At 36.0% G+C, this 60,948-nt stretch overlaps 1 long non-coding RNA gene across 1 annotated transcript; it reads left to right on the plus strand.

Annotated features, from left to right (window-relative positions):
* The first annotated feature begins 32,134 nt into the window (after positions 1–32,134).
* Positions 32,135–42,712, plus strand: LOC115433374 (uncharacterized). The gene is made up of 4 exons (XR_003937349.1): positions 32,135–32,270; positions 32,702–32,713; positions 39,809–39,811; positions 42,702–42,712. It is a non-coding gene; the product is annotated as an uncharacterized LOC115433374 (long non-coding RNA).
* Positions 42,713–60,948: the final 18,236 nt, after the last annotated feature.

Genomic DNA, 60,948 nt, shown 5'->3' on the forward strand with positions numbered 1-60,948 from the left:
TATATCAAAACAGAGAAAACTGAAAAAAAAAAAAAAGACTTTCTAAGCAAAATATATCATTAACTGAACATAACCCGAGTGTCTCCATTCACTGTCATTGATCCCACTTCATAGGTTTTACTGATGAATCAATGTTGTAGAAGATGACGGTGTTTCCACGTTCACTACGGAGCCTCTGAACGTCCAAATGGGTCATATCTGATGACCATGAAAAGATGACAAACTGTATTTTACACCAATTATTTACATGTATTGGTAAGTTTAGTGGGAAGTATTAAATATTTTACATCAGTAGTTGGGTTTGGTCACCAGTGGGTATTTGGCTTTTTATGGGTTCAAATGTCTGTTTTACCCATCATTCCACTTGCTTTTCAATCAGTTTCTGTTGGTAAATGATAAAAACTATATGGTCTGATTAGCAGTGATTGGTTGTTTTTACTTTTGACCACCAGGGGGCGACAGTGATCTTTACGGTTTTGGTACTGCTCAGATAAAACACACATAGACATGAAGTACTCGTCACTTTACAGTTTTGACAGATGTAGAGTTTACTAAATGTATGTTATTAAACCATTCTTTGTGTTATTTAAATTAGGCGTCTTTGTCGTCGGTTATACTTAAGATACAAACATTTACTGCAAAAACATTTACTGAGCATTCTTACAATGAAAGGTTACAATAAAAGTCACTGTCAGTTGCATTATGGGAAGTGTAGGAACAGCGTAGAGCATCTTACTACTCTTCTTTCGGTGTGAATGCACCATAGACTATATATTAAAGTGCGACACATCATTAAATACTCCCTTACAGCAGAGGCAGAGCCAGTTGTCATAATATTCAGGGATTTATCCACATCCACTCCCCCCAGATAGAATTTTTTCTCCAATTTGCAGCCTCTATCTGATATATTTGTGTTTAAATTTGTGAAATAGGTCCATATATCCTTAATAAGAGACACAACAATTGAAGAAAAGGATGAATTTATGATCAGGTTCATGAATCTCTTTTAGTTGGGTGCTTCTATGAAACTGGGTTTATTTTGGTATCTGATACTTTTCCAGCTTTTTAGACCCAATAATAAAAGAGAAATTTAGACATATTTCCACCCAGGATGTACCTACTGATGACATCAGATAAATGAAAAAAAAAAAAAATTAGACTCCTGCTCTGAGCCATCTCAAAATTAATGAATTTTTAATAAAATATTAGAGCCAAAAATAGGACCAAAATTAGGACTGGAAAAACTACCTTGGTGTCAGTGCGTTTGATCTGGAAAACATGGCTTTAAATGGTCTACTATAGTGCTATAAATAAAGACACTGTGTTAAATTTGTCGATCTTAGTGGTTTTTCTAATCCAGACATGTGGGTTTTCATGAATCTTTGTCACATTCCAGGTTTTGTGTGTAACCCATCGTGTCCACTGGTGTTACATGCAGAACCTGCTCATTTAAACACAGATAAATCATGAGTGATTTTGCAACAGTGGTCATTTTTGTGAAACACTCTGCCTTGCATAATTAGTTTGATTCCCAAAATGTACCTGTGAGAGAATAAAAAGATATTTGACAAAGTAGTAGCGTGTAATTTTCGTGTCCTTTTTACAGTGTTACATATATAAAAATCATTGAAAAATGTGTTTTATCTGAAAAATGCTTTCTCTTTTAAATATTTATATTTAAAATAGAGACCCAAAGTGCTTCCAAACTTGTTTCATAACATTAGTCTACATCTTGTTTGAATTTTTAGCCCCCATGTTCTGTGTTTCATAAAAGCACCCAGTTACGTTTATGTTGAAATATTCACATTTTATTTATTTACCGACTTATATGTAATGATTAAGACATGTACTTTATCAGGATAAACCTGCCAACATACACTACAAACAAACAAAATGACGAACCCATGAAAAAAATCAATCAAACAGACAAAAAAATCTGTGTATATGCATTAATGACACTGGAACAATACAACCACAATGCAGCCAAACTGGTCATCAGTAAATAGTTTATGGAGTTTCATATTGATCACCAACTACATGCACATTTAAGCATAAAAAATGTATGGTAATAAGTTGATTAATGAGAAAAATCTTGCACCCTAAGGTAAAAAAGGCAAAGTACATTTAAATAGACCAGTCGATGCGATGAATCTAACATCATCAGGTCATTTATTCAGGTCCGTGGAGGCTTTAAACATGAAAACTCTTTTCCTAATAGTTCTCTTAGTACAAGGAATAGTATTATAGTTTTGCAGAACACTTAACCTTGTAATGTGATATAAAACATACAAGATACTGTTGGAAATAAGAAAAAGTGAAATGAATGGATTTAAATAAAAGATTAAAGTAACGAATTCATCTTCTAACATTTAGTGACTAAGCACATCTACTGATATGAAATGTTAAATAACTTTTTAACCATTAATCCCATCAGTACATGTAAATAATTCAGGCCAAATGCAGATTCTTAGCTTTTCATAGTCATCAGATATGACCCATTTAGGTGTTCAGAGGCTCCGTAGTGAACGTAAAAACACCGTCATCTTCTGCAATATTGATTCACCAGTAAAACCCATGGAGTTTGACAAATGATAGTGCTTATAGACACTTGTGTGGACATATTTTACTGAAAAAAGTCACCCTTTTTTTTTTCAGTTTTCTCTGCTCTGACATAACTTTTGATTTTACCATATGATCAGCAGATTATATGTAGGAAAATACCTGATTTTCACTGAAAAATCCAAATGCAGAGGATAATATTGTAATAGATGACGATTAATAATGTAGGGAAGGTTCAATGTGGAGAAAATGTATTGTGGAAGTCACCACATAAACACTGCTAAGTCTTTAACAGTTAAAAACGTTGTAAATTGGACAATTATGAGTAAGGAAGGGACAAATTTACACAGCCTGTTTTATGCTGTGTTAACCCATAAAGACCCAAACAACCACCGTCGACCTAAACCACCTACTGATGTAAACTGTTTAATACCTGTTCATCCATTAATCCTCTTAATACATGCAATTAATTGCTGTAAAATAGTTTGTCATCTTTTCATGGTCATCAGATACGACCCATTTGGACGTTCGGAGGCTCCGTAGTGAACGTAAAAACACCATCATCTTCTGCAATATTGATTCACCAGTAAAACCCATGGAGTTTGACAAATGATAGTGCTTACAGACACTTGTGTGGACATATTTTACTGAAAAAAGTCACCCTTTTTTTTTCAGTTTTCTCTGCTCTGACATAACTTTTGATTTTACCATATGATCAGCAGATTATATGTAGGAAAATACCTGATTTTCACTGAAAAATCCAAATGCAGAGGATAATATTGTAATAGATGATGATAAATAATGTAGAGAAGGTTCAATGTGGAGAAAATGTATTTGGAAGTCATCACATAAACACTGCTAAGTCTTTAACAGTTAAGAACGTCATAAATTGGACAATTATGAGTAATGAAGGGGCAAATCTACACAGTTTGTTTTATGCTATGTTAACCCATAAAGACCCAAACAGCCACTGGCGACTAAAAGCATCTACTGTTCTAAACTGTTTAATACCTGTTCATCCATTAATCCTCTAAATACATGCAATTAATTGCTGTAAAATAGTTTGTCATCTTTTCATGGTCATCAGATACGACCCATTTGGATGGTCGGAGGCTCCGTAGTGAACGTAAAAACACCGTCATCTTCTGCAATATTGATTCACCAGTAAAACCCATGGAGTTTGACAAATGATAGTGCTTATAGACACTTGTGTGGACATATTTTACAGAAAAACATCACCTTTTTTTTCAGTTTTCTCTGCTCTGACATAACTTTTGATTTTACCATATGATCAGCAGAGTATATGTAGGAAAATACCTGATTTTCACTGAAAAATCCAAATCCAGAGGATAATATTGCAATAGATGACGATAAATCATGTGGAGAAGGTTCAATGTGGAGAAAATGTATTGTGGAAGTCACCACATAAATACTTCTAAGTCTTTAACAGTTAAGAACGTCATAAATTGGACAATTATGAGTAAGGAAGGGACAAATTTACACAGCCTGTTTTGTGCTGTTTGAACCCATAAAGACCCAAACAGCCACTGGCGACGAAAAGCATCTACTGTTCTAAATTGTTTAATACCTGTTCATCCATTTATCCTCTTAATACATGTAAATAATTGGTGTAAAATGCAGTTTGCCATCTTTTCATGGTCATCAGATACGACCCATTTGGCTCCATAGTGACGGTAAAAACTCTGTCATCCTCTGAAACATTGATTCACCAGTATAACCCATGGAGTTTGACAAATGATAGTGCTTATACACACTTGTGTGGACATATTTTACTGAAAAAAAGTCACTTTTTCTTCAGTTTTCTCTGCTCTGACATAATAACTTTTGATTGTACCATATAATCAGCAGATTAGATATAGGAAAATAAAAGATTTTCCAAATGCAAAGGATAATATTCTAATAAATGTAGATGAATCACATGGGGAAGGTTCAATGTGGAGAATATGTATTTGGAAATCACCACATAAATACTTGTAAGTCTGTAACAGTTAAGAACAACATAAATTGGACAAGTATGAGTAAGGAAGGGGCAGGGAAAAATTATTAGACCACCCTTGTTTTCTTCAAATTCTTGTTCATTTTAATGCCTGGTACAACTAAAGGTACATTTGTTTGGACAAATATAATGATAACAACAAAAATAGCTCATAAGAGTTTAATTTCAGAGCTGATATATAGCCATTTTTGATGTTTTTCTTGATAATAACCAAAATCCCTTCGATATCTATGGTATTTTACTGCTGTAAACAGTGCTTTTAGGCATTCCATTATTTCTTTTCTGTCTGTTTTAGTCACATGATACACACAGGAGTTCGTACTTGATTGCATAACCATTGTTTTTGATGACTTTTGATGGTCTGATAATTTTTTCCGCAACTGTATTAACAAGGGTATCAAGGGTGTCAAAATCTGTTTAGTTCAGGTTCCACATTCAACCCAATTTGATCTAAAGTGGATCAGATCCATAAAATACGATCATATTAACCTATAAATAATGACAAGCCTATATCTTTCTTTTAATTTTAGTGTAAAAAATGTCAAATTCCATGAAAATGTTTACATTTACAAGCTATCCTTTTACAAAAATGTGAGTAACCACAACAAATATGAACAACTTGAAATGTCTAAAGAAAATTAAGTGCGATTTTAACAATATTCTGCCTCTTACTAAATGTTTTGTGCCTTTGTAGCTCTGATCTGTAATGTACATGTATAAATGGTAAGTTGAGGTGTAATAGTGTTAAAATTGCACTTGTTACCTCTGCCAAGTGAATCGGGGTTTGTCTTTCAATCAATCAGTCAGTCAATCAAATTTTATTTATATAGTGCCAAATCATAACAAAAGTTATCTCATGACACTTTACATATAGAGTTGGTCAAAACCAGTCTCTAAGCCAATTTACAGAAACCCCACAGAATCCTCCAGGATTCTTTGTTGTTTGTTTTTTTTCTGGGGGGGGGGGGGGGGGGGTAGTTTGTAAATTAAAATATTTTCATGTATTAATGTTTTTGTTTTTGTTTTTTGCAGTAAAACAGACGGAAGAATTTGGAGTTGTCATTATTTATAGGTTATGAAATAATAAATAAATATGAAAATATTTATAATTATTTATCATTTTTTTCCACAACTCTACACAGCCTGTTTTATATGCATTCAGATCCACATCATAGTAATCTAGAGAACATATTGAAAGTTTAGGTACATTTTGAGTTGAGTTGATATAATATACTGTATACATCCACTGTATCATCTTTTTTGGTAGTGTTGCAATTACCCGTGATGCTACAGAAGATACACTACAAACAAAAAAGTTAAGGATATTTTACATTTTTGGACTATTTTTTTTCCTGTTGGGATTCTTGCACAGCAGTTTTTACTTTTGTGTGTGAATTGAAACACATTTTTTTAATGACGAGACATAGTTTTATTTACAAGTGGCAAAAATCACCAAAAAATGATTAAAAAAAAAAAAAAAAAAGAAATATCCTTAACTTTTTGTTTGTAGTGTGTTGTGTCTCAGAAGTCACCGCCTCACTCTGCCTCTGCTTTATAGGTTTCATTGACTCCCTGATTACGCAATAAACACCCTCCACGTTCCTATTAGAGCCTATGAAATTGTAATTTGGCCACAATTTTCCCCTATTTGGTGGGTTTTGTATACGGTTGTAGCAGGTGAGGGGGCGTCACTGACTTTCAACACCCTCTCCTCTTGCCCCGTCCGGCCCTCCATCAAACATACCTTCATCCATCACTCCCCGTGGCACAAAGAAACGCCCCCTCTCCATCTCTTATGGATATGTGTGTTTGAGGGGCGGGTCCACTGTCCTTTCAGTGTGTAAATCCACATGTATGCACCATCTACATTAGAATTAGATAGGTTTATGTGGTGTATATAAACGTAGCCTTAAGCGAAGGATGGAAATAGTGTTGGTTGGAAATGTGTTATTATCACTTATTCTGAACATCACTGATAATTTTCAGGATGAGTTTTTGAGGACACTTAAGTTAATTGCAATGCAGATGCTTTTTAGAAAGTTGTTTTTTAAAAGGTTGAACGCAATTTCAAAGAATACCGTGACATTTTGAGTTCATCTTATTATCACGTAGCACTTTCCTCTGCAGAGAGACGAAAACAAACCTCAAGTGTGAAGTCTTTCACTGCAAAGACTTTAACTGCTCATGGAGGCTTTTCACAAACTCTTGCTGCAGGTGACATAAAAAAAAAAAAAAAAAAAGACGAAAATAGCATATGTTTAATTAGAAATCAATGAAAACACAAATGCACATCGGGATTTACTGAGAAAAACTAGACATCTTGCACAAATACTGCTATAGATTACCGTTCTGTGAAAAGAAGTGAGAAGTTCTGCATCTGAATTTTAACTGTAAGCCTCAACCTGTGAATGGATTTCCTTTCCGTGCAGATATTCGTATGAGGTTTCTAAGGTTAGATTAGATTAGATGGAACTTTATAGATCCTTTGGGCAAAACCGTCAGGAAACTGTGGTTCCAATGGCAGCATCCAACAGCATCGGTGGACCCACCCCACCGATCTAGAATCTAGGCTCCCAAGCCAGAAAACACATGTGATCAAACGTGATCTAACAAAAACAAAGAAGAAGAAACATAGCATGACTTGGGAGCAGAGTCCTGAATTGCCCCCCCACACACCAAAAAACAAAAAACGGTCGGGTAACCCACAAAAACATGTGGGGACGGGTAAAAAAAAAAACACGGAGAAGAATCTTTGCGGGTATGAGCCCGGGTAAAATTAAACTAAATGTGGGTGGGTAGCAGGCAAGGAAGTGGAAAATACAAAAATTTGTGGATTAAAATAATTTGCATTTAATGATGATGATGGTCTAATTTGACCATGGTTGATCCACATCCAGTTTTATTTTGAAGTGAGCTTCACGTCTGTTTACATCCGGCCACAGATGTCATTGAGCAGCACATTTTAGAGATTTAATAATAACGTATGTTTTAGGCAACAATGAAGCCCTTAAAAGTGAGTTACTGTATACAGGGTGGGGAAGCAAAATTTACAATGAACATTTAGTTGTTTTTTCTCAGCAGGCACTACATCAATTGTTTTGAAACCAAACATATATTGATGTCATAATCATACCTAACACTATTATCCATGCCTTTTCAGAAACTTTTGCCCATATGAGTAATCAGGAAAGCAAACGTCAAAGAGTGTGTGATTTGCTGAATGCACTCGTCACACCAAAGGAGATTTCAACAATAGTTGGAGTGTCCATAAAGACTGTTTATAATGGAAAGAAGAGAATGAATATGAGCAAAACTATTACGAGAAAGTCTGGAAGGTACTGTTAAAGAAGAATGGGAGAAGTTGTCACCCGAATATTTAAGGAACACTTGCGCAAGTTTCAGGAAGCGTGTGAAGGCAGTTATTGAGAAAGAAGGAGGACACATAGAATAAAAACATTTTCTATTATGTCAATTTTCTTGTGGCAAATAAATTCTCATGACTTTCTATAAACTAATTGGTCATACACTGTCTTTCAATCCCTGCCTCAAAATGTTGTAAATTTTGCTTCCCCACCCTGTAGACAATGGGTTTAATCACGGGTCGGGTGGGGTTACGGGTCTAATGTATGTGGGTATGGGTGGGTGTGGGTTTGGAAAAGTGGACCTGTGCAGGATTCTACTCAGGAGTTGTCAGCTTTCCCCACACACTTGAAGATTTTTGACCATAAATATTGAACAAGGTTAATATTTATGATTGTCTGCCTCCACCTGTTTCAGAGCCAGTTATTAGGACAAATTCACTCTTAACAAACCTCAGACCACAGGATAATCTTATAAGACATAAGATAATCTGCTGTTTGCCGTTCTTGGTCATGAAGGGGGAAAATCGGGACAAAAACAGCCCGATTATCTTTATGTGTGTACCTCGCTTAAGAGGAGTTGCAGAGATGGAGGAACGACTGAGGCAGGTTTGTCAGAGTCACATATGGTTTGTTTTGGTGATGTGGGACACGCAGATCAGATGTGCAGGTAATTGCTATAGGTGAACAGCATCTGGCATCAATGAGCACCTCAGGGAGACGGGTTACATTCCAGCGGCGTCCCCCTTCCTCAACCCCACCTAATCAGTTAACTGCTCTGAATCTCCTTTCCTGTCTCTGATTCATTTTCTCCCACTCTCCCTCTTCCCACAGCCGGCCCACTTACAGGTATTTTACTTTTCTAAATATATCTTTGCCATGAGCATTTTTGCCTTCCCAGCCCCCACCATCTATTGATTCTCCTCTGGCATTGATCTGAAATCCACCGTCTTGTGTGTATGAGTGTGCGATTGTGTGTTTGTGTGGGAGCGCACAAACCAGTGTGGTTACATGTACATGCATGTGTTTCAGGTTGAGTAAATGGATTTTTGTGCTTTCGGGCCAGTTCCGTGTCCCTTTGGTTCTGCTCTCAAGCGCCGATGCTTGAATTGAAACCCTCAGAGAGTCTTTAGGCTTTGACTAGTGTAGTCTTATTTTCTTGTTTTAGCAGGAAATGCTTTAAATCAATGGGAGTATTTTAAATGTAAGCCTCCCAAAACCCAAAGGATCCTTCGCTTTGCACATGAAAAGAACTGCTGGAGCCAAAATGCATATTATCTCACAGTCAAATCCCACACCTCCTCCTGTTTTAATTATAATATTTGTCATTTGAAGAAGAAGCAGAGTTTCTTCCTTAGTTATTCCCACCCATACACTTTAGGAGAATATTAAATTATTCTATCTATCATGGTGTAAGGCAAGGGAGCTAAGCTGAGAACACAGAACTATTTTATTCATGACATGCATCTTGATTTCTGAGAACAGCATGGACTACAATGGCTTTGGCCAGAACTCACACTTCAGTTTTATTGTCCTGTGCTGCAAAAAGGCTCCTGTCCTTGTGTATTTGTGAGCAGTCAACCACTGATGGATTAAAGAAGACATGGGCGGAGAAAAGGAAGAATTAGTCCCCCTCACCGCTTGGCTAGTTGGGGATATCGAGACGGTATGCTGAAGGCTGAAATTCATTTTTCCCCCCTTTCCACAATCCTCATCACAATCTTGTCTGAGGGGCGATCGATGCCCAGGCAATATAGTTCTGATATATGCTGCTGCCAATGGGGTGTGATTTATGTCTGCTGGGTTGTGGACATGCTGCGTGCACTTGTACTTCTGCCAAATTTCCTCAAAAGCCTTGGCAGATTAGAGAAATCAATCCGAAATGCAGATTGTTTTGCTGGCGCTCATTCTTTTTTGAGATGCTAGTTTGGGCTTGTGATCAATTCAGGAAGGAGTTTGTATTAAGTGATACCATGCTGCGAATTTTATTGTTCCATTTCAGCTGCCGTTCCTCTTTCTAATGGTCCTCCAGGTGTCTCGGTGCAATCGGCATAGGTGGAAATATCAAGGAAGACATGACATTTGGTTTTGGTTTCAGTTCCAGCATGCTCTAATAGTGTTTGAGTTATTGCGCTGCTGCTGGGTGTCAATCACAAAACAGCCAGAGGAAGAAATGAACAACAAAGAAACACAGAAAAAAACATGTTACAGACCTTATTGTTGCATATCTTTTTATTGATGGGTGTCTCTGTCGCCGGTGACAGCTGTTAATTTCAAGCTGTTTTTTAACACTGTCAAGATTGTATTTAAAATGTCAAAAAAAATCAATAGAGCATGCATAAATCACAGCACAACACAGCGTGCTTTGACATATGACTGGAGGAAATGTAAACGGGAAGCAAACAGGGTTGAAAAGCTGCAACTCTAAATGACTCTCAGTATTCCCTTTTGATGGCAGGTTTGTAGAGGAGTCTATTAAGAAATAAACAAAACGGAGAGGGAAAAGTCAACCGTTGTGTGTAATTACCTTGCATTGCTTTGCTGAGTTTGGATTATGAGGCTCAGAAACAGCTGTCAGTTAAATACACACCTCAACCTGTTTGTTCGACACGACATTTATAAAAATGTACGATATGACATGTAACACCAAGCACCTGGATATTGTAGTGCTCTAATAACAGCTCTACAGACAGAGGTTTTTGGTTATTTATTGGTAAATCTTGAAAATCTATAACACACAGTTAAATAATCTATTGTAAGTTAATTTAATTTAAAATGACTGTAATTTTCAGAATGTAATTACATGTACAAGCATCGTTCGCGATTACGCTGAGACGTGGAGAGCCATCGGAGTGTCTATAATTTCACAATTGAATTGTCCTAATTACAAATCTATGCATCACTGTCTCCTCAGACAGGTTTTCATTATGGCCGCTTGGAAATTAGATTAAGGTCTTAGCAACAGTTGTGACAAATTGGAGTTTCCTTTTTTTGGTAATTACATTATTTTAATCTGTCAATTCCTAAATCTGGATTTTATTGGATTAAACATTAAATGGGAATTATATTATATCATAGCCACTTCAAAAAAAAAAAAAAAAAAAAAGGTGTTAACACTGGGATTGATGCGGGAACATAATTATCTAGTGTTTCTTCTCCATTTGTGTTGTGTTATGTAATCAGAATATACATGATTCAACACTTTGAAGGTGCTAAAACGTAGGTGTATTTCTGTCTCATATCATGAATCCAGCACGCTACCCATAATTAATGAAATATTTTAGTAAGACATTTAGTACAAACACTGTCCAAAGGTGTTTAGGAAGGATTGTTATTACAGTACTATAGGGTTTGTATGACATTGCATTGTATCAAGGTTATAATAGTTTTGGATTTTTCATTGTAGTTTAGTTTTATTTAGTTTTGACTTTTTTTCTCTAATTCAGTTAGTTTTAATTCGTTTTTAGTGCAGGTTTGCTAGTTTTTATTAGTTTTCGTTATTTCCTAAATGCTTAGTTTTAGTTTAGTTTTAGTTTTTTCATTTCTTTTATCTTCTTCGCCGTCGTTTTCAAATAAATCCCAGACAGGACTCTGCTGCTTTCTCCCAACTTTAGTCTCCATGTTTCCAGGTAGAGTGGGGACGAGAGGCCGACTCTGAAGGACAAGTGACGAGAAGTGACGGACCGTGAAGTGTCGTATGGTGCCTGCTAAAATCGCTCGATGGAAATAAATCAATTTCGTATCAATCAAACATTGACAAAGACGAAAACGAAGGGAACTTTATCCATAATTTTTATACGTTTTAGTTAGTTTCGTAAGCACACAATATAGTTTCAGTTAGTTATCGTCTTTTTCTTTTAATTATAGTTTTTATTTATTTCAGTTAACGAAAATGTTTTTACAATTCCAGTTTTCGTCATTTTGTTAGTTTTGTTAACAATAATAACCTTGCATTGTATTACATTAAAGGTGGGGTAGGAGATGTTTTCCTGGAGCATTTTTTACTATATTGCTTAAAATCCCTTTTATACCCTGATTATAACCAATTAATTAAATGCTCTAGCACAAAAATAAAAAAAAATTTAGTCACCTGTGGAACGGACAGGACTGAAAAAAACACCATCCAATCATTTTAAGCACCCAATCGAAATGATTGAACAGTGATATGTCTATCAAACTCAACTGCCATTTGTCCCTCCCCCTCCCCCCTCTGCGTGTACCCCTCTTCGTGCATGATACTTGCATTCTCAGAGGTTTGGAGCACTTCTACAGGAAACGAAGCCAGAGCCAGAGCTTGGCTATATTAGTTATATTAGGATGGAAAGTTCACTGGAAAACTGTTTTATCACTAACATAAATCAGTAGGAAATGTAACATTAGTCAGATAGGTATGAAGTGGGGCTGTTCTGTAAGAGCGGGGGTGTTGGAGGAGGCTGAATGAGGTATGTATGGATGTGGATCGGGGCTGGAGCTGGGCGAATTGTTGCTGTGCAGCGTTTGTGAACCCTTGAGAACAAGCGTTGCGCGTGCCAGTACTCTGGAGGTGTGGCTTCGGGGGGATGTCTGAAGAAAGGGGTTTGGACTTTTGAATTGAGTATTTTCAAAACGTAGCTTGCTCGAACCATTTTTCTAAGATGTCATACCCTACCTTCAATAAGAATTATAGCATCGGTTCCAATGTGGCTCGTGGGATGAATTTGCAAAGTGCAAAAATTCCACAGTCAAGGCTGTGGAACTCATTTTAGTTCAGGTTCCACATACAGACCAATATGATCTCAAGTAAAATCATAGCATAAGAAGAAAAGCACTCGGAGAGCACAGACCTCTGCCAGGACAAACGCCCCCGATCACCACAAAAATTTAATCATTTCTTCCTTGTGGCAGTATCAACATTTCCTGAAAATTTCATAAAAATCCGTCCATAACTTTTTGAGTTATCTTGCTAACAAACAAGCAAACAAACAAACACACAAACACACAAAGCAAAGCGATCACAATACCTCCTGGTGGATGTAATAACCTACAAAAAATAATGACTCCATATTTACTTCTTGGTTTGATGTGAAAAAAATATTACACTATGCCTATTAATAATGACAATTTGAAATATTTGTCTTAGTTTAGTGCAAAAAATAACATTAAATTATGAAAATAGTTATGTTTTCAAACTATCCCATAACAATAAAGTGTGAATAACCTGAACAAATATGAACAACCTGAAATATCTAAAGAAAATTAAGCACAATTTTACTATTTTCTGCCTGTTACTAAGTGTTTAGTGTCTTTATAGATCCGATCCATAATGCACGTGTATAAATGATTAGTTAAGGCATAATATATTGTTAAAATTGGACTTATTTTTCTAAAGAAATTTCAGTTTTTTCAGGTTATTTACATCTTTTATGTTTGGATAGTTTATAAAAGTAAGTTTTTTCATAATTTAATGTTTCTTTTTTTTTTTTTTTTTTGCACTAAAACAAAGACAAAAATTTGGGGTTGTCATTATTTGTAGGTTATTATGCTATTATTTTACTGGTCCGGCCCACTTGAGATTAAATTGGGCTGAATGTGGCCCCTGAAAGAAAACAAGTTTGAGACCCCTGAATTACAGGGAAAGATGTAAATCAGAATTTTTCAGTATTGATTTTAAGTGACTGATGGAGTGGATCCAAACCACAGCAGGAAACTCCCCTGACAACGTGTCAGACCGAGGATTGAGGGAAGATTCTGACATGGTTTGGAGATCAACATCCCTGTCATAACTGTATCCAAAATACGAAGCTGAAGCCAGCAACTCGGCTTTAGGCGGATGAAAAAAACAGGAAAACATTTTTATGAGTTATTTTCCTGCTGTTGTGGGTCAACTTTTAGCCATTTGTAAATGTTTTTGTATCATCTAAATGTCATAAAATAACACAGATTAGTTTGTTTTGTTCTATGCTCTTTGCAAAGTAAATTAATAATTAGCATTTTCATTGTTTTTTTTGTGTTTTATTCTTCTGGGTAAAATTGACTCATCCTGGTTTGACTGTTTATATTGAATAAATGATAAATGATATTTTTTAGGTTTATTAATTCACTTAATTCCAATTTATTATCCCATTTCGTGTTGGAATTCATGGTCATTGTATTCATTTAAACAGCTGCAGGCAAAAAATAAAATGCCTTGCTCTGTTTAAACACAACAAAATCCACCTACCTGTATTTATAACTCACATTATCATATTTTATCTCATTTGTTTAATATGTATGCCGCACTGTGTTTACTTTACTGCTTAACTCCGTAGAAATCCCACATGAATCACATCTGGGATTTGAGGATTATTTTGCTGATTTTAGGAGATTATTCATATCAGTTGCTGTCTTGATTGGCAGCCAGGTTTTTAGTGCATTTCAACTTTTTCTAGTGAAAGGGGATTATGTTTTTTTTTTTTTTTTTTTGCTCCAAATCAACAATTTTACAGAAAAATATATCCTATGAAATTGTACCACAGTAGTTTAATGTACTTAGACCCATATCAGATGCAAGGTGTCTGTATTTAACATATAAATATAGGGAACAAAAACAAGAAGTGAATGATGATTATAATGTATTATTACATATTCAGTGACATTTTGCAGATTTTCAGTTCTTCATATACTACTTTTGTTTAGAATCAATATGTTTGTTTTAGATATGATGCCATTTCAACCAGTTATTGACATTCCACTCCGCTCACTGTTTCCACACATCTGCATTTTGGTATCATCAAGTTTTCTTCTTCAAACTAAAACTCATAGATGCTTATTTTAACAGTTCATAAAAACACACTGTCTTCTAATCTTCACGTGCTGCATCAGCTGATAGTTTACATTATAGCTCTGTTAGCTTAGCTCTGTTCTTAGACAGAAAACAGCCACAATAAAACCACAAATATCATCCGTTTTGTGTTCAGTTTGTTTTGCCAATAGCTGCACTAAAGATCTGTTTGAAATTGTCCAAACAAGATCAAAACTGTCACAATTTATTCTAAAGCCTGGATCAACAAACAACAAATTAGCAAAGATAAAAACACCACAAAATTACCTTCACTAGTGTGTTGACCAGTGGGGATCCATGGATTCCAGATGTGGTAGTTTTGATGCTGTTGTGTATTTGTACATGCTGTACCGCATTTGTCCAGCAGTCACCGCCAAAGCGTTCTGGGCATAGCAATGTGGTTATAAGACTATTGTATTCCAAAATTACTAATATCTCCAAAAATGTTGGTCCTATCAACTTGCCGTTTTCGCTAGTCTGTTCCTTGACCAAAAATACATAAGTATGCCAACCTGCAGCAGTCAGCTCTTTCCAGATTATGTGTGAATCCCCGGACATACATACAGGCGCACACACACACACAGAGGCCTCTTGGCTTTTATAATATAGATAAGCCTCAGAATCAAACTCACTGGTATAGAAGAAATGCTGCCATTTCAGCATCAAACTCCATTTTTGTTATTTAGAGCGAATCCAGTGGTGGAAACAACAACAGAGCTGTGAGCTTATATCCCCAAGTCACTTTCACCCATTCGAAAAGTGGTTTCTTAGTGGTTCTCATCCCATCTGGTCACTGTCTGATGCTTTGCTCAAAGACCCTATGGTGTTAGTTTTCATCACAATGGGAAACCGGCAGAGTGACTACTCCCTCTAGTGGTCACGTAAATGGAAAATAAATTTGGCTTGTATCTATATATATTCTAAACACTGTATGGTTTATTGTAGATCATTTACTTAAATATTTGAAAGTACAAATACTGCATGTAGACCCTTTAAATTGTGGCCGAAGTCAGAGAAGTAGGAGAAAAGAGGACTTTAAGAAGCGGATTTCCCATTGAATTCGATCCCCTCATGTTTATTCTGTAGATCTCAGCCTAAAGGTGGACGTGCACATGGTCTAATGAACCAACCAGGTGTTAAGCGTAGGCTGCAGGATACAGGAAGGACAGCCGCCGTGCGTCCTGGTTCAGGCCCATATTTCAGACTTCCCCATCTACATCTGTGGATCATGTGCATCGCTGTCCTCCCATAACTTCCTGCAGCCTTTTACTCCACTTCAACACGTGTCAGGAAACGGAAGTCCTCAGTCTTGGCCATTGTCTTAATCCATAAAACGACTAATTTAAGCACATTTCACGTCTATATACGTCTCAGAGGGGGCTTCTCACCGTTAACCTGACATTTCCTGTTTGTTACTCGGCGCAATAAAGTGGGATAAATGACATCACCTTTTCCGACCACTTCTATGCAGTGCACACACAACATCATTTTCCAGACAAATAGGAGAAAAAAAGAATAAAATGAGCTCTTTGAAAGGTATTAAATTCCATAATAGATCGTCTTCCTACCACAGAGGTGGTATGTAGGGGGGATGCGCAAATAAATCAATACAACAAAGTGGGCTGTGCAGGGAAGAGAGACAGAGGGCTGAAATATTAACCAAGTGCCATCAGAACACAAGCCAAAGCCTATGAAATAGAGAATCCATTATGTGCAAGGCTGGAGTTGTCTGTGGAATTGGATTCAGTAACAGGACGGAGGGGGCGTAATGCTCGTTCACTGGTTTTATTGAGAACTCATTGCACGGCAAAATTGAGAAGCCATTGGTATCGATCAGCGACTGTACGGAAAGGAGACTGCAGGCTCCGAAAAGGGCCGCTCTCACCCAGTTATTTTTCTCCATTTCCCTCCAGGCGTAGCTATACGGAAACACATCCTTACAAGCATTTTTTGTTTATGCGTCTAACTTTATAATCTATCCCTCCGAATTATTCACTTTGCTGTGAACTTTCTTTGCCTCTGCTGTTGCCGACTCCCTGTTTCTCCCTTCAATGGTCTTCCTCACTTTTTTCTTCAACCATGTTTCATCTCTTACTCTGCTTCGGGGAGTCTGCAACCAAATGAAACTTTCTTTTAAAGCCCAAATAGGGACCTGAAAGTAAATGTGATGTTTAAATCAGTATGGCAGGGCCAAAAACCTTTAAAGAGGATTCAAGAGTTTGCTATGTCAATTTTTGTTTTGTGCTGCACACGTCTTCCCTTAGAGGACAAATCCTTCTTTATTTTGTTTTTAGAAAAGCAGTGCAATATTTAAAACTGTCAAATTAACACCATCTATATACTACTTACTCACCCTTTACAAGAGAAACATTGCTGGATGAAAACTCTCTAAAATCCACTCAATTTTAACAACATACTGTGAAGACAGTCTGCTAACTTTTGCCAAAATGGCACAGATTCCTTTAAAACCTCTATCGGTCTGAATAGGCAGATTTCTGTGCCAAGCAGCAAATTGGAAACAATTGTGCCTAAAGAGGAGAAAACATCACATTTAATGAAGTATCTGGCAATGCTCTGTGTACACTAGACTGCAGAGACTTAGGGTGTAAACTGGTTTGTATATCAACATACTTTAAAGGAGTGATATTAAATTAAATAGAATTATGCATTTTAAAACATTTCCCTGTGGTCTCCATAAACTGTAAATCAATCAGTCCATGCCAAAGTTTTTGCACATATGGATGGATGAACGACAAACTGATAACACCTTGGTGAGGGCCAAGGGTAACAAATTACCTCACCTTTCTGCATGATTTGTGTTGTCAGTAGCTGCAGTAAAGATGTGTTTGGAATTGTCCAAAGAAAGTCAGAACTGTCACAGTTTAGTCTGAACCATGAATCAAAGATAATAACATCACATAATAACTTGATACCTTCATAAGCCTCATAATCAAACTCACCCATGTAGAAGAAACACTACCATTTCACCTTCAAACTCTATTCTATTCTATTTTCATTTAGAGCTGTGTCCAGCAGTGAAAACAACAACAGTGCTTCTGGCTTTTATCGCAGTCAATTCCACTGACTCTAAAAGTTGTTTGTTAGTGGTTCTTATTCCATCTGGCCACTTTCTGATGCTTTGGTCAAAGGCCCCTTGGCACTAGATTTTCTAAACTCCAGTTTGCGTGCATCCATGTGTTCAAGGAAAAGGTAACGATTAGAAACCGATGGCGTCACACCTCATTTTGTTCGTGTGTGATGTGTTTGTGTAATGAATCTGCATCTGAAACATCAACTCCAGGTGTATGAATAAGTGTTTGACCTGCAGTAGATCTAAGTCAGCGCTGATACCATTGGGAGATGGACCAGACTGAAGTGTAAAGAATACACTTCCACAACCACAACCATCATTTATGGTAACACAAGTTTGCAGCTGAACTTGTTGCTGCTTCACCTTCATTTGTGGAATGGATTGGATCTAAATGCCAAACAGTGGGAAAACATTACAAAATTTAAAAAGATGTATAAAAACCTTATTTTCCAGAGATATAGTTACAATGAACGTGAGTACAACAGTAATAGTTATTGATGGTATGTAATCATTTGTTCTGTTTTTCTGTAATTTAATGACAAACCTATTCTTTATATGGACTGTATACATTAGCTGATTAGAAAAGTCATGTAAAATTGGGGGAGGACCATATAAGCTTGGCGTCTTCCTTCTCCTTTTTGAACATAAAGTATTGTTAAAGAGCCACAATGAAATTGTTATACATTTGTGTGACATTTGTTTTCTTTTTTGGTTGATTTATTCCCATATATTGGAGTGTCCTTTTAAATCTGGAATTTCTTTTAAAAAGAAAGTCAGTCTATACCTACAGTCAAGGAAAAAATTATTAGACCACCCTTGTTTTCTTCAATTTCTTGTTCATTTTAATGCCAGGTACAACTAAAGGTACATTTGTTGGACAAATATAATAACAACAAAAATAGCTTGTAAGAGTTTAATTTCAGAGCTGATATCTATCCATTTTCCATGGTTTCTTGACAATAACCAAAATCACTTCAGTTCTTACATTAATAGCTATGGCATTGTACTGACAAAAACAGTGCTTTTACGCATTCCATGTTTTCTTTTCTGTCTGTTTTAGTCACATGATACACACAGGAGTTAGTACTTGATTGCACAACCATTGTTTTTGGTGGTCTAATAATTTTTTACACAACTGTATATCTGTATCTATCTATATCTATAACAGACTGAAGCCTCTGCTACATCCAATCTTACCCACAGTGTCCACAGTTTTCATCAACACCTTTGAATCAGAGTGGAGTCATATTTGTGTTGATGTATGAACACATATTTTGTGAAACAGAGGTTGTGTGGACGAAGAAAACATCTGTTTAGAAAAATATCCATTTAAGTATGGACAGTGTGTCTTCCAGCCTAAATTCTAATGCTTGACTCTGTCTGCAGCTGCATTTCTGTCCACATCCCCCCTCCTCACCCACATATATTATATTCCTCTCATCTCTCTTGTCCCCCCCATCGCTCCCTGTCGGCCCCTCTTCACTGCGCCGAGCCCCTGCCCTGATAATGACTTTGGAAATCCCCTGCCACAGGTAGTGCCGACACAGCTCTTCTGAGAGCACCTGAGTGCTGGAGTTGGTCTTGTAAAGTTAGATTGCTTGGAGGAGTGGAAGGAAACGGAGTCAGAGAAGAGATGGGATGTTGGTGGTGGTTGTGGCCTCATTCACGTCGGATGATTGTAGGCTCGTGTTGTTGCTGAGGTCAGGGAGAATGCTTATCCCTAGGATTTACACCCGTATGATGCTACAGTACAGTGGGATTCGTGACCGCACTCCTGAACATAGACCAGGTCTGAGACTGTATATGTGAAAAATGATCTAAGCCTCTAGATTCTCTTCTGTACATACCTCCTTCAATGCCAACATGTTTTCATAACTCAAAGACAGAGCAGGTCACAAAATAACACATGAGTATGGTTGTGAATGATGGACAACAGGCAACAGGAGAATGACACCAAATACTATAAATAATGTTGAAATGTATAAAATAACTCCTGCTTTTGCGCTGTGACGATGCATAAATATCTTACATGGACTTGGTTACAACAGAAGGTGTAGAAGGAAAAACGTGGACCTTTTTTGCTAAATAATGGAGGTGTAGCTCTACTGATGTAGCCAGTGAACAAAAATAAAGTTTCACTTCTTATCAACACAAGTTGTTTGACAGAAATAAACAGAGAAGACAACTGGGATACTTTTTCAAAACAAATTTCAGTCCATAATGGTGGAAAAGTAGTTGTGTTGCTTAGGAGTTCTGTTGCAAAAGAGCAATATATCAGCTTTCATTTCTTCGCAGTCTAAGTTGTTAGGTTAGGGTCAGGAAAAGATCATGGTTGGTGCTCAAAAAATTCATAGTAACATGCTGGTTTGCAGGTTAAATGAGCAAATTTAGTCTTTTTTTTAGCGTATGAATCGCATACTTTTTCCAGGTAAAAGCTTTCAGAACCTGCCATGTATTCACAACCTGAGCAGTTCATCCAATAAAATCCATTGTACTATTTATTTACACTTAAGTATGCTGATCATTAGCACAGATTTTGTTAATATCATGCAAGGTCTTGGTTACAACAGAAGGTGCAGAAGTAAAAAGGTGGAACTTTTTTTTGCTAAATAATGAAGGTGTAGCCCTGCTGATGTAGCCAGTGAACAAAAATTTTCACTTCAAAAAAAGTTTCACTTCTTATCAACACAAATTGTTTGACAGAAATAAACTGAGTAGACACAGGTTAGAGGAAAAGGGTGAAACTGGGATACTTTTTCAGAACAAATTTCAGTCCATAATGGTGGAAAAGTAGTTGTGCTGCTTTGGAGTTCTGGAACAAAGGAGCGATTTATCAACTTTAAGTTCTTTGTCGTCTAAGTTATTAGGTTAGGGTCAGGAAAAGATCATGGTTGGTGCCCAAAAAATTAATAATAACATGCTGGTTAACAGGTTAAATGAGAAAAAGTAAGTTTTTTTGTAGCATATAAATTGCATACTATTTCCAGGTAAAAGCCCTCAGAACCTTCCATATATTCACAACCTGAGTAGTTCATCCAATAAAATCCATTGTACTATTTATTTACACCTTAGTAGAGTGATCATTAGCATAGATTTTGTTAATATCATGCAACAACTTGGTTATAACGGGGTGTAGGAGTAAAAAGGTGGAATTTATGGAGGTGTAGCTCTGCTTATGTAGCCAATGAACAAAAATAAAGTTTCACTTCTTATCAACAAAAGTTGTTTGACAGAAATAAACAGAGTAGACACAGGTTAGAGGAAAAAGATGAAACTGGGATACTTTTTCAGAATAAATTTCAGTCCATAATGGTGGAAAAGTAGTTGTGTTACTTAGGAGTTCTGTTGCAAAGGAGTGATATATCAACTTTAAGTTCTTTGTCGTCTAAGTTATTAGGTTAGGGCCAGGAAAAGATCATGGTTGGTGCCCAAAAAATTTAATACTAACATGTTTGATAGCAGGTTAAATGAGAAAATTTAGCATATGAATTGCATACTATTTCCAGGTAAAAGATTTCATTACCTGCCATATATTCACAGCCTGAGCAGTTCATCCAATAAAATCCATTGTACTGTTTATTTACACCTTAGTATGCTGATAATTAGCATAGATTTTATTAATATCAGGCAACAACTTGGTTACAACAGAGGGTGTAGGAGTAAAAAGGTAGTTGTGTTACTTAGGAGTTTTGGTGCAAAGGAGCGATATATCGACTTTCGGTTCTTCGTAGTCGAAGTTATTAGGTTAGGGTCAGGAAAAGATCATGGTTGGTGCCCCAAAAATTTCATGCTAACATGTTTGATAGCAGGTTAAATGAGAAAATTTAGCATATGAATTGCATACTATTTCCAGGTAAAAGATTTCATTACCTGCCATATATTCACAGCCTGAGCAGTTCATCCAATAAAATCCATTGTACTGTTTATTTACACCTTAGTATGCTGATAATTAGCATAGATTTTATTAATATCAGGCAACAACTTGGTTACAACAGAGGGTGTAGGAGTAAAAAGGTAGTTGTGTTACTTAGGAGTTTTGGTGCAAAGGAGCGATATATCGACTTTCGGTTCTTCGTAGTCGAAGTTATTAGGTTAGGGTCAGGAAAAGATCATGGTTGGTGCCCCAAAAATTTCATGCTAACATGTTTGATAGCAGGTTAAATGAGAAAATTTAGCATATGAATTGCATACTGTTTCCAGGTAAAAGCTTTCATTACCTGCCATGTATTCACAATCTGAGTAGTTTATCCAGTAAAATCCATTGTACTGTTTATTTACACCTTAGTATGCTGATCATTAGCATAGATTTTTGTTAATATCAGGCAACAACTTGGTTACAACAGAGGATGTAGAAGTAAAAAGGTAGTTGTGTTGCTTAGGAGTTTTGGTGCAAAGGAGCGATATATCGACTTTCAGTTCTTCGTAGTCGAAGTTATTAGGTTAGGGTCAGGAAAAGATCATGGTTGGTGCCCCAAAAAAGGTAATACTAACATGTTTGATAGCAGGTTAAATGAGAAAATTTAGCATCTGAATTGCATACTATTTCCAGGTAAAAGATTTCATTACCTGCCATATATTCACAATCTGAGTAGTTTATCCAGTAAAATCCATTGTACTGTTTATTTACACCTTAGTATGCTGATCATTAGCATAGATTTTTGTTAATATCAGGCAACAACTTGGTTACAACAGAGGATGTAGAAGTAAAAAGGTAGTTGTGTTGCTTAGGAGTTTTGGTGCAAAGGAGCGATATATCGACTTTCAGTTCTTCATAGTCTAAGTTATTAGGTTAGGGCCAGGAAAAGATCATGGTTGGAGCCCAAAAAAGGTAATACTAACATGTTTGATAGCAGGTTAAATGAGAAAATTTAGCATATGAATTGCATACTATTTCCAGGTAAAAGATTTCATTACCTGCCATATATTCACAACCTGAGCAGTTCATCCAATAAAATCCATTGTACTGTTTATTTACACCTTAGTATGCTGATCATTAGCATAGATTTTGTTAATATCAGGCAACAACTTGGTTACAACAGAGGGTGTAGGAGTAAAAAGGTAGTTGTGTTGCTTAGGAGTTTTGGTGCAAAGGAGCGATATATCGACTTTCGGTTCTTCGTAGTCAAAGTTATTAGGTTAGGGTCAGGAAAAGATCATGGTTGGTGCCCCAAAAAAGGTAATACTAACATGTTTGATAGCAGGTTAAATGAGAAAATTTAGCATCTGAATTGCATACTATTTCCAGGTAAAAGATTTCATTACTTGCCATATATTCACAATCTGAGTAGTTTATCCAGTAAAATCCATTGTACTGTTTATTTACACCTTAGTATGCTGATCATTAGTGTAGATTTTGTTTATATCATAATGTGGAATTTCAGACAGACTGATGGTTAGGGCCGAATAAGAATGTTGCCTAATGACTGTTTTCATGGTTAGAATATTAAACACAGTTGTAATTGTTTGAAGTAAGTCTAGTTCTGCATTGCCAGACCACTCTCCACACCTCATTAGTGCTGCAGGTTTGACACCATCCAATTGCACTATGGAACAGAAACAAAAACTAGCAGCAGCAGTGCCTTTGCAAAATACTGTAGGGGGAAAACTTGTTTTGGTGGAACATTTGCATGTGGAGAAGTGAGTCATGGTATTAAAATGACTGAATTCCCACAACCTAGAAAAGATAAAGAGTCTTTGTATAATCTGGGTTTTCAATGGGTAGCTGCAGCTCAGAGGTTGGTGTTCATGTAGTGATGGGAATTTTACAACATTTACTCACACATATAGCAGAATAGAAGAGGATGTTGACAGAAATAGTTACAATTATTCCAATAAAATACATCCTGTGAGCTGAATGCAGTTGACCTCAGACGTGTTATTCTGCCATATTCACCCCATCGTCCTCTTGTTATACAGTTTGTCTGTATATAACAACATCAACAGACCATTTTTACCAACAGTCATTGCTTTTTCATAAGGTCAACATTGCCACAAATGTATGCAACTATATTTTACATTGCCTCGTCCGTCTTCACTTATTCATTTTTCTTGCATTTATTCAAGAATGGATAATCGACACTAAGCTATTACCATCGCTGTGCATTTACCAGATGTTTGACATATACTTTTAATATTGTGTCACTGAATATTTGTTAAAATCTTCAACCTTCCTGTCTGAGCATACTGGTATACATTCATGGACAGTACCGATTACACTGGGTTACAAAAAAATGTTTTTTGCAAGTTGTCTAGGTTTTTTCAACTGAATTAGGACCATTTTGCACCGCTAAATCCAAAATGACATCTGTTTTTCTCAATCAGGTCAGGTTTTTTTACTAATTTGATTTTGAAAAATTTGATCCTCTCACAAGATTGATTACATTTTTGTGACTTTATCAGTTGATTTTTTTATATAGTTCTCACCCAAAATAGGTTTTAAGAGAAAAAAAAATCATTTTCTAACAGGATTCCTGTTAGGTACAATGGTGTATTCACCACAGATTTAACACAATACGTCAGGCTTATTTTTGCAAGATCTTCTAGTCGAAGCCATTTCATTCGCCTGTAATATTAAAAAAAACATTAATCATAAATTGGCAAAAGTAAAATCTTCAGAACTCGTTTATTGCAAGAAATATGAAATAATTTTGTATCATATGATGTGAAAATGCCCATAAATGTAAGCAAAAATGTTAAAAAGCCAATATGTAGCATAGTTCAGAAAGTTGACCTGATTGAGCAAAATTAATGTGATTTTTGGATTCAGCACACCAAAATTATCCTAAATCAGCTCAAAAAACTTTATGTTCTGACGCACTTCTATTTTTCCCCCTTTGTCTTTTGTGGTCTTTTTGTTAATTCTTACTTGACACTTTTGGGTAAATATTGCTCTCTGTTTTTTGTTTTTTTTTGCCTTGATAACATTTTTGGGCAAAATATTATGTATTTAGTATGTTTCTTCAATAGATGGCTAATTGGTTTTCCCGCCGGCTGAGCCTATAAATTGGACCAGGGCTGGGCTCTCTCTCTCTCTCTCTCTCGCCTCATGTTCTCTCCACCTCCTCCAGCGATGCCGGCGTCCGGAGCGCGCACGTTGAGGCACGCATCCGCTCCACTCGCCCATGCAGGTTGCTCCACGCAGGGTGCTCCACGCCAGCGGGGTTTTTGTTAGCTTTTTGTTAGCTTATCCTTTTGTTTGACCAGGTGGATCCGGACGTCCTGTTTTCGTTTTTCCTTTCGTTAGGGCTTATATTTTGCAGTTTGCTTCATTTGATAGGGTAGCGGTGCGCTGGCAGCTTCTACGGCCCTGTACAGGGTTGGCCTGTCCAGCGCACCGTCCTTATGTTTAGTTTGCCGGTCCATTCTGGTCTTTTCTTTTGTTACTTTGGGCACGGGGTTTAAAAGGGGTTCTTAGATTCTGCTTCATTAAAACCAGGTTGGGTACAAACGAAGAGAATAGCAGAAGAACAAAAAAAAAAAACTAACTGCAAATAAATAAAAAAAAGTTTTTCGAATTATACTCCTTGACTCCCGGTGTCCTTTGTAAATATGTTTCACCCTTCGGGTTGTAACAAATTTAAACAATAAATTTGTTTTTGACCAGTGTTATCTACCTAACAAAAAAAACAAAAAAACAAACTGACACCACAACCTATCAGAAAGCAATACATTATGTATTATCCACACATAGTTGATGCATGGAACATGAATCAAATTTTCATACACAGTGCTCCGTTCACATTGTTAATGTTTAAACCACCACTTCATTCTCTGGTGGTCTGACCCCACCACAGTCCTCCACTCAGTTCAAGCCCAGTTTGGAGGAATAATAAGTGTCATACATTCTTATCCTTGCCCTGTTTTTTGTAATTCCTCTTCACTTGCCACTTTCAATTCAGTTCTTTCTTTCTTTGTAACATTCTTCATAACAAGGACAAACAACTTTTTACAGTCTGTCAAACTATTTATCTTGCCAGCAACGATAATGGATGTCAGGCTGATAAATGGTCAGTAATATAGTACGCTGACAAAATAACACACATAATTTTGGATGATATTTTTGTAGAGTTCATGTGCTAATGTTAGCCAGAAGTGTGCGGGTTGGTTTGTGTGGGCGTTTAACCCTTTCATGCATGAATTATGAGAACCTTAATTGAGATTTTTTTTTCTTGAGTGATTTAATTCTTCTTTAGGCATTAAAAAAACATGCGATTAAATTTTTTCTATGAAGCTAATTTTCATGGAGTTGCAAGAATGTCGACTCAGCTGGACACCATATTAATTTTTGAAACAAAGAAACATGTATTCACTGATATACTGTGGGAAAACTATGAAATAAAAACATTTTAATGCTGCTAATTTGATGTTTTCTCACATTTTAACATACTCTAATACTAGTCATTACTCACTTAATGGAGATAATATGCAAAAATAAAAAATAAAAAAACCTAGTTAATTACAGTCTAATAACAATAACAAGGAACTGATTTACACTCAAACAGATCAGGTTTATCAAGAACAGCAAAGTTACAGTAATGTTATTAATTGCAGTGTATGGGATGATGCAAAAACATCCAATGTGTTGGCTGATACAGAACTAAAACAAAAAAATCCATGAATATACAAGAGAACAGCTGTAGAATAACTGTCCACTGTGGTGACCACTATGCATGAAAGGGTTAATAAAGGAGAAATGACAAGAAATTAGGGGAAGAGTTCATAAAAATACAGTAAAGGTCTCCAGTCAGTTTCAAACATTGTGGTTTGTGGTTAGTCTTTAAACCCAGAGGCTAAAAGGGTGCCCCATAAATGTAATTTTAAGAAAACCCATAATGACAGTGGATGGTAAAACTGATATTTGGTTGATTTTTGTTTTTTTTTAAATTCCTACTAAAGAAACAAACCCCGATGTTATCAGGACCTCAGAGTTAAACATGTCACGGCATCATTAACTTCATAAGCGTTAACCTTGAACCACAATACTCATATTTGCTGTAGAAGTGAAATTGCTGAAGGTTTGAGAGCGATCCACAGGGGATAAGATATTCACAACTGTCTATTTTACATTTTGATGTTACGAGGAGAGGCAGAAATCAATAATAAGGCAATGGTGAAGTCAAAAAGGCTCTTAATGCTGCCAATATAAGCTTCAATCCTGCAGATGTAAGCCTTCACTCACATACGGAGTGAGCATTTAAAGCCACATTTAGCCTCCAGAAACAGTCTGATGGAAAGTTAATGGCCACTGAGAACGTTAGCCAAGCAGCACGGATAATTTCTTCTTTATCGTGGACACACATCAAATGTGCGGCTGTGACTTTGACTCCCACTCATTTAAGCTGGTGGGCTGTCGGTTTGGATCGACTTCTGACTGCTTTGCCAGAATTTATAGTTTCAACGGTGGACGGAGAAGTGCAGGAGATCACATGTAGTCAAAGTCAAAGCAGCCAGTGGGCAATTGGATTCAGATTCAGTGGAAATGATAGTCAAGCAAATCATTGTTTTCCCTGTGCCTTGGTTCCATATTTAACAAAGGGTGAGGTATTTAACAGTGTCTGCCAACGACAACACAACCCCCCCTCCTCCTCCTCACCAACCCACCCACCCTTGAATCACCTACTGCATACAATATGTGTGCTGGTTTTCTCTGGGTTTGCCACAGAAATACAGCTTCGGTGGATGGGAAGAATTGCGTGCTCCGAATACGACCGAATGGATTGCTGCTGCGACACGAAAATTCAGATGTACACAGTTGAGCGCCCAAGCAGGAGAAGCACAGTGACAGAAAATGATACGTCTAAAGAAAGAGTTGAAAAGGATTCAAGATCACAGATGGGTTTGTTGAGTTTGTGTGGGTTTTAGATCCTTGTAGGCAATAAGCGTCATTAGTTGGCTAACCTTTTAAGATATAGTGTGATTGGTAGAGTCTAAGAATGCATAATATGTAATAATAGTGTGTTTTGGCAAATATGGATGCACTTTTGAGCAAAGAAAATGTATCTATATCTATATTTCTGCGTGTGTAAGTCAACATTATAATACTTTAACCACTCACATTTTTAACAGAGTTGAAAAGTATATCAGTGTTTTTTGTTATGTTTAAGTTTTATTCTTTTTTTTTTGTTTTGTTTTATTCACTGACAGCACAAAAAAAATGTCAGGGCTTGATTTAACCCTTTCATGCATGAAATTATGAGAACCTTAATCACGATTGTTTTCCTGAGTGTTTTTATCCCTCTTTAGGCATAAAAATAATAATTCTATTGATTTTTGTTAGTCTATTTTTATGGAGTTACAAAAATGTCCACTCAGCTGGACACTATGCATTTAGTTTTAGAACCAAAGAAACATGTATTTACTGATATACTGTGTGAAAACTATGAAATAAAAACATTGTTAATGCTGCTAATCTGATGTTTTCTCACATTTTAACATACCTGCATGGAGATAATATGCAAAAAAAAACAACTGTTAATTACAGTCTAATAACGATTGGCAGTTTTTTTTTTACTCTCAAACATCTTACTGCAGATCAGGTTTATCTAGAACAGCAAAGTTACAGTAATGGTATAAATTGTAGTGTATCGGATGATGCATAAGTGTCCACTGTGTTGGCTGATATGGAACTAAAACAACAAAATCCATGAATATACAAGAGAACACTTTTGAACAGCTGTCCACTGTAGTGACCAATGTGCATGAAAGGGTTAATAAGAAGAGTTTGCAAAAAAAAAAAACAAAAAAAAAAAACAAGCAGTATAATTGTGGCTCATGATGCATTAACACTAAAAGGTTTTTTTTATCTCACTGTGTGTTGTTTTTGGTAAAGCTGTGACCTGATGCAAAAAAAATTAAGATTATTCTGATCCTGACAGAAGAGTGAATTCAGGAACACGTTAGTGTTGGGCAATACAACCAAAAAATAATCACACTAATGGACAATTTGTGATTTTCAATAAACTTCTGCCTATGATAACCCGTAGACAAAACACGACTCAAATATAATGTCTTTTCTACTAGAGAAACACATTCACAGTTTAATACAAAAAAGCAAAGGATCAGGATCGAAAACTCAGAAAACTTTGACTAATTTAATTAATTTGACAAATTTCCCAGCTCTGCAACATGTAGTAAAACTGAAAACTGATCAAATAACACAAAAGTTATATCATGTAATATACATGCATTAGTTTATATTTTGGACTCTGGAATAGATGAGGCTACCAGTTAAACCCTTCAATACAAAAAAGGGATAATCGTCCAAAACAGCTGTCAATATTAACCAAAACTGATATATAAATATGTGCACAGTCTTAAAACACAAAGAAAAAATGGAACTAAATGGATTCTAAAGGTTAAAGCTTACATTTAGTGTGACCCCTGACCCCATGACAAGAATCAACACGGTTAGAAACATCTGACATGTTGAATGAAACCTGGTATATTAAATAAAACAAGGATTATATAATGTATTATATATGCATTAGTTGTATATGTGAACACAGCAGTCACTTTAATGAACAGTTAACATTCTCCCTTAAAATCCATAATTGCACAAAACATTGCACTAAAACTATATATAAGTTAGTACTGTGTCTTTATGTATGTAGACTTTATATGTATGTGAAGATTCTTTCTTGTCTTATTTTTACTTCTCTTACTTTTTTTTTTTATTGTATCTTGTATTTATTTATTTATTTATTTTTACTAGAGACAACACCTACCATCTCCTTGTATTTGTTCGCAAACTTGACCAATACAGACAATTTTGATTTTGATTCTGATAAAGCAAAAGAAAATGAATCCAATAAATTTCATATTTTCTGTACAAAGGGGTTACAGACATGTTAAGTGTAAAAGGAGGTCACACTAAATGCTAGCATTTTGGTTTATAGAAGCTGTTTTTAAACGGAAACATTTGTTTTTACTGCTGTACATACTTCACGTACAGTTGTGGAAAAAATTATTAGACTATCAAAAGTCATCAAAAACAATGGTTGTGCAATCAAGTACTAACTCCTGTGTGTATCATGTGACTAAAACAGACAGAAAAGAAAACATGGAATGCGTAAAAGCACTGTTTTTGGCAGTACAATGCCATAGATATTGATGTTGTGACTGGAACTTAAGTGATTTTGGTTATTATCAAGAAACCGTGGAAAATGTCTAGATATCAGCTCTGAAATTAAACTCTTATGAGCTATTTTTGTTGTTATTATTATTATTATTATTATATTTGTCCAAAACAGGCATTACAATGAACAAGAAGTTGAAGAAAACAAGGGTGGTCTAATAATTTTTTCCGCGACTGTATATCCAGAATGGATCTTATTATACTGACAAATGCAATACAAGCATAATGTTGGACTTGGACTTTTGCAGGGAGCTATATATATCTGGTTTGCAGAAAAACACATTCAACATCAAAATTGCTTATAACCTGGTAACAGATGATACAAATGTCCATATTGTGCCTTTAAAGCTTCTGAATTTATGCACTTGTGCTTTAATAAGTGGTTGTGAGTGGAACTTAAGTGATTTTGGTTATTATCAAGAAACCATGGAAAATGTCTAGATATCAGCTCTGAAATTAAACTCTTATGAGCTATTTTTGTTGTTATTATATTTGTCCAAAACAGGCATTAAAATGAACAAGAAATTGAAGAAAACAAGGGTGGTCTAATAATTTTTTCCGTGACTGTATTTCCAGAATGGATCTTATTATACTGACAAATGCAATACAAGCATAATGTTGGACTTGGACTTTTGCAGGGAGCTATATATATCTGGTTTGCAGAAAAACACATTCAACATCAAAATTGCTTATAACATGGTAACAGATGATACAAATGTCCATATTGTGCCTTTAAAGCTTCTGAATTTATGCACTTGTGCTTTAATAAGACACATGCTGAATCTGAATGACAATGCCCGGCCATGTGTCGGTCCATCTGGCCCTGATCCATGAAGTGATAGGCCTCATCTGACAACACACGGCGTGCCCTTTATCCAACATGGGTCGGTGCAAACAGGGGTCAACCCCCCACCCCCCCCTTTGCCCAGAACCACTCTCTTTTTTAATTCATCGCTGTCTGAGCCCCAGTTATGACTCTTCAAGGGTCCCCTCACTTTCATTCCCATTCATGTCAGGAAATGAATTGTAATTCTGTTGGGCCACACTGCAACACATATCCATCTTAGCGAGTCAATTCATGTCGCAGCAAGTCTGTATTTTTCTTAAATCAAGTGATGAATCGGCCAGTGGGGTGAGATCATTTCAGCTATGTCTGATTCCGAGCAATTTGTTTCAGAAATGGTTTGGTCAAGTAACAGTTCTTTAAAGCTCCGCTGGAGGAAAATGTAATTATCTTTCTGCATTTCGTCTGGATCTACTTTAGGTAAAACATTGTTGTTACTGGAGCCAATATATTTAGAACGTGGAACTTTCCGTCCACATTGGCTGTTGGATGGTGGACATTAATATCGGGGGGATTTCATGTAATTTCAGAGCCTAATGAGGGGTTTCCTCAATATTAAAATCTTATCCCAATATAGAAGTAAAAACACTTTGAATTATTTAGTCCTGTTTGTGGTCTGTGTTCGAGGTGGTCTAAATGGTCTGGGGTTGTAAACCTACTAGCACACTATTTGAGGAAGGGGAGGGTTGGCTTTGGGCAATGAAGGTATGGTGAGATTAGATAAGAAAGTTAAATGATCACTGTGGATAGCATATGATAGTAAATTTATGCCATCCAAAATTGACCAAAACTATAAATATTGGGTAACCAAGGGAGTTACAGCTTGGTGTGTTCTGGAAAATAATGGGAGGCTGGAGAGTTTCCAAACTTTGGCACAAAAATATCAATTTAAGAAACATGATTTTTTCCGTTATCTTCAAATGAGAGACTATTATAAGGGGGAAATACAGGTGGGACCCTCCATGGAAGAGAGCGATGTGGTTCAAATCATGACTAAAGCATATAAAGATAGTAAAATTAGGATAATCTCAGCATTATATAAAGCCTTAATAAATCCTGATAAGCAAACAACTTACTATGTAAAAGTGAAATGGGAAAGAGAATTTGACATAGAAATTGATGATATAGATTGGCTAAACATGTGGAAATTACATCATACAACTGCTAGCTCTCGGATATGGAGGGAATTCGCCTGGAAAAACCTTATAAGATTTTTTATTACACCCAAGTTTAAAAGTAAACAGTTACAGAGGCATCAGGAATGTTGGAGAGAATGCGGGGAGATGGATGTTGATCATTCTCATGTTTTTTGGAAATGTTCAAAACTTTTGGAATATTGGGAAATGATCTGCAATGTCCTATGTCAAGTATTAGGATACACAATTCCAAAGAAACCTGAAATTCTTTATTTATGCAACTTTGGTGATGACACTATACGTAAATATGATAAATATTTGGTACAGGTGATGTTGATAGCTGCAAAAAAAGTGTATAACAAGGAATTGGGGGAAGATGAACGTACCATCAAAGGATCAATGGAGAACTACGATTGAGGACATATTTCTAATGGAAAAACTAACACAGATTGAGACTACAAGAACCGCAAATGAACAAAAAGTGGAAAAAATGGACATTATATAAGCAAAATAATTGATAAGACTGTGCTACCCAGACTTATTTATTTATGTTGTTGTGTGTTTTTTTGTTGTTGTTCTTTTAAAACTAATAAAACATAAGTTACAAAAAAAAAAAAAAAGATCACTGTAATTTCAACAGGACTCTAGAGGTCAAAGATAAATACTTTGGAAAATATGCAATCGGAGGATCATATATTACAGTTAATTATGAGCAGATACCCCACCCCCCCATGGGTCAGTGACATGGTCATCATGTCATAAGATTATGATAAGAGTTTATTAATTTGAGCTGTATGATATTCATGGTCTTAACTGTAAATATATTAAACTGTATGTGTCTGTTTACATTTTTTATTGTCACAGTCTTTTAACCCTTTAAGAGCCAAAGTCACAATATTGCAACAAGCGACGAAACTGAATGAAACAGACAGCTTTTTGAAATCTTGATATCAAAATGTAATATTTAAATAAATACATAGCTCTGGCACCTAAAAGGTTCATTTCAGTTTTATTATTTTGTTTTAATCCCGAACAGTGAATCACGACCTTATCTGTACTACATCTCATCTGTACTGTCTGACTTTGCAATTCCACTCTGTTGTATATAGCCTATGTAAATTTTTATTAGTTTTTATTACTTTTTTTTTTATTTTTTTTTTTATTTTACATTTTATGTGTTTTTCTTGCACTATCATGTTTTTTTGCACTATATCTTTATGCATGTACACTTTTTCTTGCACTTTTTTTCTGTTGCAGCCTTGACCATTGAATTTCCCTGTTGTGGGATCAATAAAATCTAATCTAATCTAATCTAATCTAATCTAATGTAATATAATGTAATCATGTAATCTAATCTAATATAATCATGTAATCTAATCTAATAATCTAATCTAGTCTAATAATCTAGTCTAGTCGAATCATCTAATGTAATCTAATCTAATCTAATCTAATCATATAATCTAATTTTATCTAATCTAATGATGTAATCTGATCTAATAATATAATTTAGTCTAATAATCCAGTCTAGTCGAATCATCTAATGTAACCTAATCTAATTTAATATAATCATCTAATTTAATTGTATCTAATTGTATCTAATCTAATCATCTAATCTAATAATCTAATCTAGTCTAATAATCTAGTCTAGTCAAATCTTCTAATGTAATGTAATGTAATCTTATTTTATCTAATCTAATGATGTAATATAATCTAATAATCTTATCTAGTCTAATAATCCAGTCTAGTCGAATCATCTAATGTAATGTAATCTAATTTAATTTAATATAATCTAATCATCTAATCTAATCATCTAATCTAATCTAATAATCTAATCTAGTCTAGTCGAATCTTTTTGTCTAATCTAATCTAATCTAATCTAATAATCTAATATAATATAATCATCTAATGTAATCTAATCTTGTTCCATCTTGATACACATTGCAAAACAGTGATATAAAACTCATGCATACGCTTGTGAAAAGAATTAGTCACAGAAAAGGAGGAAAACAGCTGAGACAAACATGTCAACAGTACAAGTGGTAAAGTCATAAGAAAAACCCATCGTGGGCTCAGATGCCCAGAATGTCATGTATTTGACCCTTTACACTAAGATACTCAGCGATAATAAAAATCCAGTCTTGGAGGTTTAATGCCTGATGTCAACAGAGCATCTAACCTGTGGATAATAAGCCTAAGATTCACTCACGTGTATCACTGTGAACCAATTCTATCAGTTCCCTGATGTCGCTGAATGCTGCTAATGCTGCTAACACTAGTGAGTGGATTTCTTAGCTCTAATGGGAGAGATTATTAATATGTCTGGTTATTTTTACCTGTGGTTTTGAAGATACAAGGAAGAAACGAGAAAAAAAGTGCATGTGTTTGGTTCATGACAGACTGTAGAACTGCTGTAAATGAACACCGACTGTTGCAACACCTCATACTGTCACTTGTCTCATGAAATGATCACATAGTTAATATTAGATCTGATTAGGTGGTGTTGTCATGGGCTAGTGTTAGAAAAATCATACACCATCCTAATGAAGTTAGTTAGACTAAATGTTCACATGTTCTTTCATGTGTGATCTTAGACAAGTACCAAGGCATCAGCCATGTGTGAATCCCCTGTCATTTAGTCAAAATAACCAAGGTAACGCTGTTCTGAAGATGGGAGACAGAAAGCTGACGTTGTTTTTCCACAACTGTAAGACTGAAACCTGCAGAGACAGTCCTCTGAGTTTGGATTTGTTGATCATTGCTCTATGATTCACAGCTCTTTTCTCCTTCTTGCAAGAATAACTCGCCTGACGGAATTCACATCCAGGTTTCAAGTGGTATTTTTGTAACAGCTAGTATATGGACAAGATGTTAAAGATCAGAGGTCAACTGATTATTACCTCCGCCACGGAGGTTATGTTTTTGCCGGCGGTTTGTCTGTCTGTCTGTCTGTCCATATGGAAGATAACTCAAAAAGTTATGGACGGATTTGGATGAAAATTTCAGGAAATGTTGATACCAGCACAAGGAACAAATTATTAAATTTTGATGGTGATCAAGGGGGGGGGGGGGGGCACTGATCTGCCTTGGCAGAGGTCTGCGCTTTCTGAGTGCTTTTCTAGTTTTAGAAGCAACAGTTTTCTCTAGGGATGCACCGATGCCGATACCAGTATCAGGTATCGGTACAATACTGAGCGCGTGTACTTCTACTTATACTCATAAAAGTGCTCCGATACAAACACACCGATACCACTTGACAGCAGTGTGACGTTCATCTCATACTGCAGCAGGTACATGGCAGTGGAGGAATGTCAGCAGTGTGGAGATTTTTCAAAATAAACGACGGTGACAAAAGTAATGCTGACTTCAAGTTACGTTAAGGACACCGACGGATGCGGGCGGAGCATTCTGTCCATCCTCTGCGTACATTCCATACGTAACTCTGTCCGTTTTCCGGGAGCTCACAGATGCGTACCCAGACGGAGAACACGGAGCAGTACCACCAGGAATCATGGAGTTAGCTCAACTTATCAAAGAACGACTGTGTGAGTTAGAGAAAAACTACTGACATATTTATGCCAACGACCCTCATCAGTATCAACATTAGCATCCACATTAGTATTACTCCCTCTGTCATCGCCATGTTTGTTATTATAGACTTTTGTTTTTTTCTTCTTCTTCTCAAAAAACGCAACTCTTCTTCGTGGTATTTTGCAAGTATTGGTTAATTAAGAGTGGCGCCCTCTGGTGGATTGATTGAGAAACGCTCATTCCAACACATTTAATGTCAGTAGCAGCACTTAGTTACAGTCAGACTAATGACAACGACAATAAAGCACATTTTCAAAAGTAACTAAGAACTGTAACAGTATTATTAAGTACTTTTATCGGTACTCGGTATCGGCAAGTAATTATACCTCAACAGTACAATCTATCCACTAATCATTCTATAAAAGAAAGCAGTAAGGATCATTCACAAGGCAGGTTACACAGATCACACAAATGCATTATTTTTACAGTCAAAGTTACTAAAATTCAAAGACATCATAGAACTACAAACAACACAAATCATATTCAAAGCCAAAAATAATCTACTACCAGGAAACATACAGAAATTATTCACTGAAAGGGAAGGGAGTTATAATTTAAGGGGTAAATTTAATTTCAAAATTCAGACGGTGCGCACTAAAGGTTTTACCATATCTGTGTGTGGTGTTAAAGTATGGAATAGATTGAAGGAGGAGCACAAGGAAGGTTCAAACATAAGACAGTTCAAAAATAGTCATAAGAACATGTTTCTCACAAGATAGAAGGATGAGGGTTATTAATTGTCACCATATGTTCACTGCTGGTTATGTATATGTTTCCTTCCTTGAATTATTTATTTATTTATTTATTTATTCGCCAGCACAACTAAGAAAGGCATTGATAAACGATTATATGTGTATTTGAATGTTGTATATGTATAAATGTACAGGGATGAATGAGTGTGTGTGCGTGAATAGATACAGTCTACTCTCATTATACCGCCAACTTCCGTTCACGGCCAAATTGGCGGTATAGCGAAAATGGCGTTACAACGGGTTGCGTCCATAATGTGCATGTCTTTACTATATGGTGTCTATGCTGCCTCCGTTAACCCGTTCTAATTGCGTTTCTAAATAAATCTTGATTCTGTTATGTTGTAAGGGATCATTTAAAGTGGGGAAACATTTTAAGCATTATTATACCGTGTCGGGAAATGACACCCCATCATCTTGAGGCTTTGGCTTAATCCCACGTCCTCTTCCCGACATCCTGACCTACTGAGTGTTCTGCGATAAATGAACGGTGGCTGTTCCGTAGACCTACTCGTAGCTTGTCGCGATCAGCGTCTGGCGCGTTTGTTTCAGTGCATTGTTAAAATTTATGTGTACTCGATGGCAATCACGCTGGCGGTATAACGGGCGGGAAATCAATGGTATAAGTGTTGTTTGTGCATGGAACTGGGCTGGCGGATGGCGATAGGCGGAAATGGCGGTATAACGGCGGGCGGTTTAACGAGAGTAGACTGTATATGAATATAGAGAAGTAATGTAAGAGGAAGAGGGACATATATTATTAATAATATTGTCGGGAGAGGGGGTGGGATTAAATAAGTTGCACTTCTTCCCACCCCTTTTCAGGCACGTAAAAGGAACTATTGTGCTTTTCTTCTGTCTAAGATTGTTATGATTTTTGATATTTGTATTATTATGTATATTTTGCAAGGGCATATATGTTAAATTTCATTGCATGTTCGGAATAAATCACTAAATCACATAATCAAATGTAAATACTTGTACTCAGTCTGGAAAACAGTGGTATGGGTGCATCCCTAGTTTTCACTAAATAGTTGCTTATTCAGGAAACTGAGACACTTCTCCCATAGGATCCATTCACACTAGTCAGACCCTGGTGATTCAAGACGTGGTTACAAATAAACATTGGAATCTTGCATCTTTTGTCAGAAAATCACTTTACACACAAGTTTCTTTTCATTTTTTTGTAGATTTTTTTTCGATCACATTGAAAATCTGCCTCCTTCTACTCATCGAAAATGCATCATTAATCAGACTGATAGTCAAAACTGAAAATAACAGTAGTATCATTAAAATCCTATCACTTCCGATTACTTTTGGATGAAATGAGTCGGATGAATTATTACTGTTTCTACCAAACATTAAGGCCAAACAAAGGACTATAAGAAGTTTTCCAATTTGTGCAGAAAACTCAAATTACAGTAATTATGTTGGACTAATTACTCTCTTAGATTTCTAATGGTTATTGTGATGTTCAGCTGTAGACTTATTGATTAAATACTTTGCGAGTGATGCTCACTGACCCAGATTTGTTGTTGTTGTTGTTGTGTTTACTGGATGTTCGGTTCAGTGGTTCTACTTTCTGGTTTCTGGCAGTCAACGATCAACTTTCCCCTTTATCCAGTCTGTCATTATTCTGCAATCCGCTGTCAGTTCTTGTATTTATTTATTTATTTTGTGGAGCTGATGCATTCAGAATTGGGTCTTACACAAAACAAATTGCATCATCTTCGTCTCTTTCAGGCCTGTTTGAATGGAGTGAGATTTCAGCCACAATATGAAATCTGAATCTTCATATCATCAGCCCACGGGCACAGATTAGCTTTTAGAGACATGACATTTAAGTGAATGGCGTAATTGCCCGGTGCTCGATCCAATCACCTGTTTCCTTGACAGCAGTTTGATTGTCCTCTGTTACATTTCATGATTATTGACTGATTAGGATGATCATAGAAATCGATTCCTCTTTCTGGGTAATCAATCCGTCCTTTACTCTCTGACCTTTTCTAGCAGCTGTTTGATAGGTGTCACCTGCAAGGACTTATTTTCTCTTGTATTACTTAGATCAATGGTTCCCAACCTTTTTTGGCTCGTTACCCCCTTTTAACCAGCTACTCAGGCTGGTTGGTTGGGTCGCTCATGTTCCAGGGTTTGAATCTCCAACTACAAAAATGCTCCTAAAAGCCAAATAATAACAGCATATCTACGTCTTAAGTCAGCGGTGTCAAACTCATTTTAGTTCAGGGGCCACATACAGCCTATTATGATATATAGTGGGCCAGACCAGTAAAATAATCGGATAAGAACTTACACATAATATCAACTCCAAAGTTTTCTCTCTGTTTTTGAGTGAAAAAAGTACAATTCGGAAATGAAAATGCTTACATCTACGAACTGTACTTGAACGTAACATAAAAATATATAAACAACCTGAAAATTCTTAAGAAAAATAAGTGCAATTTTAACAATATTGCACCATAGTCTATCATTTATACATGTGCATCACAACTTACAGATCACAGTGGATCTACAAATACACAAAACATTTAGTAATAGGTAGAATATTGGTAAAATTCCACATACTTCTCTTAAGACATTTCAGGCAGTTCTTATTTGTTCAGGTTATTCACATTGTTAGACTCGTTACCCCCTTTTAACATTTTAAATTTCAGGTTACCCCAGACATTCAAAACTGAGACTTTTTTTTTTTTTTGCTAATATGAATTTGTGTTTGATCATGTAATAGTTTGCTATACTATGTTGCAAATAAACATTAATTTTAAATGACATTTAGTCTGTATAATGTATATTATTATGGATGGAGGCAGAAAAGCCAGGTGTAGATTACTGCACAAAGTGAGAATTGATTTTCCTTGGTCAGGATATGTACAGTCAGTCCAGCTTGTGTTTATAAGGCTGACAATTAATAATGAACAAACAAGAACTCAAACTATGAATTATGAAAGAGCTGCAGCATCTGAAACTGACCACAATGAACATTTGAAAGATAAACAGTACCACAGTGCTTCAGTTTCAGCTTCACAGTTTGTTATAGCTTTTATGTATTGCTGTGCGTTTGCAGAAAAACATACTGATGGTGCTTTACTAGAGCCAGAGCAGAGTTGGGTAAGACTGCATTTCAATATGCTGCCCCCTCTGCAATCTGGAATGCCCTGCAAAACAACTTACATCTATCTGAACTTGTTACTAGAGGTGAATTTAAAGCTGTTTTAAAGGAGCGGGAAATCAATGAGCTTGGTCAATGTAGCTGTTTTTAAACTTGCACAAATGATTGTTTTGTCACGATCGATTGTTTTGTTTTGTTTTTTTTTTTATGTTTGTTTTGGGTTTTTTTTATGTGTTGATTATGTCTTGTCTTGTCAGAAACTGTGTGTTTTGCTGCTTTTCTTGGCCAGGTCACTCTTGAAAAGGAGATTTGCAATCTCAGTGAGGCTTTTTTTTTTTTACCTGGTTAAATAAAGGATATATATATTGTGATTGTCTCTCTCAACTCACCACATATTTTTTATCAGTAAGTTGTTTTTTTTTTTTAGCAATTACTAGAAATTTCAGGTGACCCCATTTGAATTCCAGGTGACCCCACATGGGGTCCCGACCTCGAGGTTGAAAAACACTGACTTAGATACTTCCTACGTATATTTATCGAAAAACATGATTACACATAGCAACGTCATTGAGGTCAAAGATCCAGGACGCTGTATGTACACAAGGGATGAATGTGGACAAACAAACAGGCTGGATTTATGATGTTATGGAAGGGAGATGCAGTGACATGGAGATTAGATAATTACAGTACATCCACCGACCGATTTGATCCTGTCTGGGGTTTTATGTTCCACTGTCTCCATTAAATAATCTAGTGTTTCATGATTGACTTGTTTTTGCTGGCGCCGTGCCATGGCGGATTGAGCCAGCTGAGCCAGGATCGATTCTCATGTTAATACATTACTTCTGATTGGCAGAAAAGACAGACTCTAGTGTTTCAGCGGCGTAGGACTGATGGAGCGGATGACACTCGCTTTGGGGCTCACATCACTAGCATGATAACGAGGAAACTGAAATAAGATATTGGAAAATGTTTCAGAGAAGAAGAAGAGGATGTGGTGATTTATTTGTTCTGCTGAAGACACTCAAGTTAAAATTATGATGGATGAAGCTGAACTGAAAAGAGTGCATGGAATGAAAATTTTGGCCATGATGATCAGAAATTACTCATGAATAATGTCAAAACAAGTATGTCTGCAGCAATATGTTGTCAAATCCAAGGCAAACTAAAGTCATTCTACTGTTCCCTCATAGTTCCGTATGTGACATATTGTTTGGAATTTTAGGGAAATGTATACGAAACCAACTCTAAATCCATTCGTAATGGCTAAATTACTTATATCCATATACAGGGTGGGGAAGCAAAATTTACAATATTTTGAGGCAGGGATTGAAAGACGGTGTATGACCAATTAGTTTATTGAAAGTCATGAGAATTTATTTGCCACAAGAAAATTGACATAATAGAAAATGTTTTTATTCTATGTGTCCTCCTTTCTCAATAACTGCCTTCACACTCTTCCTGAAACTTGCACAAGTGTTCCTCAAATATTCGGGTGACAACTTCTCCCATTCTTCTTTAATAGTATCTTCCAGACTTTGTCGTAATAGTTTTGCTCATAGTCATTCTCTTCTTTACATTATAAACAGTCTTTATGGACACTCCAACTATTTCTGAAATCTCCTTTGGTGTGATGAGTGCATTCAGCAAATCACACACTGTTTGACGTTTGCTTTCCTGATTACTCATATGGGCAAAAGTTTCTGAAAAGGTATGGATAATAGTGTTAGGTATGATTATGACATCAGTATATGTTTGGTTTCAAAACAATTGACGTAGTTCCTGGTGAGAAAAAACAACTAAATGTTCATTGTAAATTTTGTTTCCCCACCCTGTATATCCATATATATTTGCATATATTTCATTATCACATAGGCTTCTAACTCTATTTCAGATATTTTCATGTCATTGTGTATTATAGAGCAGTTTTGACCTCTTCTGTGTTGTGTCCAGAGTAGATGGCCAGACCGACACCTGGGTAGGATAGAGATGATTTCTCACAGGGGTCTTATCTCTAAGTTCCTGGCACTAACCAACACACTTTCGACACACCATAATTTTCTCATGGGAGACAGAAGACTACATTGTGACTTGTATCTTTGGGTTCAGACAGCTTCAGCCTTTGCCTGAGGTGTATCTCTTTCTTGGAGCTCCAATAAAGTGATTACTCTTGACACTGAACGCTTGAACTGACCCTTCTTTATTGAAGACGAATTAGTAGAGTATTATTTTTCCATAACACATTTTTGTGCTACAGAATCATACACCAATCAGATTCTTATGCATCAACCAGTGCAGTATTTAGTAATTTACCTACACATGTATAAAACTACACAGATAATTTAGGAAGTACCGTATAATGCACTTCCAAAAGGGATTCAGAGGTTGTTTGAAGGTAAAAACCAGGAACATGTATAATGCAAATACATATTTAGTCATTTTTCACTTTATGTTTGTCCTGTACTATTTAGCTTTTGATCATTTACATGTTTTCGCCTTAATGTTCAGAATTTTCACCTATTTTTATTTGTCTTTTTGTTTTTTTGGTCATTAGTTTCATTAGCAGTCATAGGAAGGAACAAACGAACAAAAAAACGTTTAAGTCTGACATCATGATGCTGTAAAATTAGTTTTAATCAATAATTATCGCAGTAAATGTAAAACTGAGTTTGCTTCCTCAGTGAGAGTTCAAGAAACCAGACACTTACATGCAGCTTAAAATGATTACTTATGGTCAGAGCAGGAGAAATATGTCAAAAATCAAGAGGTAGAATATTTAAAAGAATTATAATGATTCAAAAAGTACAAATTCTGAGGCATTTTATAGGCATTTTAGATGACAGTGTAAACAAAATCAAACCTACATATCAAACCTACAAACAAAACAAGAATGTAATAAAGTTTATGTTTCATAATGATATTTTTCCCAATGTAAAGTTATGTTATGATGTTTGCCATTAATGGTTTTAGCCAAATCTTTTGTTAGCAACTTAATATCTGAATTCCACATTTTAATTTTACACAATATTCTTAAGTCCTCTACTCTTCCACTATTCCACTTTCTGAGTTTTTTTTTTTCTTCTTGTAATCATACAAACCAAAGGACAAAGGCTATTGTATATTCAAATTGTACAAATTAAAACTCGTGCAGGCAAATCTTTATATTCTGTATAAAGTGAACTGAATGTGTCTTTGGTTTATATTGTATATGCACAAGCTGATTTAGCTATTTTTGTCTTTATTATTTTTATTTATTTATTTATTTATTTTGCCAGGTGTACAGTCGGAAAAGGTACCAGGAAATACTTTAATATTAAAAAAGTCCTATTAAACTGAGCCCTTCACATACCTGTAGCAGTACACATTTATGAAGCTAATTTTTCTAAAATAAATGTTAAGATTCTATGTATTCCATTCAGTATTCCTTTCCACTGAACTGACAGGACAACTTTAGAAAATCACACTGATGAAATTCCACACTTAGGTCTTTATTTTATGACCTCAATCATTCGACTCATCCCATTTTCTTTGGAATTTATGTGTGTGAAAAGAGACATTTCGAGGTCCCATTCAGTTACTCGTGCTATCTGCCCACCTGATAGTCTTCTTTGAGGAAAATAGTAGAGAATGGCTGCTGCCCGGCTATCACAAGTTGCTTATCAGACCTGCATTGAATTGAAATGAACCACGGTGCCACGGCCGTAAATACAGACACAGAGCTCCCCGCAGGCTTTGATTGTGGTTTGTTTGAAGGCGCCTGAAGGGTTAATGCCTTGTGCACATGATGGCTAAAGGAGAGGTGAGGAAAGGTCATTCCTTTCCAGTGGAAGCTCATCAGCTGGCCTCAGCAGGAAACGCTCACAGGTCACACACAAACCGCCCATGAAACCCGAATAAATCTGTTCAAACATTGTCACTTTTCTGTTATTGACTGTGGATATGTGTTTGGACTGAAAGTGTGTCTGGGATGTGAGGAGGTTTTATGTGCTCTATATTTACTTTAATATATATATATATATATGAAACATCCTATACTTTTCTTCTGTATAACTGAAGGAAAAGAATCCGTAATTACGCCATTCACAACCTTTACAGACACTGATACTCAACTATTATTCAGAATGTGAAAACACTGAATTTCACCTCAACATCATATTACTTTTGGGTGTTCTAGGTGGTCCACTTAAGACACAGGTGTCAAACATACGGCCCAGGGGGCCAAAACGGGCCCACCAAAGCATCTAATTTGGCCTGTGGGATAAATTTGTGAAATGCAAAAATCAAACAATCAAGGATGTTAAAATCATTTTAGGTCAATTCAATCTGAAGTGGGTGAGACTAGTAAAATACTATCATAACCTATAAACAATGAAAAAAGCTGTTTTTTTCCTCTGTTTAAGTGTAAACAAAGTAAAATTACGCAAATATGTTTATATTTGCACACTAGCCTTTTACAAAAAATGTGAATAACCTGAACAAATAAGAACTGCCTGAAATGTCTTAAGAGAAGTATGTGGAATTTTACCAATATTCAACCTATTACTAAATGTTTTGTGTATTTGTAGATCTACTGTGATCTATAAGTTGTGATGCACATGTATAAATGATAGACTATGGTGCAATATTGTTAAAATTGCACTTATTTTTCTTAAGAATTTTCAGGTTGTTTATATATTTTTATGTTATGTTCAAGTAGATGTAAGCATTTTCATTTCCGAACTGTACTTTTTTCACTCAAAAACATAGAGAAAACTTTGGAGTTGATATTATGTGTAAGTTCTTATCTGATTATTTTACTGGTCTGGCCCACTATATATCATAATAGGCTGTATATGGCCCCTGAACTAAAAGGAGTTTGACACCCCTGACTTAAGACGTAGATATGCTGTTATTATTTGGCTTTCAGGAGCATTTTGTAGTTTGAGATTCAAACCCTGGAACATGAGCGACCCAACCAACCAACCTGAGTAGCTACACAAAAAAAGAAAAGCTCATATTTGTGTCTGGAATCAGAAACATAATCATCATTGTGATGGGATAGAATTGGGTTTCGTATGTAACGTTTTGTTTGGAGTTCTAGGGAAATTTGTACGAAACCAACTCTAAATCAATTTTTCTGCTACAGTCATACATCGATCAGATTCTTATGTTTCAACCAGTGCAGTATTTAGTAATTTACCTACACACATATAAAACTGCACAGACAATTTAAGAAGCACCGAATAATGCACTTCCAAAAGGAATTCAGAGGTTGTTTGAAGGTAAAAACCAGGAACATGAATAATGCAAATACGTATTTAGTTATTACTAATTTAATGTTTGTCCTTTACTATTTAGCTTGTAATCATTTACATGTTTTAGCCTTAAACTTCAGAATTTTCACCTATATTTTTATTGTCTTTTTGTTTTTTGGTCATTAGTTTCATTAGGGTCATTAATGGTCATAGGAAGGAAGGAACAAATGAACGAAAAAACGTTTAAGTCTGACGTGCTTTTATGTGCTCTATTTTTACTTTAATATATTTCTGAAACATCCAATACTTTTCCTCTGTATAACTGAAGGAAGCAAATCCATAATTACACCAGTCACAACCTTTACAGACACTGATACTCAACTATTATTCAGAATATGAAAACAATGAATTTCACGTCAACATCATATTACTTTTAGGTGTTCTAGGTGGTCCACCTAAGACGTGGATATGCTGTTATTATTTGGCTTTTAGAGCATTTTGTAGTTTGAGATTCAAACGCTGGAACATGAACGACCCAACCAACCAGCCTGAGTAGCTCCACAAAAAAAGAAAAGCTCATATTTCTGTCTGAAATCAGAAACATAATCATCATTGTGATGGGTTAGAACTGGGTTTTGAATGTAACGTATTGTTTGGAGTTCTAGGGAAATTTGTACGAAACCAACTCTAAATCAGTTTTTTTGCTACAGTCATACATCGATCAGATTCTTATGCATCAGGCAGTGCAGTATTTAGTAATTTATCTACACATATAAAACTGCACAGATAATTTAAGAAGCACCAAATAATGCACTTCCAAAAGGGATTCAGAGGTTGTTTGAAGGTAAAAACCAGGAACATGTATAATGCAAATACATATTTAGTTATTACTAACTTAATGTTTGTCCTTTACTATTTAGCTTGTAATCATTTACATGTTTTAGCCTTAAACTTCAGAATTTTCACCTATATTTTTATTGTCTTTTTGTTTTTTTGGTCATTAGTTTCATTAGGGTCATTAGTGGTCATAGGAAGAAAGGAACAAATGAACGAACAAATGTTTAAGTCTGACGTGCTTTTATATGCTCTATATTTACTTTAATATGTTTCTGAAACATCCAATACTTTTCCTCTGTATAACTGAAGGAAGCAAATCCATAATTACACCAGTCACAACCTTTGCAGACGCTGATATTCGACTATTATTCAGAATGTGACAACACTGAATTTCACGTCAACATCATATTACTTTTAGGTGTTTTTTGGTGGTCCACTTAAGACATGGATATGCTGTTATTATTTGGCTTTTAGGAGCATTTTGTAGTTACACAAAAAATAGAAAAGCTCATATTTCTGTCTGGAATCAGAAACATAATCATCATTGTGATGGGATAGAACTGGGTTCTTGATGCACAAATGTCACAATGCTGACATTTAGAGGTAAAGGTAGATGCAGGAGTGAAATAAGGAAATATGTTCTGTGACCATCAGTAGAATTGTAAAAAATAAATAAATAAATGTTTTGATTAAAAAATTCACAGGGAAAAATATATCTTGATGGAAAAAACAAAATGGCACAAACTGTATTTTGACCAGAGAAATGACTTGTTAGTGTATGATTAATTGGCGTAGGCTTTAGTGTAAACAAGAATATTAGTGATGTTTACATGCACACTAATATTTTAAATTATTCAGTGTTATGTTCAGATCAGGCCTATAATTAAGCACAAAAAAAAATGTGGGGTGATCAGATAAAGCATAATGGAGTTAAAATGACTGAAATTTGCACTGTTGTCTTGGCAACGGGTGCAAATGTTGATATGTGGATTGTTCAGTGTGGGTCAGGAATTCAGCATGAGGTATCTGGTGCAGATTGGAGTGCATCAAAAGTATAACCGCTTATTCTTTCATGGCAAAAGACATGTGCTGTGTTGTCATGGCAACAGTATCAATATTGACAGCATTTTAATGGCATTGGGACAAATGTCTGTAGATAACACTGACCAAATATGAAAGAGGAGTTCGATCAAATATACAGTATAATGGAAGCAAATTGTGAAAGGGATTTTACAAAATAAATAAATAAAAAGGTATGAAATCCAATATGGCGGACTTCCCGTTGAGATGAGATCATGTGACCAATTCAGTTGGTGATAATAATAGATTTTTTTTTTATTAATCAATGTTTTGTTACTAAAGCAAGTGATAGATGTATGTACCAAATTTTGTAAGTGAAAGTTGCTCTCCACAGAGTTGAAGTATCAAGATTTATTTATTTATTTATTTATTTATTTATTTATTTATTTATTTATTTATTTATTATTCAGGAATGCAGTGGGCAAAAAATTCACCAGGCCTGATGTGTTTGGGCACATTTAGTTCTCCAAATTTTGGATCTCACATTCTTAAAGTATTATAAAGATAATATGAAGAATTCTTACAGTCACAATACTTGTTAAAAGTTGTAGAAATATGTGAAAGGAAAACAAATACCGGGCCATCTGCTGCATCAGCGTTTGATCTAGGAATGGATTGAAGAACACAGTTTTGTAGAACTTGAAGACAACAATAGTGGCTTTTCCACTGGACATCTGTGTAAAACTTTACCAATATTTACTAAATGTCAAAAAAACAAAGTGCATAATGTCAGTTTTTCTATTAAATCACAAATGCAATGATTTGTTTATTTATTATCACAAGTTGTAACAAGATGTCATTCCATAAACATGGTGATGAACATAAATGTGTTGATTTAAAGATATATTCATTATTATTATATATTACCCCTCCATCCCGTGCTAAATTAAAAAATGACTGGGTTTCCTCGTGTGTCCACACATACCGCGACATGTTTCTTTGAAAACTCTTCTTTGCTTCTTGTAACATTCGTCAACATCCGTTTTTTTTTTTTTTTTACATGACTCTAGTTGTGGATAAAGGTCTTTCCATTGCAGTTTTGCATGATTTACCAATTTTGCTATGAAAAACCACCTCTTGCCAGCGCAAAACTTTTCGTCACAAAATGAGAACTTAGATGAAATTGTCGTTTTTCCATTAGCAAGCAAAGTTCATTTATATAGCAATTTTCACAGACAAGAGAAGTCCCAAAGTGCGTCACAAAAGATTTTAAATATAAATAAGACAATAAAATACAAATAAGAACACAGAGATAAAATTACTATCATAAAAAGATATACATTTATAATAGTAAGTTGGTCATATAACAATTCTTTATCTACTGCCGTTAAAATGCCTGGAGAAACAAGTGAGTTTTGAGTTTACTCTTAAAAACATCAACAGAGTCCAGTGATCATTTTTATTCATTCATTAAGCAATTTTTTTTTATGCGCAAACTGTATTTGCACAATTTGAGGGTCAATGAAAAAGCAACTAATGATATACAACTGAGCAATGTGACTCTTGTTTGCCTGTTTGTCTGAGGATGTTTATAGGCGCTATAGGAGCCGCTTGGACTATACACAGCTGCATGTAAACAGGAATCTTAAAAGAATATTAATTTTCATTGTCTATATAAACTGTTCATCCAGAATATTGTCTTTTTCATAATTAGGGAAGAATATTATTATGAATGTAAATGTAGTCAATCTCATCAACCAGAAAGTGTTGTAGGAATATTGACTTCTTCAGAATAAGAGCAAAGTCTGTAATATTTAGCATATGTAAACCTGGACAGCTTCAAATATAAAGGCTTAAATTAATGCATAAATGAACAATGTTGATCCTGATGAATAGCATCACAGGAGAAAAAAAAATCTATATACTGCATTTACATTAAACATCAAAATTGAAATGTATTGTTCATTCTCCTGCTTGACAGTGTTCATACTAGAAAAGTTAAATAGCACATTTCTATTCAAATTAAATTGTTGATAAGTGGTACTTTTTCCATGGTATAGATCCACTTGTTGGACCTGCAGTCACCGGGAAACAGCTAATTTGTTATTCATGAAAAGCCACTTGTACAAAGCCACATTCAGCTGCAGCAGCCACTAAATTGACCAATTACGCTGATGGAAGACCATGTCTTTGTTCGGAGCGGCCATATTGGCAGCGGTGGAGGTGACGGCGGTGGGAGGTAAAAAAGTAAAGAAAACATGTGTATACGCCGATGTGCACACACGGCAATTTTATTGATGTCTGTGTTGGAAGGAGGCCTCCATTACGCTTCAGAAGGACCTAAGATTGGTCTAAATTACGGTTCATGTGTGTGGAGTGTTGAAGCAGTGGCGGCAGTTCAGGGGGAAGCTGGGGGTTTGGATAAAGTGCAAAATGTCACCGAAGCAGCTGGAGAGGGCTAATGAGGCTAGCAGGGGTTGCTATCTCCATCAGCGTGTCCCTGCTCTGACTGATAAAACTGGAGGAAATCATCTGGAATTAAAAACAGCAAAGCTCAGTGGGTCGACCTCAGCTTTATCTCCACTTTTTTTATTTTTCCACCTCCGTCCTTCTGCTGCGGGTGTAAAGAACTCCTCTGTTGGACTCATTCCTACAAGTCCTGCTGTCTGGTGCCTCCCCGTTTCTGCTGTAAAAGACCATTTTGTAGATATTAACATGGTAATGATTGGAGAGAGGCTCCACAGGCAGCTGACCGCTGATTTTTAGTCACGGTCAAAGGGAAGTAAATGAAAAGCTACCTGCTGGGGCTTGAAGTGAAAAACGGTGTACGTGAGGCTCCGCTGTGCGATGTATGGCTGGTATGAGCGAGGCAGAAAGAGCACAGACATGCATTTTTATTTTATTGTATTGTATTTTTTTTCTTTCATTTTATTTTATTTCAAGAAAAGGTCTGAAAAAGTCTTCATAGAGGACGTAATGTAATGCTAACTTTTGCAGCAATTTTAAAAATAAAATGACTTTTTTTGTGTATTTTTTATATTATTTTTTTTATTTTATTATATATTGTTTACTCTTTCTTTCTTTCTTTCTTTCTTTCTTTCTTTCTTTCTTTCTTTCTTTCTTTCTTTCTTTCTTTCTTTCTTTCTTTCTTTCTTTCTTTCTTTCTTTCTTTCTTTCAGTTTATTATTGTCTTTATTTCATCAGGCACAACTCACACTTAGACTTAGAATCAACCCTCTTTTTCACCTAATAATAATGTCCAATGTGTATCCTTTAGTACTGTGCAAAAGTCTTATTCCACCTTTATTTGTGGATTTATCAGAGTTAAAATGAGCATACATATTTATTTCTCATCGTCCTTTCTTCAGATACAACAAGAAAATACAGGAAATATGTGCACAACCTTAAAGGACATACACAAAAAATGGAACTAAATGGGTTCTAAAGGTTTAAGTCACTATTTAGAGTGACCTTTGACCCCATAACAATAAGCAGCACAAAACAATTACAAACATCTGACATGTGTTGGATGAAATCTGATATAAAACATCAGAAAATGAATGCAGAAAATCTCATATTGTCAGAATAAAAGGGTTAAAGACATGTTAAATGCAAAGGGAGGTCACACTAAATACAACCACTTTGGTTTGTAGAAGCCTTTTCTTCTCTGAAACTTTTATTGTGCATACTTCACACATATATCCAGATTGGATCTTAATACAGAGAATATCAAATGTATATGTGTGGTCATTAAAAATGTACTAAACCAACTAACCTAATGCTGGAATGGTGACTTTCTCATCAGTTAACCCTTTCATGCATGAATTATGAGAACCTTAGTCAAGATATTTTTCCTGAGTGGTTTCATTCCTCTTTAGGCATTAAAAAAACCAAGTGATTCAGGTTTTTTTTGTTTTGTTTTTGTTTTTTTAAGGAGTTACAAAAATGTCCACTCAGCTGGACACCATGCATTTAATTTTTGAAACAAAGAAACATGTATTTAAGACCTTATATCAGAAGGTGATATGGAACTATAAACTATGAGATAAAAACATTTTTAATGCTGTGAATCTGATGTTTTCTCACATTTTAACACACCCTAATACTAATTATTTTTCACGTCATGGAGATAATATGCAAAAATAAGCCTTTTTGCTGAAAAAAAAACCCTCCTGTGTTCATTACAGTCTAATAACAATTAGCAGTTGGTTTCAACTCAAACTGCAGATCAGGTTTATCAAGAACAGCAAAGTTACAGTAATGGGATGAATTGCAGTTTATGGGATGGTGCATGAGTGTCCGCTGTGTTGGCTGATATGGAACTAAAACCACAAAACCCATGAATATACAAGAGCTCAGATGTAGAATAACTGTCCACTGGAGTGACCACTGAGCATGAAAGGGTTAATACATGCAGATAGATCGGTCCAATCTCCATTTTATTTCAAAAGTGCCTAAAAATGCAACATAACACCTATCTATAAGATGAACAGCTGCATCATTTCAACCCCAGCGTCTGCGTGACTGAACTCAGAATGTAAAATATCACAAAAAACACAACCTAAATCCTGCTGCGGTGCTTTTCAAGAAGTGTGAAGATTCACAGGCCTCAGGTTGTGATTGGATTTGACGATGATGTCTGCATCGCAATGCGTCTCTAACGTGAAAAACTTCTACACTTCTGCCAACAAACGTATATACCTTTCACACGCTGCAAATGTGTGAGTGTAATATCAAATATGTGCTATAAAAGATCAAGGAGCAAGTCTTTAAAATTGACTTGAATTCGTCTACAGTAACCAGGTCCTTTTTACGAACTCAGGGTCAGGACCAAAAATGACATGTAGAACTGTTTTTACTGGACTGTCGGTGTCAAATATAAAGAAATAATATGCTATGTGAATTCCTTTTCTTGATTAAAATAGAAGACGGTGGAAGCTGTGGAAGAGTTCATAAATGTTGACCTCTGTAAAGCCATAAAAAGGAGAGGCCTTTACTGTGGAGGTACTGAAAAAGAGAATCACTGCTCTGTAAAAATGAGTGATATTTCAAGCAAAAATGTCAACGTTTCTATCTATTTAAACCTTTAAACTGTCGGCTGTGTAATCAACACGTTACCTGTTGAAGGAATCCGTCACTGTTTGTTATTACATGTGCTAATTACTCCAGCAATTAACACGTCATACTCGAATGCCTTTTGAGTAGTAATTTAATAGAAGAATTAAAGGTACATTTGGTTGATTCACCCAATATGATGCAATGGTATATGGTAAGATACAGCCGCGGAAAAAACTATTAGACCATCCTTGTTTTCTTCAGTTTCTTGTTCATTTTAATGCCTGGTACAACTAAAGGCACATTTGTTTGGACAAATATAATGATAACCACAGAAATAGCTCATAAGAGTTTACTTTAAGACCTGATATATATCCATTTTCCATGTTTTCTTGATAATAACCAAAATCACTTCATTTCTTACGTCAATAATCTATGGCATTGCACTGCCAAAAACAGTGCTTTTAGACATTCCATGTTTTCTTTTCTGTCTGTTTTAGTCACACAATACACACAGGAGTTAATGCTTGATTGCATAACCATTGTTTTTGATGGTCTAATAATTTTTTTCTGCGACTGTATATACCATATATCATAATACGGAAAGTCTCAGAGTGTGTGTGTGTGTGTGTATCAGCACGATTCTGACAAATTAAGACGTTTTTACCCGGTCAATTTGGTACCTACAATTGAGGAATAGTCCCATCTCCACATTAAATATTTCTGCAAGTTGGTAGAACCAATATTTTCGGAGATATTAGTCATTTTGGAATACAATAGCCTTACAGTCACAGAAGTGGAGCACCACACTGCATGATGGGAAATGAAGTTCAAACCAGGAACGATGCATTTGCTCCTGCAGTCCCAACATATCGGTATTAACATTGGCACCTGCAGCAATAATGGCCTGTGTGTTACTGAGTGACATTTGAGAGACGGACAGAGAGAGACAGACACTGATATATGTATATGTAGAGAGAGAGAGATGGGTAAGGTACGTCCCCGGTCTTACGAATCACTCACCCCCCACCCCTGTCCGTGCGCTTTGTGTGTACCTCACAATTTTCACTCTGCAGACACAGTGGGTATGAGTACTGTATATTAATTGTCATTTACATTTTAAAGAATGATTTCCCAAACTATTTTTATGTCACGACTTATGAAATATAGACTAACACAGTGTTTTTAAACCGTGGGGTTGGGACCCCATGCGAGGTCACCTGGAATTCAAATGGGGTTGCCTGAAATTTCTAGTAACTGATAAAAAAAAAAAAAAAAAAACTATTAATAAAAATATATGGTGAGTTGAAAGAGACAATCCCAATCCATAAAAGACATGACAAACTCTGAAGCTGAAACTGAAGCACTGTGGTACTGTTTATCTTTCAAATGTTCATTGTGGTTGGTTTCAGATGCTGCAGCTCTTTCATAATTCATAGTTTGAGTTATTGTTTGTTCAGTATTAGTTTCAATTTGTGCAGTAATCTACACCTGGCTTTTCTGCCTCTGTCCATTATAATATACATTATATAGCCTAAATGTCGTCTAAAATTAACGTTTACTTGCAACATAGTATAGCAAACTATTACATGATCAAAAACAAATTCATTTTAGCAACAAAAAAAAAAGTCTCAGTTTTGAATGAAATTTGTGATGTTAAAATTTATGATGTTAAAATGGGGTCATGAGGCCAAAAAGGTTGGGAACCACTGGATTAACATCTTTTCCTACAGGTCTGCTCTCCCCAGTAACCCATGCTTCCCCTCAGATCACATACTAATATGATATAATGATATAAGAAAACACACAATCAAACCATGTATAAACAAAAAGTATCTCAATGAGTCTCAGCCACCACTTGCTTCAGCTATAACTTGAAGCAAAAGATTAAAATGTTGAAAAAGTTAAATGTGTTTTCATCGTGTGAGTGGGTACCTGCAACCAATAACAGATCCATCTATCCATCTATTCACTTTTGCTGTGCTACAGTATGCAGAAGCAGATGCAGAATGTGCAGTATCTGAGCCATCATCTTGTAGATCATGCAGCAATCGCGCTCTAATTTCCATCACAAACCGCAGGACGCAGCATATGGCAGAACATAATTGCCAACATTCACCGTTTGACCCATACATAGTTTCTGACATTTTAATTGTGGCGGCTGTGTGCGAGCTGCTGCCATAATGAGCCTGTAATGCGCAGGTATGAGTCCACTCACAAAACAGCAGAAGACATGGAGGCTTTTTTTTTTACTTGAGTTGTAAATTAAAAAAAAAAAAGAAGACGTTCACCACTTAAACTTTTCTGACAATCTGCTGCCAGTGACTGAGTGTCTAAATAAGAGAATTACCATTCAGGAGGAGCTTCTCCACTATGCTTAGTAATTGGAAAGCCTACAGACGGGCCTCGTCTAACAACTGCTCTCTTCATTAAGATTCCCGGCTCATATCGGTTTTAATACCATCCCGGTGCTGTGACGGTGATCCACGCGCAGCCGCCGTAAAGTCCACACCTCTAGTTTTACGGCTTTTGCAGCTCAGCACATGAAATCCAATTAAGGCAATGAAATCAAATCAAGGCAGCTACATCTGGATATGCTAATTTCTAACTGGTGTGCTGAATCTAATTCTTTCCCAAAGGTCATTTTTTGACATGCCTGTAACATGTTACAGCACATTTCTCCAATGCCCCCCACCCCCCAAGGACATCTTTGTGGGGAGTCATTTGGCAAAGCCGGGGGTTTTTATTGGATAAATTTCAATTAAATACAATTACAACCTGCTTTTGGTAATTGAATGAAACAAACGGCAGCTCTGCGTATGTTATTGTGTGGTTGGTCACGCATATGGCAGCTTTGTGTGTTCTGCACGTGCATGCATGTGCAGTACTGTGCAAAAGTTTAAGGTGCCCTTTAGATTTGTTGTTTTTGCAGCGTTGAAATGAACATGCATATTTATTTCTCAGTCTCTTTTCTTCAGATACAAGAAAATACAAGAAATATGTGCACAGCATTAAAAGACACAAAATAACGGAACGAAATGGGTTCTGAAGGTTGAAGTCAGTATTTATTGTGAACCCTGACCCCATGATTAGGAGCAGCAAAAACTGTTAGAAATGTCTGGCATGTGTTGAATAAAACCTGGAATAAAAAAAATCAGGTGAATACCAAAAATGTCATATTGTCTGAGAGTCAAAACCAAGGTTATTATCGTTAACGAAAACTAACGGAAAAAACAAAAACTAGAATTGAAAAAACATTTTTGTTTACTGAAATAAATAAAAACTATAATTAAAAGAAAAAATGATAACTAACTGAAACTTTATTGTGTGCTTACAAAACTAACTAAAACAGATAAAAATTATGGATAAAATTCCCTTTGTTTTCATCTTCGTCAATGTCGAATTGATATGAAATTGATTTATTTCACTCTAGCAGTTTTAGCTAGCGGCACCATACAGTACTTCACGGTCCGTCACTTGTTGTCACTTGTGGTTTAGAGTCATTTTCTCATCCCCACTCTACCTGGAAACATGGAGACTAAAGTAGGAAGAAAGCACCAGAGTCCTGTGCGGGATTTATTTGAATACGATGGAGAAGAAGATAAAAGATACGACAAAACTAAAACTAAAACTAAGCCTTTAGAAGAAAACAAAAACTAATAAAAACTAGCAAACCTGCTCTAAAAATGAATTAAAACTAACTGAATTAGAGGGGAAAAAAAGTCAAAATTAAATAAAACTAAACTGTAATGAAAAATTCAAAACTATTAGAACCTTGGTCAAAACATGGTATTTGAAATCTCTCTGACGGGACATTTTTGAGACAATTTGACAGATTAGTGTTGCTAAATGACTCACATTTTTACTTTTAAATTGATTTTTGCTTTAGTTGGACCTTATGGGATTATCTAAAACAAGGAGCTACTTGATATTGAAATAAATGTTAGAATGGCAATCAATGAAAGTTCGCTCTCTGACGCGACATTACTATGTGTTGACCCCTGAATAAAAGGATTAAAGATTAAGTGTAAAAGGAAGGTTGCACTAAATACAACCACTTTGGTTTGTTGAAGCTGTTTTTTTCACTGAATACTGAATGTTGACATACTACAGTAAATTACAGTTGGGCTCATAAATTCACATAGGCAAGGCAAGGAAGATTTAATTGTATAGCACAACTCATACACTGGGCAATTCACAGTGCTTTACAAAAATGGAAAAGAGACAGGTTAAAAACACACAATTACAATGAAAACATAATCAATAAAACATAAATAACTAGAAGCACTCAGAGAGCGCAGACCTCCGCCAAGGCTGATCAGTGCCCCCCCCCCCATGGGCCCCCCCACACCAAGGAGGTTATGTTTTTGCCAGGGTTTGTTTGTTTGTCTGTCTGTTTGTCTGTCCGTTAGTGTGCAACATAACTCAAAAAGTTATGGACAGATTTTGATGAAATTTTCAGGGTTTGTTGGAAATGGGCCCCCCCACCCCCGATCACCACCAAAATTCAATCATTTCTTCCTTATCCCATTTCCAACAAACCCTGAAAATTTCATCAAAATCTGTCCATAACTTTTTGAGTTATGTTGCACACTAACGGACAGACAAACAGACAGACAAACAAACAAACAAACAAACCCTGGCAAAAACATAACCTCCTTGGCAGAGGTAATAATCAATTAAAACAAAATAAAAGAGCAGAGTGCAGATAGAACCCTTTCAGTTGTTCTATGCACAGTTGAACACAGCTGTTTCCAGCCTGGACTTAAACATTGAGTAGAGGTCTGTCTCACGTCATCAGGTAGACTGTTCCAGAGTTTAGCTGCATAGAACTGAAACGCAGCTTCACCGTGTTTAGTCCTGACTCTGGGCACCAGCAGAAGACCAGTCCCTGAGGTTCTGAGGGTCCGAGATGGTTCATATGGGACCAACGTGTCACAGATGTGCTTTGGTGCTAGACCATGGACAGACTTATAAATGAGCAGAGCTGTTTTAAAGTCTCTTCTCTGAGCCACAGGAAGCCAGTGCACAGATCTGAGCACAGGACTAATATGGTCGTACTTCCTGGTTCTAGTCAGGACCCGAGCAGCAGCGTTCTGGATGTACTGCAGCTGTCTGACAGCTCCTTTAGAGAGTCCAGTGAGAAGGCTGTTGCAGTAGTCTAACCTGCTAGAGATAAATGCATGGATAAGTCTCTCTAAGTCTGGTTTAGACAGTAAACCTTTGATTCTGGCAATGTTTTTGAGATGGTAAAAGGCTGATGATGTAATTGATTTAATGTGGCTGTTAAAGTTTAGGTCATACCCTAGCAAATTAGAATATGAATGATAATACAGAATATGAATGATAACACAAAACCTTTTCTTTCACTTGTGGCTAGTGGTTGGGTGAAGCCATTTATTATCAAACTAGAAAAGCACTCAGAGAGCGCAGACCTCAGACCAGAGCACCCCCTCCCCCCCTCAATCACACCAAATTTTAATCATTTGTTCCTTGTGCCAGTATCATTTCCTGAAATTTTCATCCAACTCCATCCATAACTTTTTGAGTTATCTTGCACACAGACAGACAGACACCGGCAAAAACATAACCTCCTTGGTAGAGGCAATAAATGTGTTTGCTCTTTTTAAATCATACTGACAACAGAAACTATCCAAATGACCCTGATCCAAAGTTGACATACCCTAGTTCTTAATCCTCTGTATTGGCCCCTTTAACATTAATGACAGTTTGAAGTCTTTTGTGGTAGTTGTGGAAGAGGCTCTTTATTTTCTCAGATGGTAAAGTTGCCTATTCATCTTGGCAAAACTCCTTCAGTTCCTTTAAGATTTTGTGTTTTCTCACATGAATTGCGTGTTTGAGATCTCCCCAAAGTGGCTCAATGTTACTGAGTTCAGGAGACTGAGATGGACACGCCTTCACCTTCACGTTTTTCTGCTGTAGCCAATGACAGGTGGACTTGGCCTTGTGTTTTGGGTCATTGTCATGTTGGAACATCCAAGACTGTCCCATGTGCATTCTGTCAGGGTATGTAAACTTATGAGCACAACTGTACGTACAGCAGTAAAAACAAAACTTTGAGTGAAAAATACAGCTTCTGTAAACCAAAGTGGTCGTATTTAGTGCGACCTTCCTTTTACACTTAATCTTTACTCTTTTTGTTCAGACAATATGACATTTTTGGCATTCACTTTCTGATTTTTTATTCCAGGTTTTATTCAACACTTGCCAGATGTTTCTAACAGTTTTTGCCGCTTCGTATCGTGTTGTCAGGGTTCACACTAAATATTGACTTTAACCTTTACAACTCATTTAGTTACGTTTTTTTTAAGGCTGTGTACATATCTCCTGTATTTTCTTGTATCTGAAGAAAAGACACGGAGACATAAATATGCATGTTCATTTCAACGCTGCAAAAACAACAAATCTAAAGGCCGCCTTAAACTTTTGCACAGTAGTGTGTGTGTGCATCTGTTGACATGTGTGAGGAGTAGGGATGCAAATTATCGATTAATCCACTAATCATTAGTTTTACTGAGAACCTGAATTTCTCTTTAAGTAGAGTCTATAAGAATAAAAGCTAAATATTGTTTATACTTCATGAAAAAAACATGTCATATTCCTTAATGATTGATTTATTGTACCATTGAATACAGTACAGGCAATGACATTTATGGAGGAGAACTAAATAAATTCTGCAGAGAAATTCAATAAAATAAATGGATCGGAAGAGGGGCAGTTTAGAAGAAATGGACGTTTCTGACTTTGCATCACTAGCTGACATGATGGAGCGAGATTTCAGAGGAGATGCTGGCCCACCCCCCAACAGTTAATAATTTAATCGAACAAATTCGTATCGACAATTAATTGATAGTCGATTAATTGTTTACATCCCTAGTGAGGAGGTTATGATCAGATCCAGCATTCTACACATTCCCATAAGATACTGCTGCACATATCACAATAACAACTGCATTCGTACTGTACATAATAATGGATTTAGAAACAACCTAATCAGTGGAAAAGAAACATCATAATCTCAAAGTTCCCCATCCTTTCATTAATACCAACATGATAGTCTTTTAGCCTCTCATTGCACTTCTCAAACATGTCAGACACAAGAAAAAATCTGCAAGATTCTGTAACTTTTTCAGCATTTTTCGGTTTGGACAGCACTCAGTTTGGTTGGGAAAGATACCAGAACTTGGATGAATGCACACACACAAAAGATAACCACTATGTTTTGATATTTGAACCAAAATTACAATGTTTTCATAACCCTTCTAGGAGCTAAGAAGTGTACTCTGGTCCAGTTTTGTTACAACTGGTTTTGGTTTAGGTAATATTCCAGGATTTGGTTTAACATTTTATTATTTAAGTCTAGAAAATACATAATAACCTAATAGCTGAGTTGCATGCCACTACTTCCACTCCTTTCTCTCCAGATTTCCTTGTCACGGTGCTAGCCTGTGCCATGTTTTATTGCTTTATGCAGTGGTGCACAGGAATCCATAATAACTACTGTAACATTCTGTATTTTTGGACACTATCAGGCTGGCACATAGAGTGAGGAATAGAGGTTTGTGTGTCTAGTGTCTCGTCTGGTTGCTAGCAAGTGTCTGCGTTTTAGGATTATTTCTGAGTTTGGGAAACTGTTAACCACACATTCATGCAATAATTCATACATACACTAATAGAATTTTCCCAAACAATCCATTCATTTATCATCTCCAAAGGCTAAAGTGTTTATCCCATCCAATCTGTGCACATACTGTACCTGCAACAATTTCAGACTGGAAAAACAGGAACAGTCACAAAATTTGTAACCTAATCTCACCTGTATATATCCCATATTACCTGTATATATCCTTATTTGTTGTACATATTTGTCATCTGTAGTATAGAGTTAGCTTTTGTATATTTCAGTAGTTTTTGTAGCACTTTAGGAGCATATGTATATTTAATATTTTATCTGGTACCTTTTTGCTCATATATTTTGTGATTTTTTTTTTTTTTTAGTCTTTTCGCATTAAGTGTTTTTGCTGCGAAACAGAACAGAGCTGCTAAACAGATTGTCATTGTTCCTGTGACAGTTAGTGATGTGCAGATTGATACTGGAATATCCATATTGCTGATACCAGATCTTTACACTCTAGAATCACAAATCAAAATATCGATACTTTTGTTACTTCGGTCGTTTGACATAATGTTTATCAGGAACACAGTGGAAAGTAGCTAAACTATTGGGATCTTGTCCAAATGATATGCGATTGGTGGGAACTACTTCTTCTTTTGCCTGGGTAAGTGTGTACTGCGTCATGCTTCTCAGCCAGTCAGCTCTGAATCACGCAGTCTGTACTGAGAAAAAAAAAGGAACAGACTAAAGGGGAAAACAATAAATATGCTATTGTTCCTTAACAAAAGCTTGTGAATGTAGGAAAGTGTCGATGTTGGATGCTTTTGTTGGTGTTATATGTTCAGTGTTTTCATGTTTCATGTTAACACATTCATGTAACGTGAATTAATATGCAAGTTTAAATTTTTTATAATACTTCTTAATAATTAAACAATAGTTACTCTCATGTCTTGTATTCTTTATGAAGTTATGATTTGAGGGGTGGGACTTTTCTGTGTGGAGTTTGCATGTTCTTCCCGTGTCTGCGCAGGTTCTCTCCGGGTACGCTGGCTTCCTCCCACCATCCAAAGACATGATAGGTTAACCAGTTAACCTATCAGTGAGTGATTGTTTGTCTCATGTCTCATATGTCAGCCCTGCGATGAACTGGTGACATGTCCAGGGTGTACCCTGCCTTTGCCCATAAGCAGCTGGGATAGGCTCCAGTGACCTCGTGACCCTAGTGAGGATACAGCGGGTTCAGAAAATGAATGAAGTTATGAATTGAAATACACTTTTGCTTTTTTAGATTTTCCAGACATTAAGTATATTTTTACAAAGTATCGGTATCGGATTGGTATCGCTAATACCAGCCAGAATTTTACTTTGTATCGGATTGGAGAGAAAATCTGTGGTGTCGAATATCACTAGTGACAGTGACAATAAAGATCTATTCTATTCTATTCTATTCTATTCTATTCTATTCTATTCTATTCTATTCTATTCTATTCTATTCTATTCTGTTCTGACCTGAAATGAAAACCCCTGTTAAAAATGGCTCAATCTATGAACATTTACAACAAACTAATATTTAATCCAAAATCTTAACCAACATGCTTTTCGGGATGTGTTGGGTTGTCTTTCTACCCCATTCATCCCAACCACCTTCTCCCTTTTGAGTAAAGTATCCTTCGATGTAAAAATATGCAGAGCTGATACACATCCAGTATTCTGCCACCTCGGTTGTCAAAGCTGCTAATGGCGCTTACAAACGGCACGTTTTTG

This window comes from Sphaeramia orbicularis, chromosome 14 (assembly GCF_902148855.1).
Source record: "Sphaeramia orbicularis chromosome 14, fSphaOr1.1, whole genome shotgun sequence".
Taxonomy (NCBI): Eukaryota; Metazoa; Chordata; class Actinopteri; order Kurtiformes; family Apogonidae; genus Sphaeramia; species Sphaeramia orbicularis.